This window comes from Cupressus sempervirens, chromosome 6 (genome assembly GCF_028749045.1).
Source record: "Cupressus sempervirens isolate cs-2001-9-10 chromosome 6, ASM2874904v1, whole genome shotgun sequence".
NCBI lineage: Eukaryota > Viridiplantae > Streptophyta > Pinopsida > Cupressales > Cupressaceae > Cupressus > Cupressus sempervirens.
In genome coordinates this window covers 173,480,104-173,552,192 of record NC_143123.1, presented here as the reverse complement: position 1 = coordinate 173,552,192, position 72,089 = coordinate 173,480,104, and the positions used below count along the sequence as shown (strand labels likewise).

Below are 72,089 nucleotides of genomic sequence, written 5' to 3'. Positions count from 1 at the left end.
TGTTTGGTATCATCAATGAGTTCAGAGCACTTCAGATTGAGGTAGAGCTTACATCACTTGTACCTGATATATTTCCCTCCATTGAGGACCTTTTGATGAGGTTTGAATAAAATATATCTTTTTTATAGGGTTGCGAAAAGAACAAGACTGATTCAGAGTGCATTTACTTGATTCTTTCTAAGCTTTGTGCGAACTTTTAGATTTTTTCTTCTACCTTTCATTCCAATGTGGATGCTTTGGGTCCTCGATTTACCATTTGACTTGAGAGAAAGAAAAGATCTCTTAGTTGGACTCTCTCATATGATCATATAATCATGCATTGGTAGCTCACACATCTTTGGGAAAGAAGGAGAAGAAATAGAAGCACAACCTAAAGAGCCTCAGATGAATTCTAGTACTCAGCTCTCCTTGGGAACACCTTCTCTTAATGAAAAAAAATCAAAGAGAGAAAGACTGAAAGGTTCTTATTGTCAAAATCCCAATCTGGAAGGAAGCAAAGGTGCACAGAATCACTTCCTACACTAATCTTGAGAGGACAATTATACAAATTCAACTAACTATTGTAGAGATCTCAATAAATGCATAATAATATAATAAAAATAAAAATGAACACATAACACAATGATTACCATGGGGAAACCCTTCTAGGAGAAAAATCCCACCCTCCAAAACTTGCACAATGTATTCTCAAATCAAGAAGATTACAATACACTTGCAATGCAAGTTCTTACAAGAGCACATCACCACAACTCGAACTCAGACTCAGACTTAGAGAGACTCCTTCTAGCACCCAATCTTGTAAATAGAACTTGAGATTCAAACACCTCCCTAGGCCCTCCTTTTATAGTGATTTACAGCTTGGAAACCATTTGTGGTCTTACAAAACCATGGGCCAAAACCATAGGCAAAACAACCATGCCACATGTTACTCGCTTGTTATTTGTAACTCCAAGAACAATATTTTCGTCCATAATTTTGTCCTCTAATTTAGACCCCCATAAAATTCATATAATGAGTTGTTTATACTCAAAAAATAGCCCTCCTATATTGTACTAGGGACGACACACATTTTTAACAACTCATACACCCTTTTCCAACTCATAAACATGTGGAAAACTAACACAAACAAATTCTAGAATTTTTTAGAAAAAACTTGCAAGGTTGAGACACAATTCTCAAAATTCTCCCACTTGTTGAACACCTTGCAAGAGTCAGGGGATCCAAAGTGTAATGGACTTAATTGTTAGGGGCCGAGAAGCCCATAGACTTTGAACACCATTTGAACTTCTCGGTGCTCACGAGCTTAGTTAAGGCATCAACAACATTCACCAAAGTCTCCACCTCTTAAAGTTTCACCTTGCTATCTTTGACCATATCTCTCACAAAATGATATTATACATCAATGTGCTTGGTCCTGACATGAAATGTTGGATTTTTTCGCTAGACAGATTTCACCTTGATTGTCACTATAAATTGTCACTGCACCCTGTTTGAACTCTATATCTGAACACAATCTCTTAAGCCATATAACTTCCTTGTAGGCATTAGTAGCTACCATATAATCTACCTTTATGGTAGACAAAGCAACCACAACTTATCACTATTGATATTGTAGTCAAGTTTGTTATTAGTGACACACACTTATTCAGACATATAGTATCTACCAAGCTTATTATATAGTTAAACCAAGAATTTTAGGCTTTACCAAGTTCTATAGTTGCTACTGAGTTCAAGGAACAATATTCAGTTTGTGTCAAGCAGTATCTACCAAGTTGGTAATTATCAATGTAAACCGAGCTTCTTAGTGTTTATAGAGGTTTTCAGTGCAAACTGAGTTATGCAGTGCTTATCGCTCACAGTTAAAGTTATGAGAGCCTAGTGTTGACCAAGCTACTCAGTGTTAAACAAGTGATTTAATTTATATTGAGCTTGTAGTGATAGCATTGACCAAGCTATGTAGTGTGAATCAAGTGATTCAGTTTATATGCCGAGTTTCATAGTGTTCACTGAGTCACCAGTGCAGACTAAGTTCAGACTACTTGAAAGTGATCAGTATGGCTCAAGCTTCTATGTCTACCAAAAGCATGAAGATGCTAAGCATTGACAGTGGATGTCGAGTATCAAAACCTCATTGAGCTAGTCTTTAGAATCTGAGTTCTTGCAGTTGGGTCGACTTTGTGTAAACTTGTATTGTAGCCAACTTTGTTGAATTGTAATTTAGATTGGTATATATGTAATGTATCGTATCACATCCAAAAAGTATGGAAAAAAAGTATGATATGAAATAAGCAGAGAAGAGAAGAAGTGTGAAGTTTAAAAGCTACACCAATATAAGAAGCATCAAAGATTTATCAATCACAACAAGGTGATCATTACACTTAAAGGAATCTCATTCAACAAATCAAGTTTCAGATCTAAGATCATCTACTATTTCATCCTAATAGGTGGATCAATTAAATCCTTTCATAAGGTATACTTAACCGTCTTTTATAAATCTCTTTACCGAGTGCATACTTCATTGTATATTTGTCTTTTGCAAGGTGGAGCTAGTAGTCCTTATTGCTCCTAATAGGGAAGATCATCAGAAGTGATCATTGTAAGCCTTAATAGGCCAACTTTTTACTGCAGTACTAAAAGCTTGTGGGTATCATCCCCACCCTAATTTTCCTTTCTATTTGGAAGGTTTCTGGGTCACCATATTGTGTGTTAAAAGTGTTATGAATGTTATGAATGTTTTAATGCTTTTAGTTTTTCATGCATGCAATTAGATCAGAATATACATGAAGGATTAATTGGTGAAATAAGAGTAAATTTTATAAATTACTGATTCACCCCTCCCCTCTCAGTAACTTATCATATCAGATATATTTCAAAAAATTAGTATAAGAGTTTTATGGTTCTTAGGAAAGAAGTTTAACAACTTGAGCATAGATCAGAGGCTATGGAGGTATTCAAACTTGATAAGGCTATTGACAATAAAAAGATAGATTTGGAATTGGCTATTGGGAAAATCAAGAAAGCAAAGGAACAACTCTCTCAATCCTTGAAAATAAGAAAAGATCTTGCAATACAAATGAATGACCAACATCCATTCAACAAGCAATTCAAATGAAGCTAATGAGGTAATTAAAGAACTATTAGAATAGAATAGTACACTTCAAGAAGAAGTAAGAAAGCTAAGAAGAGAGCAAAAAGTTTAGTCAATAATATTGTGTGAAGTCATGGAAGAGAAAAATAAGATAAAAGAAGAGATAGAAGGAAAGAACAATGAAATTCAACACCTATCCCTTTAGCAGGCAAACTTTATTAATCAACTCACCAATGCAAATGAAGAAACCATGAATCTAAGATCAGAGAATGAAAGATTGCAGAATGATCTAAACACTGAAAGGAAAACCAATGAGAGGAGGATGAAATCTCAAGCAAACATGAATCAAATAAATGAGAAAATCCAATATAGATAGAAAGGAAAAGCAAGAATTGAATATACAGAAGAAGGTGAATCATCCAAGCAAGGAGCTCAAAAGAATCAAAGACCTACTTTTTAGTCATTGTGGTAAGTTAGGTCATACATCAAACAAATGTTGGAGCAATGGCAAAGCTAATTCAATGGAAAATGCTAAAATTGTAATCAACATGGTCATAGAGCTAATGAATGCAAAGAGAAACCTAAACTTGAAGGCAAATATCAAAAATGCAAGAAACATGGGCCCAAATCCTCTGAATGCAAAAATAAGATATTGAACCCAACAAAATAGATTGTAAAAACTATATTTGGTTGGGACTATAACAGTTGGTGCAGATGTCATTACTTTGGAGAATATAGACACATTAGAATGAATTGTGTAAAACATCACATGAGGAAAAGAGACACTACCAGAAGATGTTTCATTTGTATAGAACTTGGTCATCTTGCCAAGAACTGTATGAATACTAGAAGAATTGAAGATGAAAAGAAAGCAAAAGGTGACAACATCAGAAAGCAGATGAGACAACAATGGATTCTAAAATCTTATAAGAATGCTAGTCCAAACAATGAAGCAAACGTCTCTCAAGAATTAGGTGACTCAAGAATTTCCACTTGATCTACCACAAGGAGAACTTAACCTAGGATTCTGAAGTAGACATTTTACATCAATTCTAGTCAGTAGAATGGAAAGATCCATATGAACATTGAAGATGCAAAGAAATCACATGCTAGTCATTATCGAACGAGGTCGAGTTGCAAGACTCTACCAAGGAAGGTTGAGAGTTACTAAAATTGTTGTGTGGACACCAGGCCATGGATAACTCTACCAAGAATTTAATGTAACCGAAGTGGAAGACAATCTATCACCAACCAAGTGATCATACCAAGCCTTTATAGTGATCAAAAGGTGAATTTTGATAAAAAAGGCAAAATAAAATTCATTTGTCACTGTGAATTTTTAAGAGCTATCTATGCAAAGCACATTTTATTGCATCTAAGTGATCTATGTGAATTACTATTGAAGATTTCCATGTCTTTGCAAACCCTACTGAGAAAATGGCATCCTCCAGCAACAAGACTAAGAAAGGATCAAAGATGTTAGTTTAAGGTGTGGAATGGACGGCACTAGACTTTAAGCTTAGTTCAATTGTTGCTGAAACCCTAGATCCAATTGGAGCACAATCTCAAATTCCATCCAAGGTACTATTGATTAATGATATTCGTTTGCATTTTCAATGTGTTATCCAAGACATAGGAAACTTGGAAATGGATGAAACCTTGAAGAAGCTATGTGTGATGGCGTATTAAAACCAGAACATCAACACCTTGAAGCTAAAGGTTTGATTCACATTCCTCACATGCAACAAGACTTTCAAATTAAATGGATAAAGATTTATCCTCAGTTGTGTGCGTAATGGGAAGTTGTGGTTGGAGCAATCTATTGTGATAACAAAGAAAATGATTCATAGGATCATAGGTCTTCCAATGCTAACCAAAGCAAAAAACTAAAACCCTAAGTTAGATTGAGCTAGAAAAGAAAACCCTTGCCGAGTGGGATGGAAGGGGAATGAAAATCAGACATGTCACAAATATGGAATTAAAATTTGAGATACATGTCATTGCACATAAGATATATAGGTCAAGAAAACTCAATAGTGTATCATGCGAAGCAGTGGATCTTGCATATAAAGTGGTCAAGAATAATAAATCATTTGACCTTGCCGAGTTGATGTTGAATCAGTTCAACAAAAACATGGAGAGAATCAAAACTTCAAAGAACAACCCTTGTAAGTTCGGTTCACTCTTAACTTGTCTATTTTTCTTTGTGCAAAAGTTCTTCCCATCAAAAGGCATAATTGTGTGGAGAAAAGATGTACCCGTTCTCTACCAAATAAATGAGTATATATCAGAAATGGGAGAAAACTATGTTAGTATTATGGATAACTATTTTGATGCATTTAAGGACAAGATGAATAATAGATTTAGGATCCCCAAGAAACTTGTAGATGACTAAAAAGATGATATTTGTTTCATGGTTGATTGTGATAAAGTGTATATACAAGCAGTAAGACTGAGAATTATATGGGTCAAGCCTCTAGGTTATGAGGTTAATATTGATGAAACCAAAGATATCATTGAAGCATTATTAAATGAGCATGTTGATCCAAAAGCTGCATATTTTGGCACTTATGAAGAAGCCAAAGCAAGAATAGAACTAGAGATAAAATTTCCCCAGGTGGTCAACAAAGGGAAGAAAATAATAACAAAATTGAAACAATCTAGCATAACTCCTCTGTTGATAGAAGGAAAAGGAGATGACATTGAGGAAGATGATGTAGAAGATGAAGAAAAGTTAGAAAAAGAAGAAGAGCCAATAAAGAAGAAAGGTAAGGTTATTATAAACCTGCCAAACCATCTACTTCAGTATTCACAAGGAGGTCATCCATGAATAAACAAGAAGGAGATGTAATCTTCAAGAGGCCACCACCCTTATTCCAAGAAAAGTTGAAGGAAATTGACTTTGGAGCCGGTATATAAAATTTCAAATCACTGAAGTATGAGACAAGAACTGCAGAGGAGTAAAAGAAAATTGAAGACATGGTTATGTCTAAGATGGGTAAATGGAAATATTCTCTAGACCAGCTTGCTCAGCAGATTTCGAGTGATTTAATGGAGAAAATCAAGCCAAGATGGGAACATGCTATGAAAATTGTTAAAGACATATATGAGTAGACCCCAAGGCTACTCGTGCCAAGCTTGAATGACAAAGAGGTGAAAAAATCCATCAAGAAAAATGAAGAGAAACTTACCTTAAAGTTTAACAATTGCTTGATATTGATAAATGACATTGAACATGTGGTAAAGAATGCAAATAATGCATGGAAAAATATTTTCAATCTTCATAAGCAAAGTGATTTTGTGTTTCATGTTAGTAATAAGGATGATGATGGTGAAGATGACAAGAAAGAAGAAGGAAATGATGAAGAAGAAACAAATTTTGACAATATAGATGATGAGGAATAGGAATAGGAAGCTGATGAGGAGATCTACTTGAGATTTAGAACATGGAGGAGACCGACCTCGATAAGATTGCTGGGTGAACCCACAATAATGGGTTCTAGATTTGTAGGATGAAGAAAATCCAAAAAATTTGTAAAATCCGCAAATTGCATTTATCAATTGTTCACCCAAACATATTAACCATGTTCACTGTGAACATATATTATAATAATGTTTGCAGAAAATATATTTCACATATATTAGGCATGTTCACTATGAACATACCTCATTAATATGTTCAAAAAACTTAAGGGTGTGTGTTCACATGAACACATGTTCACAGCAAACCCATTATGTATGTTCGCAACAAACATGTCAAATTACAAATTTTTGACCCTCTTTTGTGAAAAAAATAAAATTGGCTCTTTTGACACCAAAATTGAAAATGATTGATCTCCTATTGTAAAATAAAAAATTCCAATTTGTGCTGCTTGGAGCAATCTTTCCAATGACTATAATTGTCATACATATTATATTCATTAAGACTTTCAAATATGAGTTTAACTCATTGTAGGTTCATTATCGATTGAACATCAACTGACTTCGACACTTCGGAAAAATTAGTAAATTAGGTCAATTTTTTTTGAAAAATATCTAGGAAATAGTTTATTGAGATAGCTTTCTATTAAAAAAAAAAAAGATTTATGATAAATTGAGTTCAAGTTATTTGTGTCAAAACGAACAAATGTCTAAATTACAATTGTTGTCACTTCAAAACTTCACAAACTATATAATATTCAACCAAATTGAATCAAACCAAATGCATCCTCTAGATATTGATGTTACAAATCCAACGTTGATAGAATTACCTCATTATCTTTTCTATAAAAAAGTTATGTGTGTCAAACAGACTATCACTCTTTAAAAATATTGAATTTTAATATGTTCCACTTTTCGGAGGAGAAGAAAAAATTGACATAATTTAAAAATAAATAAATTAAAAAATATGGTTACAAAGTAGGAATATAGTACTAGAAATCACTAGTTTATGTCATCTTGAAATTATTCATAGTTTTAGAGATATAGTCACTTGAACGTGCGGTTTTTTTCAAAAATATTGATTTCAGTGTCAAAATTGGTAAAAAAGTGGAACCCATTATTGTGGGATCACCCTGCTACAACTGTCATAGCCTTACTTCCTCATTCTCCGAGCAAAGCATTGAAGACATCAAGCTCAGAGAAAGCTACTACAACATTGATTGTGTCAAACATTGCAAGTAAAAACACTCAATCAATATTTGCACCTGTTTAGCTCAATACTTCACTCACAAAAGTGATAAGCACTTCATCTACCGAGCAATCAACACTTCCTCCTCCATCAATTTCGATCACACAAGTTGAGACCAAGCCTCAATCGATTACAATTTTTTTGAGTAAAGGCAAATAGAAGGAAGGAGGAATTGATCTTGATGAGGAGATAGTTATCTCAAATTGGGATATCTCCAATCTTAATCCTAATCAAATACACATAATTGGAGAACTTCTTCAGAAGAAAGCTAAGCAATAGGGGCTTAGAGAGGAAAGGAAAAAAGAATTTCAATTACTTGAAGATGCAAAGAATATTCTTGTAGAGGCACTCAACATTGAGGTTGACACTTCTCAACAAATCTTGGCTTAGCTAGTAGAGGCAGTCCAGAAATTCAATGAAGATTTGAATGGACAAGAGAAACTATTGTAGAGAGAAGAGAAGAAATTTGAGAATAAGGTATTGGAGCTGATTGCACAAAAGATTGCAATTCATCAAGTAGACTTGTGTACTATTCTAGGCTCATTGGAAACCTCTTGCAACAATGTGACTTCTTTATTCAGTAAACTCTATGACACTTCTAATTTCACTAAGGAAATTAAAGATAAATTTTCAAAGATTGATGAAGATTTAAAGGCAAGTGCACAATAGTTGCAACTTGACTCGAGTTATAGCTCTGCCCACTATACAAAGATTAGAATTCTAATTGATATGTAGGCAAAATTGCTAATAGAAAAAGCCAGGATAAGAGTTACACAAGTAGACATATAGGGCATGATTCTCCCAAACATGGATGTGTAACGCCCCGCCAAGGGATCCAAAAGAATTAACCTAAAGTTTCACTAAGTTTGCTAAACATTTTTTTTTTAAAAGTAAGAAAGTATAACATACACATCAAACACATAGTAGCGGAAGCAATAACATGTAATCATCGACAAACATACATTGCAAGTTACATTTCTTAAAGATCCCAAGACGTTGAGTCACGTTTAAATTTAATTAATTCTAAGTCTAATAACTATCACATACATATGAAAGAATAATCAGAAGTCCCATGTCTATATTATACATTTGTTCCGAATGCCTCTCGGCAAATTAATTCGGAATGCTCAATCATCCACTGTTCATGTCACAGGGTATGAAAGGCTTAAAAGAATATACATATGTAAAAATAGAAATACATCAACCTCCACGAATCCATGATACAAAGTACAGTAAAGATATATACAAAACTATTCACCATACTAGATACATCCATACATCCATAATGATAAAACATCTATCATGGTGCGTTCACCCGAGAAGACTCTTTGCACAACTGAGTTAACTCCAAATTAACCTTTATTATCTTTTATTTTATTTTGCATTCATCTTTCATGCACATTAAGTTGATTTATTAAATAACTTTATTTAATATTCCACTTGACTTCTATTTTACATTAATTTATTACTTTAATCTCATGTGCACTTTATGAAATTAAAATAACGTTATTAATTTCTATTATTTAATCTTTTAATTTAATTCTCATATTTAAACTCATGCTTAGATCATGCGATCTAGAATTCTTAATAATTTAATATCTTTCAACTTTTAAATTTATTTTAGAACTTAATTGATAACATATTTAATTAATTTAAATAACAATAATATTTAGCATTTATTTAAAAATGAACTCCAAATATATTATTATTAAATTAAATAAATATTACACTGTTCTAAATTTATCTTTGAACTTTTATCTCTAAATTTAATTCTTTTATTTAATTAATTTCTCAATTAATTAAATATTAAAGATATCATATTAATTCTCCATTAAATTAAATCATTAATTAATCTTTTTAATTAGACTTAATTAATAGAAAATACATCAAGGACTCATATAACAACATACGAAAACCCATCATAGAAAAACACATACTAAATCAAACAAAAAGGGTTATAATCACGAAATTACATCCTTTGATGCATTCGGAGGGTACTTAACTTAGATACTTGTCCTAATTATCAATTAGGACAATTGGCTAAAGGGTTTAGGATTTGGACTTAAGAGTTTATCTCCCCTCTCTTACCATTGAGACAATGCGATAGGGTACGCTCATCCTGGCAATTAAACCCCATCCTAGTCTGTACTAGCACTCAAGGCATGGGAGAGAACATAAAATTATCTTGTTAGGTTCATTTTCCCTCATTTAGTGTAAATGTTTTCACTTATTAAAAAAAATTACAATGGGTTACTCCAGGCAGCCTCTTAGGGCCCCGATCCCCATTGCAAGCCACTTCCCGACACTACACATAGATAACCTACCCTAGGCTCATGAAATTACAAATCAAGAATCATAATAAAATCACCTCAGTCCTATACAAGCAACTGAAAAACATCATAAAAGATAAGCCACAAAATTACATCATTTCTTCATGAGCAACCGATAATATCAAATAGTAATCATATGATCACGACAGTTCTCTATCAGCAACTGAAGGCATCAATGATAAGTCACAAAATCCAATGGTTCTCCAATGAGCAACTAGAAAGTATCCCAATAGTAAATTACAATACTGATCAAAGACTCCAAAATGGTCAAGTCAAAACACGACATCATCAAGAACATAACAAACACTTCAGTCCTCTCAAGCGACCGAAAAGCAATCCAAGTATAACTGATCGAGACTCAAAAATGGTTATCAATATAACTGATCGAGACTCGAAAATGGTTAAGTCAAGTATCTCAAATACATACATCTCAGCTTCACACAAGGAAACTGGAAAGCAATAACAAATAGTAAACACAATCATGTCATAGAGCACTTCATCACATTACCATGGTCGGGTTAAGAAAGATCGAGACCAAATCATTATGACATCACATTCACAACCCTGTGCCTCTAGTAACAACCTAAACTGGTCAACGCTAAACCAACCCCAAAACACAGAGAACACATAGAAAACATCAAAGTCTCAGAGATTGGATTTGAAAGTATATAATTGAGTTAAGGTAAAGTTTATGTTTCAATTTAATGTCGAATTCAAGTATCTAAGTTTTCATAACTACCCCTTACGATTAACCCATTTCTATAATAACTTCCATTAAAACAATAATCCAAATCTATAATTTAGTCAAATAATATTCATTATTAAATAACTTTAATTAAACTAATTTTAATTAAATTAATCAATAATTGCTTGTTCTACTTACTTATCTTAATCCATTCATTAATTGTTAATTTATTAATATTAAACCAAAATTATTAATAAATTAATATTTAGAAACTATGTTAAAGGTATTTAATATTTATTTATTAAATATTAATAAAGATTAAAATATTATTAATTAAAATATATTATAATTTTATTAATTAAAAATTTTAATTAATAATAAACATTGTTTCTTTGTAAATAATATAATTTAAAAAAAAAAAGCGAATTTTTAAAAAAAGATTTATAACACAAAAAAAATGTACAAGTATATACCGTCGGCTATTCCAGCTGACGGCCTGCCGCAGTCCTGCGGACACAGGGCCTGCGGCAGCAGGTACCTTGTACCTGCGGTCGTAGTACCTGCGACGCAGGTACTATCGGCTAGGCCGACCGTGGGGGTGGGCACGGGGTAAATCCCTCCCCCCACTAAATTTATATTTTTAGTTTTATATATAATTTAATTTTTTAAAAAATAATGAATTTGTTTTAAACAATTTTTTTTTAAATTTTTATATTGAGATTTAATTTCGCTTAAATATAAATATATATATATATATATAAATAAATATATATATAAATTTATAAATATACTAATTCAATTCCTCTTTAATATATAAATATATTAAAGAATTACCTTTTTTTTAATATTAGTATAGAAATATAATCAACCATCCAAACTTCTAATCTAGAATTTCGGTATTAGATTCAACCCTTCCGATTTAAATCTCATGTATACAGAAGTTTATAAACAAGCATCTGATAAATTTCAATATCGTAATGTTTAAATATTCCTCACAGAGAATTTCAGATTTACAAACCCCAGGCACGAAGAAGACAGGAAAGGATAATTGCGTAATAAATCGATAATCAAAAACACAAGACCCTACCTGATCCTGATGCTATTATGCAATCTCCAAGAACTGTAAAAGAATTCGCTTCTCTCAGTAACCTTCTTTTGGAAAACTTTCTTGGTATCAGCCTTCTGAAATTCGCTTCCAAAAGTAGTCTCCCAAAAATTCCCGTCCAAAAAAACGTGTCCCAATTCGTGTCCCCCAAGAATGAACCCCCAATGTTGTGATAAGCAAATTTTCTCCTCAAACTGGGGCACTTAATTGTGCGTTCACCCGAGAAGACTCTTTGCACAACTGAGTTAACTCCAAATTAACCTTTATTATCTTTTATTTTATTTTGCATTCATCTTTCATGCACATTAAGTTGATTTATTAAATAACTTTATTTAATATTCCACTTGACTTCTATTTTAAATTAATTTATTACTTTAATCTCATGTGCACTTTATGAAATTAAAATAACGTTATTAATTTTTATTATTTAATCTTTTAATTTAATTCTCATATTTAAACTCATGCTTAGATCATGCGATCTAGAATTCTTAATAATTTAATATCTTTCAACTTTTAAATTTATTTTAGAACTTAATTGATAACATATTTAATTAATTTAAATAACAATAATATTTAGCATTTATTTAAAAATGAACTCCAAATATATTATTATTAAATTAAATAAATATTATACTGTTCTAAATTTATCTTTGAACTTTTATCTCTAAATTTAATTCTTTTATTTAATTAATTTCTCAATTAATTAAATATTAAAGATATCATATTAATTCTCCATTAAATTAAATCATTAATTAATCTTTTTAATTAGACTTAATTAATAGAAAATACATCAAGGACTCATATAACAACATACGAAAACCCATCATAGAAAAACACATACTAAATCAAACAAAAAGGGTTATAATCACGAAATTACATCCTTTGATGCATTCAGAGGGTACTTAACTCAGATACTTGTCCTAATTATCAATTAGGACAATTGGCTAAAGGGTTTAGGATTTGGACTTAAGAGTTTATCTCCCCTCTCTTACCATTGAGACAATGCGATAGGGTACGCTCATCCTGGCAATTCAGGGAAGTCGATACCCGGTACCTACAACCTGCATAAAATCCACGCATGTACAAACACAATATTCTAAGCTAACCAAACAATGGTAGGAAGTGGTGCATTGTGTAGATCCCGACTAGCAGGTGACTACGACTCCCTTCCTTAACCACATCAGAAACACCATACATAAATAAAACAAACACGCACACCATACACATGCAGTATGAGGTAAGTATCCATAAGAAAGCACGTGTGATAATAAACCATCTAACTAATTGTCATCGATAACTGAAAATATTGAATAATCATCATACATGCATGAAATATAGAGTACCAAGTAATCTCATCATATAATAAACTGAGTGTAAACCAACATCTGATAATCTCTAAAATAATAATACTAATCATCCAACATAAATTGGCCTAAAAGAGTTTGGCAATGATGACAGAAATGCGACTTAGGGGCAGGCACTACATCCACCCCCCCTAGACTTAGGCTTACTCCTGGAAGCCTACAACAAAAGAAAAACTAAGGACTCACTGTGTGGGTCCCATTGGACCCTTCCCCCCCGTAGGAGGATAAGACTCCATTGAGTACACTCTCTGGGTTCTATCCATGCAACCCACTGTAGGTTCTGAAGCTGTGGGTCTTTGGCCTGAGAACTGTGGTTTCTCTTGAGGGCAATGAGACGACTTGTGTCCGCATTGTCCACATGAGAAACACTCTCCATTGAAGCTCCTCTGAACTCTAGGTGCACTAGACTGCTGGAAACTACCCCCACTAGGATAAGACTGAATACTCTGAGATGGTTGGTCATACTGGATGTGCTTGTTGCGCTGAGCGTTGTGATAGTTCCTAGTATTGGAACCACCGCCACCACTCTGTGCTGGAGGATAAGTACCTTCCTGCCGCTGATTACCCCCAGAAGGAGGTTTCCTATTGCCACCTGCTCCCTGACCACCCTACGATCCTGATGCTGAAGGTGCTCCTACAAAACCCCCATGTCCTAAGTTCACACTCTGCTCTACAAGGATGGCTCGATGTACCGCATCCTTGAGGGTTTTAGGTTCAAACACCTTAACACCCCCAATTAAACAGTTGTTCAAACCTCTAATGAAATGTTGTGCCAACTGCGCTGGGTTGTCACTGAATCTCGAAAAGGGCATGAGCTCAAAGAACTTGCACTCATACTCTATAACCATAGCATACATCAAACTTCGAACAACACTCTGATATGGTACTCGACTCATCTCTTCCATCTCTAATGGGGATGTAGGACACTATGAGCTAGAAAAATTTATTCCCGTAGTAATAGGAACACTCAATGGTTTAGAATCTTGCATATTGAATCTTCTTAGAATATTACCAACATATTTACTTTGGCCTAGCCAAAGCTTTTTGTTTTGTCCATCTCTTATAATCTTCATTCCTAGAATGTACCTTGTTGCACCAAGATCTTTCATTCCAAACTTTGCTAAGAGCTGAGATTTTAATTTTTCAATCAAACCTTTTCCTTTGCCAATAAACAACATGGCATCAACATATAAGGAAATAAACAGGAAATAACCACCATCAAACTTGCAGTATATATAGTGATAAGATTTGGATCGCACAAATCTCGAACTGAATACATATGTATTAAACTTCTAGTACCACATCCTAGGACTTTGTTTTAAACCATATAAGGATATCTTCAATTTACAGACCAAATGACTTTTATCTTTCACCACAAAGTGCTCTGGCTGTGTCATATAAATTTCTTCCTCCAAATTTCCATGAAGAAAAATTGTCTTCACATCCATCTGCTCAATTTCTAGATCATAAGTTGCTGCAATAGAAAGTAAAAATCGAATGGATGTCATTTTTGCAACAAGAGAAAAAATTTCACCATAATAAATTCCTACAACCTGGGAGTAACCTTTTGCAACCAATCATGCTTTATACTTCTCAATGCTTCCATCTGAACCCATCTTCCTTTTTAACACACATTTACAACCAACAGGTTTCCATCCTTTAGGCAATGGTACAAGGTCCCATGTGTCATTCCTCTTAAGAGCTTCCATTTCTTCTTCCATGGCTATTTTCAAGGACTTTGAATCATTCATACCAAGAGCCTCTTCTACATATTTTGGTTCATCAATATTAGCATTCAAAGAAAATATACACCTCCAATCATCAGGAGAATATCCATACCTTTCTAGTGCTTTCCTTTGTATACTAGACCTTCGAACAAGATTTGGTTCGGGTTCATATTTAGGTTCATGATCAGGTTCTCCCTCTTCCTCTGATGATTCAGAACTTGTAGAGCTCTCTTTAACATCTTGTCTTTATAAGGGCCTCAATTCAACTTTCTCAAATGTACCAGGAAGTTGAATCACATATTTCTTTTCTTTAATCTGTTCTAGCTATATTGTAACAGAAGAAGGCTTAGTTTCTCTAAAAATAACACTTCTAGAATAAAATACCTTCTATTCAACAAGATCCAAAAGATTATATCCTTTCACACCATAACCATATTCAATGAAGATACATTTGATAGCTTTTTTGTCCATTTTTGTTCACTTCTCCTTTGGCACATGAGCATATGCCTCACAACCAAAAACTCTCAGATGTCTAAGTGAAGGCTTGTGGCCCAACCATGCTCATTGGTGTCTTATTAAAAGGAGCTGATGTAGGAGACCTATTTATTAGGTAGCAACTAGTGGCTATAGCTTTAGCCCACAAATTTTGTTCTAGTCTTGCTCTACTCATCATACTCCTAGCCTTCTCCATCAAGGTCTTGTTCATTCATTCTGCAACTCCATTCTGTTGTGGAGAATATGAAGTTGTCTTCTCTCTTTTAATGTCACAATCTTTACAAAATTTGTCAAAATGATTGGATCAAAATTCACTGCCATTATTAGTTCTCAAACATTTTATCTTCTTTCTAGTCTGCAACTCAACCATTGCTTTAAATTCGTTGAAACAACTGAAAACTTTAGCTCTACTCTTAAGGAAATAAACCCATGTTCTTCTACTAAAATCATCAATGAAAGAAATATAATAAAATGATCTACCAATAGAAGGAACATCAACTGGACTAAATACATCTCAATGGATTAGATCTAAAATGCATGTGGACTTATGAGAACTTGAGTAAAACTGAATGTGGTTTTGTTTACCATAAATACAATGCTCACAAAAATCAAACTCAAGATTGCAATCATTCAACCCATCAACAAAGTTTTTATTTTTAAAGGTTTGTAGACCCTTCTCACCTATGTGGTCGAGTCTCTAGTGCCATATCATAGTCTTCTTTGTAGGAAACTTTGATTCAGTAGATAGAGCACCCTTGGGTACCCAAAAGCCACAACCATCTATTGAAAGAGTAACTCTCTCCTTTTCCAACAAAGTAGTATTCTTCACAATCTTATCAGAAGTACTATTGCACTCAACCATGCATGCATCAAGCTAGTACAATATACCCAATCTGCTTCCTCTTGCTATTACCATAACACCTCTCACCATTTTCACACTTGCTTCAAAAAATTGTACATGCATACTCACATCTAGATTATTTTGCTAACAGATAACAAATTCCTTGCTAGTCCTAGGATATGCAAGACACCATCAAATTGTCTAATTCTACCATCAAAAAATTTCACATGAATACTTTGACAACCAATAATATCAAGAACTGAGTTATCACCCAAATACACCTTACCACCATCAAACTTTTCATACTTACTAACCCAATTTCTATTAGAGTCATGTGAAAAGGTGCACCTAAGTCTATCAACCATGCATTGTCACTTGTATGAGTGGCCAAGGCTACGATGAAAACATCACCATCTTCCTTCTCAAACCTAGAATCAGAATATTGCTTCTTCTTCTTTTTCATCTTCTCCTCTTTGCAGTCCTTTCATAAGTGGTTAGGTTTGCCAAAATTCTAGCAGATCGCCTTGGACTTACCAGGAGATCTTGATCTCCCCTTATTCTTGGACTTAGAACAACCATGCTGCTTTTTGTTCTTGCCTCTTTCTATTGGTCTTCCTCGAACACTCAAAGCCTCTTTGGCATTCAGAGAGACCTTCCTTCTCATCTCCTCAGAAAGTAGAGAACCAACAACATCCTCCATCTTGAAGACAACTAAAGTGCTCCCTATGGCCATAACAAGGCTATCCATGAGTCTGGCAACAAATATAGCAAGATTTGGCACCTTTCTTCTTCATCCATCGACACCCCAATTGAGGTCAATTGAGTCACCAACATATTAAAACTTTCAAGATGCTCAAAAATCTGTCCACCTTCTTCCATTATAAAGGAATACAACTTTTTGCTCAAGAAAATCTTGTTCACAAGTGATTTCACTTGATATATCTCACGTAGCTTCTTCCAAAGCTTCTTCACGGTAGGTTCTTTATGGACATTTATCATAATCGAGTTTGCAAGACATAATCTGATGAGACCTTTAGCTTTTCTGTCTGTCACATCATACTATGCAACTGAAGTTGGATCTATGGGCCTCAGCTTATTCTCATCAATCACATCCCATAGATCTTGATCAATCAATAGATCTTCCATCTTTAGGGTTGTGCCAGGAAACTTCTCTACATCAATCCTCCCTGATATGCTTGCCATCTTTACAATCTTGCAACATAGAAATGAAAACCTTTGTACAAGCTCCCTCTCAAACCTTGATTAGCTCAAAAAATGCTATACCCAACAAATAGAACCAAAACTAGCTAGGCTCTGATACCACTTGTATGGAAGAAAAGGTGTGCAAAATCACTTTCTACACTAATCTTGAGAGGATGATTATGCAATTTCAACTAACTATTGCAGAGATCTCAAGAAATGCATAATAATATAATCAAAATAAAAATGACCGCATAACACAATGATTACTGTGGGGAAACCCTTTCGAGAGAAAAACCCCACCCTCCAAAACCCACACAGTGTATTCTCAAATCAAGAAGATTACAATACACTTGCAATGAAAGTTCTCATAGGAGCACATCACCACAACTCAAACTCAGACTCAGACTTAGAGAGACTCCTTCTAGTACCTAGTCTTATAAAGAGAACTCGATGATTCAAATACCTCCCCAAGCCCTCCTTTTATAGTGATTTACAACTTGGAAACTATTTTTGGTCTTATAAAACCATGGGAAAAACAACCATGCCACATGTTACCCACTTGTCATTTGTAACTCCAAGAATAGCATTTTTGTCCATAATTTTGTCCTCTAATTTAGACCCCCACAAAATTTATATAAAGAGTTTTTTATACTCTAAAAATAGCCCTCCTATATTGTACTAGGGACAAGACACAATTTTAACAACTCGTACAACTTTTTTCAACTCATAAACATGTGGAAAACTACCACAAAAAAATTCTAGAATTTTTTGAAAAAAGCTTGCAAGGTTGAGATGCAATTCTCAACATGATCATGACAAGTCACGTTTCTATGAGAAGAAGATAGATGGATATGCAAAATAGGTTTCAAATTTGACCGCTCTTCTTCAAAAGAGCAACATTGAGACTTTTTCTTCTACTTCTCACATGTCTCTTTCATCATCATTTCAGAAAAATGGGAAAGACACAGGAAATGATCATGCATTATGTGTAACTACTACTCTGCATTCTTCTAGATGGCTACTGGATATAGGTGATATTATTATTGTGGAGTCTGATCAGTCTCCAAATGGGAGATTATTGTGATGTGGAGCCTAATCAGACTCAAATGTTTATTTGATGCGGTTTCCCTCTAGATTATTTATACGAGGGTTTGGAAGTAGTACCCCCAAGATGGGGTCAAGGGGCAGTGCCCCTATAGGGTCTTGTGGCAGTGCCCCAGGTGTGCTCCTTATTGCAATATAGGGTGGGGTTGAGGGGCAATGCCCTCGCTAGGGTTTTTAGGGGTAGTGCCCCTGAAGCAAAAAATGACCTTATATTTTAAAAGGTGTTGGCTACTATTTTTCTATTATTCTAGCCCTAATTTTGTAAGCTACAAAAGAATCGTATAAAAATGCTTAGGGTTAGGGATTTTCATAATTTGTGATGTGAAAACTAGTTCATAGACTGTATTGAGCTGTAAGGGATTACAGATTATAATCAAGTTGCAATCACTGGATCATAATAATGTTGGACTTGTTGTTGGTGGACATAGCCTAGGGATTGGGTGAACCATGTTAAATCTTGGTGTTTTGTGTTCTCTTTTATGTGATCTACTATTTTATAGTATTGGTTATATTTGCATCTAATTGTTATTTATGTATGAGGTTAATCCTAACAGGTGCTTTACACCTTATGGCATCTTCTAAGGATTTTTTCTATTCTTTTGAGGCTTTTCCTATTCCACATATTTTGATGGGGAACAACACTATTATGATTGTATGTGGGAAACGTTCTATTGAAAATGATGATGGTGCATTACATTATGTACTATGTGTTCCATCTTTGTCCTCTAACCTTCTCTCTATTTATCAAATTATTCATAGTGGGACAAGAAAGACAATTGAGTTTACATGAGATTCAATGCACATTAGAGATAGTGAGACAAAAATTATTGTTTCTATAAGGACTGTTGATCATTCTTTCCACTTGTACTCTTTCTCTCATTTTGGTCCACCATCTCCACTATTAGAGACTCACTCTCCTTCTTCACAAGAGCCTAGTAAGGTGATGTCAGGTCACTTGAACTTATGTTTGTTTCCTAAGACTAGTGTTGTGACTTCTATACCTCCGCCTCTTGTTATGATTCCTCTCAGATAATAGATTCAATGTACCTATTATCGCACCTCCATTGGAGATTCCATTACAAGATTGTCATGCATTCTCCTTTGAGCATCAACTAGGATGACCAACTTCACCTTACATTCAAGGGTTTCATCTTACTTGTCCACTTCCTTTTCTTCTTCCATATTAAATCCATATTGGTTTTTTCATTGACAAAAGAGTTCTACCATTTTTTTTTGGGGGGGGGTGAGGCTATGGAGTCTCGAGCCTCTATCATGGGGTGTTTTAATGTACTTATAGTTTTGAGAGAGTCTCTTGAGACATATCATCTGTACTTTCTTTTCATCTCTTTTTGCTTTAGAGTTTTTACCATGTGGTTTTCTCTATTTCTATACTTTATAGATATTTCATTGTGATTAGGTACCTTAATAAACCATCTTGTCAAGACCTAAATTTGCATTCAACATTGTAGTTCATTTTCTTTTTTTCTTGCATTGTTTGTAGCTGCATTGTTGCTCATCTTAAGGGAGGTTTTAGAGTAAATAATTAATTTAATTACATTGATTAAATTATCTTTACTCCCTTTTTAAGATTCCCTTTATGCACATGCATTATCATTTAATAATTAAATATTAATTATTAAATGCCTTTTACCTCTTAGGGTTTCCCTTATAGGTTTCATGATCTCCTTCTATAAGGATTGATCTATTGTATATTTTACTTATTCTTTTTGATTGATGATACAATCTTGCATATTGTTAGAGAAAAACTCTTGTATTTGCCTTCTCTCCACTTCTCAATGACAAGTTTTTGCATGCAGGTATTTTATGGGTTTTGTGAATTTATTTTGATCAAATTATACAATAATCTTGAAACCAACTTGCATATCTACAAGGTACCCAATGTGAATTCAAGCCTCAAATTTTTTTCCATGTAGTTGAAATATAATAAGAGGATAGGGTGTCAGATGTTTGTAGTTAACATGGAAAAGACTAGAAAAACTCAAAGAAGTTATCTATCAAGATGAATTGATGATTAATGAATTATCCAATTGCTTGGACTTAGAAGAAAAGGAAGTTGATAAGAAAGAAGGAACCTTTGTAGAAAGATGCCCTTATGTTTGAAATTTTGAAGATATTTTTTTATGAAGAACTACCAGAGATACCTCTTAAAAAGGTATTTAATTCTTCAATTGATTTGATCGTAAGGCCAAAGTAATGTATAAGGATCCTTACCACAAGATGATCATTGATATTAGGGAACAAAAAGTACAACTTCAAGAGTTTTTGATTAAGGAATTGATTCGATCTAATTTTCCACCATGGGGAGCATCAATAAGTTTTGTGAAGATGAGAGATGGAACCCTACAATTGTGTTTAGACTATCATATGATCAAGAAATATTCTATAAGTACCCCTTACCATGTATTTATGATTTCTTTTATTAGATGTATTGAGATACAATTTTGATTTATTATCAGGCTATTACCAATTAAGGCTCAAACATGAGAATATTCATAAATAGTCTTCAGAGCTAGGTATAGACATTCTAAGTTTATACGCCTACCCTTTGAAATCACCAATATCCCAACAACATTTATGGACCTCATAAACACTATGCTCAAATACTTCCTAGATGAGTTCAATTTGGTATTCTTGGATGATGTCCAAATTCACTCCAAGAATGAGGAAGAGCAATATTGGCATTTGTAGATAGTAATTCAACTATTGTGAGAACATAAGTTATATAATAAATAATTGAAATGTACCCTTTCTAGAGGAAAATCCCATATCTAGGGAACATTATTTTCATAGAAGACTTAATAGTAGACTTAGCTAAGATTAGGGCTTTATTAGAATTACCATCCCCAAGGAATGTTTAGAAATCTTGAAGTACTATAGGGTTGGAAGGGTACTACAAAATATTGTAGTAAAATTCTATTGGATAGAACATCACATCACCACACTCCCAAGGAACTGAAATATGTTCCATTTGAATGAGGAACACCTAAAGGCCTTTGAGCATATAAAGGAGGAACTAAAAAACCCCCCTTTAAAGGTGCATGGTCTAAAAGGTTACTTATTGATGGCCATAGATGTCTTAGGAGTTCATATGTAAGAGGGGAAGCAATTGCCTATAAGTAATAAAAATAAAAAAACTTATGAGCAATTATGCATCCCATTACCTTGCTTGCATTGCTTGTGCACATTCTCTAGATATGGAAACATTATCTATTGGGAAAGCCCTTCAAAATTAGATAAAATCATCAAGGGATGAAATATATATTATCTCAACCTAATTTTAATGTCCTCTAAAGAATATGGTTGGAATTAATTTCTGAGTATGATTTCAAAATCTATTATATTAAGGGAAAGGAAAATCAAGTAGTAATTTCCCTAAGTTGAAGAATACATATATATCATCAATGGTTTCCATACACACCAACTTAAGAGCTTACATGCTACAATACTTGGAAGGAGAAAAATAATATAAAGAGTTAAAGGAGACCCTTCAAACTAACCTATAGGATCTAAGATATGATGGATTTAATTTTGAGTTGGATAGTATTTTGAGATATAGAGGATGTATATGTGCACAAATTTTTAGAGTTAAGAAAATTAGTTTGTGTTAAGCACTCTAAAATGATTATTTAGTGTGTTTTCATTATAGATTGCATATCAAAATCCTATGATTGTGCTTAATGTATTCCTAATTCAAATATGGGTCCTTTAATCTCTTCAAATAGTTTTAAAATTGAGGCAGTGCCTTATTTATAAGTGTTGTCCTATATTTTTAGTCTTTCAATCAAAAAATATTTTTGTTTCTCCTAGGTCCTATTTGACCTTTTATAGCCTCAAAATACAATTTACACATTGTAATCAATTGTATATTCTAATTTCACATTTACAGACTAACCAAGATCCACAGACCAAAATTTGGCTCTCTTTAGGTGGGGCAGGTTGCAATTGGAAATATGTCCCAAGGAAAGATCTCCATTGCCAACCTATCCCTAGGTTTTTGAGCTCATATTTGGGCTAGGGTCTTGTCTTAAGGTATTTGCAAGATTTTAAGATATATAGTCGACCTGCTCAATTCTATTTCTTGATTTCACTATAAATGAAACCTCTCACTACAATATATGAGGCTTGTATGTTTTACTTACTTGAAGAGATTGTAGATTTGATAGTGATTTTCCAAAAATCCCTAAATGAGGACATTTAAGTAATCTCATCCTTGGTTTTGGCCCTTTGTGGGGGTGTCTAAGGTTTCCATGGTGGTTGTACAATTAGATTCTCAACCTCCCTCCTCATATAATTAAAAGTAGGAGGACAATGACATATTGGTGGATGATTTGTGAGGTAGCATATGCTTCCACATTTTGTATTAAAGCATTCTTTCTTGTGTTCCCCCACACTTTTATTTTGATCTTGTTATCCTTTAGACGACCCATGTCCTCTAATAGTACCTAGAAGCATAGGGTTAATCCTTTGTGCACCTTTTATTTGTTATCTTCTTCCTCTATTTTTGATACATTTCCTTTGGATATTTGAGGAAAACACAAGTGTTTGGAGCATTTAGGCTTTCCTTCCATGTGAAGCCAAATTTTTCTTTTTCTTTGTCTTCGTGTTCTCCTCTTCAAATACATAACATGTCATCCATGATGAAGTACCCCTAAGATATCTTATATCATACAATTTTTTTTCCTCATTTGTGATGCATTACAAGGCATGTATGTCCCCAAAGGAGATGACCAAGCCCTTGACAAATATAACACAACAAAAGTACAACAAGATGTAATTATAAATAAATTACTTTATTAACAAGAGATTCTCATATATACAACTAAATATTGATTGATTACATAACTCACACACAAAGTGATATAATATTGCTGGTTGTAAGGCCTTCTCGGTTAGAACCAATACATTCCAAATTCTAGACCAAAAATTTCTACTCTTGAGCTTCCTCCAAGTATCTACTTAAAATTAATTTCTCTTTGCTACCTACTAAGACTCTAGGATATTCATATACAACCATCAAGACACATAGGTTGGGTTTGAGTTCACAATCTGCAATAAATAATAAATTTGCTACACACTATAGGTTTGATCCTCAATCAATAAATGATCACATACATAATACATTACAAAACATTATGCAACCTCAAGTATAGGTCCACACTTTAACCAACTACCTAAATTGAAAAACGAGTAAGCTAACTCTTACATAAAGAACATCGTTGAATTAAATACCAAGCAATGCATGAAGAACACCATAAGAAATCAACACCTAAGAAGATGAAGCATAAGTTCTGCCAGTTGTAATATTAAATTATGCATACTTAGGATAATAATCCATGATAGTTCCACAATATGAAGCCAAGCTTGTAGAATATATAAAGAACAAACATGTGTTCATTGAATTAAATTGTTAGGAAGATAATTGCAAAATAGAAAATAAGTAAATATCTTTTTGGGGATGCAAGATTGCCAATAATCTAAGGATGCTCTTGCATCAAACACCTAATGTGACAAAATGATGTTCATAAGGACTGATGAACATCTGAGATAATTTTAAACATAAATCCCATGCTCATTCTTAATCCAAAAATCCTCTTCATTAATCAACATAGAAGTCTGTCTAAACTTACTGTTGTAACCAACTGTTTCATCATACATCTCAGATCTACTACTACTGCCGCTTCCAGGATCAAATGAATCATACCTTTTGCATGTCTTCATTTGATTAGAATATTTCTTTCCTTTACCTCTATTATCAATAACATGATCAAATAACTTCAAGTCAGATTTCCTTTCATTAGTAATAACCTTAACCACAAGTTCTACTATCTTCAAACTGAAATTCTTGAAAATAATCAAGTTCTTTGCTTTGCCATCTTCCTCATCCTTCAAGGGAATCAAAAAAAACTTCTTAACATCCTTCTCAACTGTAACAATATTGTTTCTACAATCATGTATAGCTACTCTGTCCAATTGCTAAGGTCTTCCAAATAAAATGTGACAAGCATTCATGTCTACTACATCACATAAAAATTCATCCTTAAAAGGTCCAATACTGAAATTAACCAAGCATTATTCTCTAACATGCACCCAATGGCCATCTTGAAACCAACTGATACCATAGGGAGTAGGATGTTTCAATCTTTGTAAACCAAGTTGTTTGACCATCTCTTCAGAAACAAGATTATTAGTACTACCTCCATCCATAATAGCTTTACAAAATTTACCTCTAGACTTACAAATAGTTCAGAATAAGTTCCTTCTTTGCACTGGTTCTACATCATGCTTAGCCAACATGACTCTTCTCATTAAAAGAGATTCTCCAACTTCTGGTGAAGCCAAATCAACATCATAAGATTCCACTTTCTGATTTTCCTTTACTACTGAGTTTTGTTTGTCAATCTTTACACTAGGATGTTCAAAAGCATGATGTCCATCCTTACCACATTTAAAACAAGTACCTTTGAATACACACTTCTTATCAGAAATAACTTGCTTACCCTTATCAACCTTAGTCACTTGTTTACCTTTCTTTCTTCCTAACTTTTCTTCAACCTTTAATGCATATTGATAAGCATCCTTAATTGAACTAAGTTTCAACATACTCAATTCATCTTGAACATTGAATTTCAAACCATTAACATACCTTGCAACCTTTTCCTTAGAAGTTTCACATTGTCCATATCTAATTTGTATCTTGTAAAATTCTTCAGTATAGTTCTTCACAAACATATCTTTCTGCTTTAAGTTCTACAACTTCTTAAACAACTCAAGTTCATAGTCTTCAAGAATGAATTTAGCCTTCAAACTAGAAACTAGGGGTTTCCATCTACTAATATTATGTTTATCATTATCTTCTCTATCCTTTTGAAATTATTTCCACCATAAAGCAACATGACCTTTTAACTTAGTTTGTGCTAACATAACCCTTTGGGGATCTACAATATTTTCAAGATCAAAGTAATCCCCAAGTTCATTTATCCAATCTATCAATTCCCCAGGATTGAAAGAACCATAATAAATTTATAACTCCATTCTATGACTCTTACGAACTTGTGCCATAGCTTTCAACAATATTTCTTCTTTTGCAATGATCTCTACTTCAGGAACTTCAAGATCTTCAACAACTTCAACATATTCCTCTTGATTTTTAGGATTTCTTCTCACGACATTCGAGATATTTTAGATCTCATCCCTCATCTCGACCTTGAATTCTTCAAACATATGTTCCAACCTCCTAGGATTCATTCTTCTATACATCACATTGAATTAGGACAAGGTACAACTGCCTCAAACTTTGGTGATATGTCCACCAACAAGAATTAACAGGTCTGTTATAGGATTCCAACACAACTTGAACAAGTCCTCTGTAATTGTGAACCATAACCACAATCTTCCACCTCACAACCAAGGAATTCAAGTCTTCACAAGTCCACCAAGCTTAACCAGGATCAAATTAGCAACGATTAGATCCAACCACACTCTTATAAGTCACCAACAAGATCACCCTTCAATCTGATACCATTTGATGCAGTACAAGGTAGCTGTCTCTGTAAAGGAGATGACCAAGTCCCCAACAAATACAACACAACAAAAGTATAAAAAGATGATGAAATTGCAAATAAATCACTTTATTAATAAGAGATCTTCATATATAGAATTGAACACTGGTTGATTACACAACTCACATACAATTGATATGATATGTCAGGCTGGAAGGCCTTCCCAATTACGACCAATAAATTCTTGATTATAGACCAAAACTCACCACTCTCAAGCTTTCTCCAAGTATCTATTTAAAATCACTTTCTCCATGCTACCTACTAAGATTTAGGGATATTACATATATAGCCACTAGGACACACAAGCCAGATTTGAGTTCACAATCTCCAATAAATAGGAAATGTACTAAATAATATATGACTAACCCTTAATTAATTAATGACCAGATACATCATACATTGCAAAACATCATGTGGCCTCAGGTATAAGTCCAAATGTTAACCAATTGCCTAGATCCAAGCGCATGTAAGCTAACTCTTAAATAAAGAGCCTCACTAAATTAAATACCAAGCATTGCATGAAGATCAATATAGGAAATTAGCACCCGAGAAGATGAAGCATAATTTCTGCTAGTTGTAACATTAAATTCTATGCACTTAGGATAATAATCCATAATAGGTCCAAATATGAAGCCAAGTTTGCAAAATCAAGAAAGAACAAACAAGTGTTCACCGAATCAAGTTGTCAGACATATAACTAGAAAATAAAAAATAAGAAAATATCTATTTCAGGATGCAAGATTGCCAACAAGCCAAGGATGACCTTACATCAATTTGGGTCATGATGCCAAATAATCCGATCCCCCTATCTCTATGTGCTTATTTAGGTGTTGTGGATATCATGTGTCCCCTGTCATGAAGTGATATTCCATGAAAACAACATGTATGTTGACATGCTACAATGTCTTTTTCTCTCCTTAGAATATCACATGTTCCCCTCTAAGCCACATAGTTCATTCTAATACAAGCTTTCTATATCTATTATATCTTATTATCTCGTTGTCTATACATCATAGGTTCTTTTGAAAGTAAAAAAAAATTGAACTATATCTCACCTTTGATGGGTCCAATCAATTTTTCAAATCTCTCCCCCTATTGTACAAATATCTAGCATTTCCTACTCATACCAACATTATCAAATTCACACTATTAGACAACTACCTTGTTTGTAGTACTTGTGTTAATGCATGTTTAAAGCTACCATATCACTCAATTATCTACCTTTTGTTACTCCTATGAATACATGTCTAAATTTTACCTATAATGAAATAGTCTAACCTTTGCTACTCATATTGATGCACATCTAAAAATACCCTATCATGAGACTATCTAGCTTTATCTACTTGCATCATCACACTTGAATTTGTCCAATCATATGGCTATCTAGCATAACACAACTTGCTATCAATACTCACATACCACTAACGATCATTATCTTCATCATCTAGCATACTTGTTTGTAGCTTGTATATTGGATATGAGCTCACAATGATTAAGGGATTTCCCTTGAGGGTAACTATTTGTAGATGAATGTCCCTCAAGAAAGTTTTCTTTCTTTATCTCACATCTTCAGTTATGATATGCTTGCTAAAGTGGGAAAATTGTAATGTCATAAATTTGCACCTTTGTGTAAATTACCATCAAATAATTCTCCTATCTTAGCCAAAAGAGAAAATTTCATGTAAGCCTCCACTTCCCTCCACCTTTCCTTGTCCTTTTTCATTTGGGTTTTTGGCCATGTGACCTGGTTGGCACAAGATGTGTGGACACCACAAAGATGCCTTTGTAGTGTGCATTCATCTCGTGAATCTCCGAATTGCAATTAGTCATTAAGGCATTACGACTACCACCCTTGCAATGTAGCACCTCCTACCACCACCCGTTGCCCCCAAGGTTTGATCCAACTTAATGCTTGATATTTTCACTTGATTTGGCTTTCTTTATGCTTCTTAGGTCTTAGCTTGCAATTTCTCTTCCTGTTACTTTACTCCTTTTCATATGACAACATTATTACATTGTTTTGGACACATTATTGTATTAGGACAACTCACACCATCTTAATCTCATCATCCTTGTCATCTTGTCTTTAGTTCACCAAGCTTTACCTTTGCAACTATAAAGAGAAGTCACTCACCGTTTTCTTTCATTTCATATTTTTCAAGCATATTGTAGTTGCTTGATCATATTCTTGATACATTGTTATCAATATTGTTTGTTCATTTATCCTCATGTCTATCCATCACCATAATCTTGTCTTTTAGACTATTGTAGAGGTGGAAACACCAAAGTATAAACATGAATGAGGCAGGTCTTCAAACAACCACACAACATTTTTTTATTTTTTCGGAGTGCAAGTTTCATGGGAGGAAGAGTGGAGCAACATGCTTGACATTTCAACCTCCTCCATTACGAGCTCATTCATTTTCACTTGTCCTCTCTTTCATTTTTTTTTTCATTTATGTAGTGAAGTTATATATTTTTATTTTCTATTATCATATTATTTACTTTTTGTTATTTGATTTTGTGTTCTAGGTTTTTATCTCAATTTCAATACACTATTTGTACTAGATGAATGCACGTTGCACAAATGTCCTACATCCACATTGTTTTCCTCAACTCACACTAGTGTCCAAGGCAATGAGCTTCTAGTGCCTCTCAGTTAACCCTTGTAGTTAGCTTTCTCATTTGTCATAGTCAAAACATTTTCAGCACTTAGTATAGTTGAGTTAATTTAGTTCTCTTGTTTTCACATCATGTCATTTAAGTTGTCTTCAATTCCCTAGCTCACCAAAGTGCTAGTAGAAATGAGGTGGCGCAAGGGTTGGTTCATCCGTCTTAATTTTAATCTTCATCATTTAAGTTGTCTTGGATTCCCTAGCTCACCATAGTGCTAGTAGAAATGAGGTGGCACAAGGGTTGGTTCATCCCTTGAAATTTTAATTAGTCTCAAGGTTGTTGAATTTTCCCTTCTCCATACTAGTCTATTGTTTGTGTTGTTAATGACTTGCTAAAGCTACCTAAGGATTGTTTTGTCTTAAGGGTTGTTACCCTAGTTCTAATATTTTTTAATATAAAAACATGTGTCCATATAAGATCGTAAGTCTATTATAAATGGATTGTAAAGCTTTCAGTAAAGCATTGCATAATTTTTTATTATCTTGATGTTTCAAATCACACTCAATGAATCACATTGCTCCTCTCAATCATAGATCATAGAATATAAAAACATGGCTAATAAAATTGACTACATGAAATGATAGATGATAATTTTATTATAGAAAGGTATTGATATTTTAATCTAACAATCCCCAAGCTCGACTCTTCACATTGATTTGAGTTCTAAGAAAACGGCCAATACCAAACATTTGGTGGGCTCTTTGAGCCGCTACTCCACGCTGCTAACTATAAATAACGAATTCGTCCCTTTTGTCGCTCTCTTTTCTGGATTCGTCTCATTGGTTCTAATTTTTGAATTCATCATCTCATTTCTTGGATGACCTGAAAACAAAATATCCAAGCGAAGAATTCTCTGAGAAGCTGAGCAATGATTTCAATTTGTCCACGAGACGAGCGGAGTAGGACCATCGAAAGCCAAGAAGACTTTGACATGACATTGACAATGGAGACGTCAACAGTTCCAATCCCAATCGGATTTTGCACCGTGTCTGAGGCGGAATCATCAACGACTTCCGTTACAGCCGAAAGAATTTTCGACGCCGTGCGTAGTGGTCAAAGAATCCCACAGCACTCGATATTTCCAGCCATAAGATCGAAATCCAGCCATAAAATCGAAGCCAGTTCCTCTCAACGCAGATTTGCAATGAAAAATTTACAGAGATGGAGGCCATGGCTTTAATATTAGGTCTCCTGATCATCTCAAGCTTAATCGGCACAGGTAAAGGCGATCGCTTTTCGAAAATTGTCGCCCCTGAATCTCATCCTGCAGAGCGCCTGCGGGGCGGGAAATTGGGGGAAGCTTTGTCCGGTCTCGTGAACGCGCGCAAAGGCAGCAGCGTCAGAGGCGTGACAGAGCTGAAGAAATATTTGCAGAGCTTCGGATATCTCAAGCACGGAATCCACAATTTCACGGATTCGTATGACGAAAGAGTCGAATCTGCTGTGAAGCTTTACCAGCTCAATTTCGGGCTCGCGGTGACGGGAAATCTTGACGCAGAAACCCTAACTCAAATATCGACGCCGCGGTGCGGCGTCGCGGATTTAAATCCCGGCAGATCCCTCAAACGCTTTACTTTCTTCAACGGAACCCCGAGATGGCCGCGGCGCAAGCGAAATCTTTCGTATGCCTTCGTTCCGTTGGATAAATCCCTCGGAATCGATGAAATCCAGCTGAGAACCGTGCTTTCCAGGGCTTTTAACCGCTGGTCTAGGGTTATTCCAGTGACCTTTACGGCTACGGAGGATTTTGAGTCTGCCGATGTCAAAATTGGATTTTTCAGTGGAAATCATGGCGATAATCAGGCTTTTGATGGACCGCTGGGGACTCTAGGACACGCTTTTTGTCCGCAGAATGGAAGACTCCATTTGGATGCAGAGGAGCAGTGGAGTTTGGATCTGGATGAAGAAGATAAGTCCGCCATTCATGCGATTGATTTGGAGTCGATTTGCACTCATGAAATCGGGCATGTTTTAGGGCTTGGACATTCTTCTTCAAAGGGCAATGTTATGTACCCTTTCATTCCTCCCCGGACTCGAAAGGTGGACCTCGCTCCGGATGATGTGTCTGGTGCTCAAGCTCTGTACGGTGTTAATCTCCATTACAGTGGAGGATTGCACCAGGCCTTTCATGGGGTTTCTCTCTTCTTTGCATTGCTCTCTTCCTTGTTTTCATGGGGGGTATTTATATTGTTCTTGTAGATTTTGTTTTGTTTTAAATCCCTAAATAAGGGAAGGGAAAATCCCTATAGTTTTCATTTTATTTTATTTATGTAAATGAGGTGCTAAGCAAACCTTGTTTACATTAGTTTGTAATGTGTGGAAATATTTCGTAATTTTGTCATGTAGGAGGTACGTAATTGTGCTTCTATATATTAAATTTTATTTAAATATTAAAGGGGAAATAATTTTTCGAGACAAGTGTTCTAAAGGAATGTGATTGAAAATATTGATGTTAAAATTTATACACAATTGAATTCTAAAAGATTATCTTGGAATCATTCATGTAATGCGGAAATCTAACAAGTTTAATATTGATAAAGAAGCATTTTTCATAGCAAATCAAATTGTGATATTGCTATAGTCTGCATAAGGCGATCTATTGCCTTCTAACTAGACGGAGTTTTACTATGCGGTCTCAGAATCAAGAGTTCAGTAACCAGACCAAACTAGTACAAAGGATTTGAATGAATGCAAATGCAAGATTAATCTACATTTTTGTGATTTTGTATGCAAAGATATGAATTAATATGATATTCGAATTAATCTAAGAACAATGATAAATAAATTAAGCTAAATGAATGCATTGTAATCTAGATGATGAGCATGTAAAAGTAATGGAGATTCGAATGCAAAATGCTTGAGTGTTCAATCCAATAGCAATTCGATACCCTTCACTTGCATCCTTCCCAAATGAGAGGTCGAGGGTCTCTTTTATAGAATCTTGGACCCAATCAACGATCAAGATTAAACTAGATGTATGGTTCAGATTGTAGGAGAGATTGAGTCCTCCATTTTTTATGGAGTTGAATGAGATGAATTAGGGGAGAATATTGATTCATTCAAATGTGAACTCATAATTATTATTCTAATTAATTAAATAACTAATTTCAAGAATTATGATGAGGATATTTAATTAAATCAATATATTTAATTCCATTTTCATGTGAGACGAATTAGGAAAGAATATTGATCCATTTAAATATGGCATCATAATCTAATATTCTAATTAATTAAATAATTAGTTTCAACAATTATGATGTGTACATTTAATTAAATCAACATGTTTAATTCTTTTTTCACGTGTATTAGCTAAAAAGGGGTGGATTTTAATTTTATTAGAGTGTTATGACTTATAATTAAATTAATTCGATTGGAAGGTTATTTTAGCCAATTTCAATTAGTGTTTAGGAATTAAATAAAGTATATGGTTAATACAGATTAGGGATTTTATATATTTGACACTTAGGTCAAGTAGAGACAATTAGAACCAGAAAATGCGTAGTACAATAGGACTAAATTGATTAAGAGATTGATGTTGTGAGATTGATGCACCAAAACTGGTTCAGAATGCCAATGTGCCAATTTAGGGGTATTACATCTATTAGGGTTTGTATAATAAAATTTTCATAAGGTACACCACTTACTCATGAAACATAGGTCAATAAGTTTGACTCAAAAACATCATAGTTGAAACTTGATATCGAAATTGCAAGAGGTACTTTATTGTGCTTCAATATATGAAATTTTGTAGCATAAACATCATTATAATTATTCAAATATCATAAAAGGAAAGAATTTCTTGACACTGTTGTTCTCGTTCATCATGAGACAAATCGCAAAGTGTGATAAGTAACATTTATATGCACAATTAAATCCCAAAATATTTTCTTGCAATCATTCATGAAGTATGGAAATCTAGAAGTTTATAATTGATGAGAAGTCATTTTTCATAGCAAGTCAAATTGTGCTATTGCTATTAGGGGCTTTGTAATGAATGTCAAATATAGCATAACAATTGTTGAAGGTTTTGCAAATGGGATAGCAAATTGAGTGCGCTTAACATTGGAGGAAACTCTATGGTTTTACACAATTGAGTTAAGAGTAGTAGTGGGATGGGTGACCTCCCATGAAGGATACTGTTTCACCTCTATGAGCATTTGCTAGATGCAATAAGTGCTAAGTGTTTTCATCTAGTCTCATCAAAGATGGGTTCTCATAAACACTTACTTATGAAACATAGGTAAATGAGTTTGACTCAAAATTACACATATAATAAGTTTAATATTCTGAACTTTTATTTTGATGAACACAAACTAGATCCAAGGTTGTGGGAATATAATATTTTTTAAACTTCATTTTTTAGTGATTTATTAGTTAATGTTATTAGATTTGCAAAACCCAAGGTATGATTGATGTTCATGCATGGGCACGCCTACACACACACAAAAAGAAAAAAAAGATTGGAATTCAAATGTTGATAAATAAATATTTTAGAGTGAAAATTACAAGTGATAAATATATTGATTTAAATGTTTCCAATTTAAGTAAATTGAAAAAAGGTATTTTTAGCTTTCTAATTTTGTGTTAAGTATGATTGGTAGAATGTTCTAAATCAATTTGGTTTTGTAATAGATATCTAAGAGATGTTAACATTTTATTAGTTTGGATTATTTTCCAAAAATGTATATCTATTTTGTACAATTTTGGAGTCAATCTTACAATTACGAACCTTTACTACTTTGAATGATTCTGATTAGTGATAGTTTTTAGTGTTGGAATTTGAATGTCCCTAATGTCTAGATCTACATAAAAGTGTTTGGACCTCTATTAGAATTTGCATCTGACACATATAGTCTCTCCTATAGTGAATGTTATATAGATGTGGAGTCAACAATTTGAATAATGATCAAAACACGTAGTAACCTAAAATAGTAATGTGTAGTGCTCATATCATTGGACAATTCTTTTCATATTCTTAATGTATGTACAAAGTGTACATTCTATCTATTTACTATTTATCCTAAAAGAATTAAAGTTAATTCTTGAACACCATACCAAAATACAACTAAAATATATTACACCTTATTTAAATTAATATATAATTAATTAAAAAATAATAAATAAACTTACAATATATATATATATATATATATATATATATATATATATATATATATATATATATATATATATATATATATATATATATATATATATATATATATATATATATATATATATATATATATATATATATATATATATATATATATATATATATATATATATATATATATATATATATATATATCACATTACTAATATATTAGTTTTAACACTAGAAATGACAACCAAAATAAATTGTAAACCATATAATTTTCTATTAGTATAATGATTTTGGCTCTTTTGAATGTAATTATTGAATTCAATCTGTCCTACTTAAAAAAATCTAAAGATGAGAAGTTTGTCCCACTAAAAAGAATATCATAGGTGTATAAACAAGTAACAATATGCTTAAAAGATTTTTTTTAATGTTATGAAGAATCTTAAACAAAATTCTCAATTCTTGTAACCCAAGATATTGTAAAAGTGGTCCCAAAGGGTTGTTAACTTCTTTAAATCATCTGAATTTTGGTTTGATATTTTTTATATGAACTATTTATGTTTATAATTTTTTTAAATAGTCTAGTTTTAAGATAATTAAATTGTTTATATATATATATATATATATATATATATATATATATATATATATATATAGTAAGATAATTTATAATATATTTTATATTAAAATTGGTAATTAATGTTTATTTTTAAAGTTTATTATATGCAAGACATCATCACTTATTTCTCAAAATTGATTTCGTCATTCAATCTATTATGCATTAAATCAATTTTCTTATAAGAACATATTTAATACAAGTCATTTTTGTACTTATAAATTTATAATACAAACATTTAAGTTTAATCATGAAGTTGGACATTATACCTTCATTTGTATTGATTGTTATGAGCCACCAAAAGAGCTAATAACCCTTAGTACATTATAGAGTGACTTATTTAAATAATATACCTAATTCAAATGAACCATTAAATAGTTTTCTAAGAAAATTTTGAGCGTAGTCAACAATATATTAATAAGCAAATAAAATAGATTGTATCAACATTGCATTATCATGTTTTATTTTTTTTTGTTATTCCCAACCATTTTCCATTACCAAATTGATCCATCCAAGATTCTAACTAAGAAGAACATGATCTTGTTGATTCAACATGCTCACAATACATGTTTCTAATCACCACTTCTTCCTAATTAATTTGTACATGCACAAATGTGAACAATTTAAAGAAATAAAATCCAACCATATAAAATCTATTAATTGTAGGTCTAGTTCCATAAATCAAGTTCAAGTACATACTCGTGAAGATCACCTCCATTATCATGGACATCAACCATATATTTTCATAGTTATATTCCTAAGTCATTGTTGAAGTTGATGAAAGACCAACCCCATAGCTCCCAAGAATCACCTACATGCAAACACTTGTCATAGAAAAGATGAGCAAAAACTATGGAAGTTGGAATTCCTAGATCCACAGAGGAGGAGACATTCTTGATGAGCAAAAAGAGACATTGTTATTAATCAAAAGTGGATGAATATACAAAGAGAGATCGTCCTTATAAAGGAGATCAAAACCCTAAAAGGTAAAATCTAGGTTGCATGATAACAATTAATAAAAGAATTAATTATTAGTTGCCTGCTGTTTAGTTAATGTAGAATAGAGTTAATTAGAAAATATCTAATTACTCTAACACCCCCTTAAGATAAAATTAGGGAGTATCTAAAACCCTAAAAACTACTATTGAAAGTAGATTTGGGTCTTAACAACAAAGCCTAATGAGGCACCCAAGCACAACCAAATCTTTGTAAAGAGGAGAAATAGAGAAAGACACATGGAAAAAATCCCGCTTCAAGAAGAGATGGAAAAATGTTGAAAGAACTAGTGTACTGAAGAAGCCTCCAAACTAGAGAATCTCCTAGAAGATAGGAGCAAAAGATGATCATGAAGAACACCATTGAAGCATATGAAGTTTCAAAGCTCTGTCCAAAAAGTAACTGTTGATCTGAAGAGCCTCCACTAAAATAGAACCTGAATTGGTAGAGAAGACAATAATATGAATGAGTTCTCTCAAATGAAACTACTCGAATCAAAAGGCAAACAAAAATGACTGAACTTGAAGATACAGATGGCTTGAAAAACCAAAGCATAATGAGTTGATCAATCAAACATAGAAGGCTAAATCCAGAGTAGGAACAAAAATAAGAGTGTCTATATGGTAAATGATCCATCTCACCGAAATGCATAGGTGCCTAGCCATTGGTTTTTCCTAGTACATAGGAGCAAATACTTATTACATAGCTAACCCCATCGAACCAAGGAAGCATAAGAACCAACATAAGAACACCTCATAATGGAGACAAGGGTGAGGTGATAGTAAATTGGAAAAGTAGGCCAAAAGAACCGAATGTCAAGGAACCATGATCAAGATACACAAAATAATACATATGTATATACTGAGGTGATCAATCTCAGACACATCATGAGGCTAATTCTTGGTGGATGTATCCTAGGATTGTTAGGATTAGTTAGACATATTTTTTTTTTTTTGCAAATATAACCAATATCACAAAGGTATAAAACACACATTAATGAATAGAAGAAAAATATTTAACATGGTTCACCCAATCCTTCAGACACTTCCATCAAACAATGAGTCCAATATTATTACCATTGTGGTTAGGCCATAGTAATGGTTTCCAATTTTCATCATCAAGAAATTAGATGAAAAGTGAGAAATTTGAAATTCAAAGGCTTCAAGAAAAGTTCTAGGCCCACACGACCACTTGGGCTTCGCTCAAAGCTCTGAGGCCTTCACTTGAAGCCCTAAAAGTCTGTTAGAAACAACTTTATAAGCATCGACCTCCCACTTTTCACTTCATTTTGTTACGGTTTAGTGGAAGGCCTTAGAGAGAAATCTATGATGTCTTGGGTTGCATCATCATTCCAGTCTACCATTTTTTACCTCCTTTGAGCATTCAACATACCAGGTATGTACATTGTTTCATCTTTTGTATTTTTTGTGAATATTTAATTATTTTAAATGAATATTTATTAATTTTTAATGAAAGTTTAGTTTTTTTTATAATGAATATTTAGTAATTTTAAATGAATAATTTTTTTTTAATGAATATTTAGTTTTTTTATGGGTATCTAGTTATTTTTGAGCATATGTTAGTTTTATCTTTTAGTGTACATGTTAGAAAAATATTGAAAAAAATAGTTAAAATTATAGTTGGAAAAAATAATAGGAACTCTAGGCAAAAGCCTACAACGCAACGGTAACTTGCGAGCCTCTCATGTGGGAGGTCTTGGGTTCGAATCTACCTTCACTTAACATATAATAACAATTAATTCCAAAAATTAATAATAACTAATCTAGGCTTTAGCCATTTATCGATCCAAAAAAAATAATAAAATAAAAAATAATAATAGGAACTTCGAAAATGAAAAATGCTCTCTAGGTAGATAGAAAACAAAAAACAAAAATAAGACTAGGTAGATCGAGAAAATAAAAAATAATTTAAAAATCTAGATGAATAAAAAAAAACCCATGACATCTAGAAAATAATTTAGAATAATCATCGCCACTCAAATTTTCTCTCTCCTCACTTTACCTCTCCTCTCACTTTCTTCTCTCACTTTATCTCTCCTCTCACCCTCTCATCTCTCTCTCTCTCTCACTCTCTCTCTCCATCTCCCTGCTCTCACTTTTTGTCTCCACTTTCTGTCTCCTCATTTCTTCTCTCCCCACTCTCTCTCCTCACTCTCAAGCTCCTCGATTCTCTCTCCTTATTTTCTCTCTCCTCTCTCCTCTCTCTCTCCCCTCACTCACTCTCTTCTCACTCTTGAGCTTCTCACTTTCTCTCTCCTCATTTCCTCTCTCAACTCTCTCTCTCATCTCTCTCTCTCTCCATTCTCTTTCCTCACTTTCTCAAGATGCTCTCACTTTCTCTCTCATTAATCTCTCATTTTTAGATGTACATTTGATTAATTTATTTGTTATCTATGCATGTGTACATTTCATGTATAAGACCTTTAAGACCCCCTAAGACCTTAGATTACTAATAAGACCTAATAGGACCCCTTAAGACCTTATATTACCAATAGAACCTATTATGACCCCTTAAGACCTTAGATTACTATAAGACATAATAGGAGGTAATAGGACCCCTTAAGACCTTAGATTACTGATATGACCTAATAGCGTGTAATAGGACTCCTCATGACCTTAATAGGACCTTAGTGTAATAGGACCTACTATGACCCCTTAAGACCTCTCTCTCTCTCCTCATTTCTCTCTCCTTCCACTTTCCCTCATCATTTTCACACTCACTTTCTCTCTCCTTACTTTATATATCCTCTCTCTCTCTCTCTCTCCTCACACACACATACACTCTCTCTCCTCACTCTCTCTCCACTCTCCTCACTCTCTCTCTCCTCATGACCTTAGTGTAATAGGACCTATTATGACCCCTTAAGACCTTAGATTACTAAATTCTTGTAATTATATACATGTACTCAAGTACTTAGTTTTAAGTAAACATTTAGTTTGGACATGTTACCCATAGATGGCATCCAATGATCATGATCATGGACAACTTTAGCCTCAAGACTAGGGACATGGAGAGGGTCATGGGTAGTCTCAGCCTTAGGATCAATGAAAGGGAGAGGGTTAGAGGGATATGGACTTGGACATGATTAGGGGCAGGGGCAGGGACATCGATAGGGACATGGATAGGGAGAGGACCACATGCTGATGTACCCCTTGTCCACCCTTACACTCCTTGGTTGGAGACTAAATTCTAGTTCGCCAACTTTGAGATTACTAGATTGAGATCATCAAGAGATCTCAGGATCATTTATACAAAGACATCTATCAACAAATTTTGACTAGTCTTAAGGATCTAACTGCTAGACTTAGATCATAGTCTACATTTGCATGATAGTTTGTAGATAGGATTTTCACTAAACTTAGAGAAGAGGTCTCAGATGGTATATCCCTAGTATAGGTTCAAATCCTAGTTTCTAAGGATACTAGTAAATGAGAAGCCTTCCCAATTTATGAGGGGAAGAACTAGGTCAAGGGATATCAAGTTACTAAATGTATTGTGCAAAAAATTTCTAGTATGATATATCCTCAATTCATAGTAGCACATGGTCATTATCCAAATAATGACCAAATTCCATTATACTTTTCTTATCAGTTGTACATAGAGTTTCATTTGGGGCATCGCATCAATTATTTAGATCTTCTAGGATTTTATGGTTAGAGATGCGGTAGAGTTTGTGATCATGATCCAACTCATCCTGTTATTGCTCATCATGTGTTGGTGTCTAATAAGACCTTAGTATTGACACCAATGATGGTCAATACTACAAATAGAGTTGTTATTTCTTCTTGAAGGGAAGCAGTTGATCAGATAGGATACATAATAGTTGTAGATATATTTTGAGTAGACTCAACTAACACATATGATCTTCAGAGGCATCATCAAGTATTGCATCACCCACTGATGAGGTCTATAGAATTGCATGTCTTCCTACCCTAGGAGATATACGTGGTGCCAATGCAGAGCATAGAAATATGGAGATGGCCTTGTATCTTCTAGATGATTTGCTACAAGCATATTCATACATCACAAATGCATAGAGGATACTTTTGCATGATGTCACAAAAATGATTTTACAAAGGCCTATATTTCGAGCAGCCCATGACATGACATCAACTCATGCACATTAGAGCACACAACACTCTGCGTAGGACTTTGACGCGGATCACTCTACACAACATTCTAGCACTTAACACTCAGCTCAAAAATTAGATGCACACCAATCTACTACAGCTCCATCAAACAAGATCTTAGGAGGTTGCCCATGTGTTTCTATTGCTATTGATGGACTTGATGTGCTAGATCAGAAGTTACAAGATTTGAGTCAGATACATGTTCTTCGTGAGATAGGATAATACATGGATATGCTATTTTAGTCTACTGACTCTACACCACTTCTTTCCCTACTTGTTAGTCCTTTTCACTCCTCATTATTATAGAGGATTGATACGATTGGAGATGGATTTTTTTTTGACGACACCTTTGTACGTGTCATTGATGACCCTCTTTATCCTCAAACCTAGTACCTCTTTTAGATTTCTTTTAGACAATAAATTTTTTCTATATATAAGTATATATTCATGTGCTGATATTTGCAAATGAAATATATATTTTTAGGTATAGGTAGCAAAGCATACTTCTTCCAACGTGGGCTTCGATTATGGTGGGAAGAGCGACACCATCAATGTGACACCTACTACTCATGGGGGTACAAATATGATGGATGCCACACCCACTAGTGCTTAGGTGATTTCTAAATAGACTTTTAAATTAATTCAATACTAGATACATGTACTTGCATCAATGTATTTAAATTGTACAAATATTTTAAATTAGTAAATTTCCATATATACATGTATGCATGTCTAATAAATTATTGTACTTTAATTTGCAAAGGCCAGTTGATACTCCATAGACACATGATTCTCATGAGTCTCAACGAGAGGGTCGATCTGTTCGTATGTGCCTAGATGATTCTCTAGTTTAGGACATGCACATGTTTACTTTATCATTGATCTTCTTGAGACAAAAATTTACATGATTTGACATTTATATATGTATTGATCTATGTACATGTGTTTATGGTTTGTTTATGATAGTCGACATATTTATATGATTTTGATATATGATTGGACATCTTATATATGTTTCTAGTTTATATGCTCCATGCCATATGTTTATAGGTTAAATGGTCCATGTGATATATGTTTAGATAGTTTATGATTACACACGTGATATATGTTTCTACTTTATGATTAGACACATAATTGGTTCAATTGTAGTCACGATTGAAATTATATGTACATAATTGGTTCAGTTTAAGTGATTCAACATTGTAGTACATGATTATAATGATTAACATGAAATGGGTTCATACATGTACATACATTGTATAAAGTCCTAAGTTACATAAAATGAACAAGCACATACACATAATTGGTTTGATTTAGGTGATTCAAAATTGTAGTGGATGATTAAAATGATTAACATGAAATGGGTTCATGCATGTACATACATTGTATATAAGTCCTAAGTTACATAAAATGAACATGTACATACACATAAGTGGTTCAATTTAAGTGATTCAACATTGTAGTGCATTATTCAAATGATTAACATGAAATGGGTTCATGCACGTACATACATTGTATATAAGTCCTAAGTTACATTAAATGAACATGTGCATACACATAATTGGTTCAATTTAGGTGATTCAACATTGTAGTGCATGATTAAGATGATTAACATGAAATAGGTTAATGCATGTACATTCATTGTATATAAGTCCTAAGTTACATGAAATGAACATGTACATACACATAATTGGTTCAATTTAGGTGGTTTAACATTATAGTCCATGATTAAAATGATTAACATGAAATGGGTTTATTCATGTACATACATTGTATATAAGTCCTAAGTTACATACAGTGAACATTTACACACACATAATAGGTTCAATTTAGGTGATTCAACATTATAGTGCATGATTAAAATGATTAACATGAAATGGGTGAATGCATGTACACACATTGTATATAAATCCTAAGTTATTTAAAATGAACATGCACATACAAATTAATTGTTTCAATTTAGGTGATTCAACATTGTAGTGCATGATTAAAATGATTAACATGAAATGGGTTCATGCATGTACATATATTGTATATAAGTCCTAAGTTACATAAAATGAAAATGTAAATACACATAATTGGTTCACTTCAGGTGATTCAACATTGTAGTGCATGATTAAAATTATTAACATGAAATGGGTTCACGCATGTACATACACATAATTGGTTCAATTTAGGTGATTCAACATTGTAGTGCATGATTAAAATGATTAACATGAAATGGGTTCATGCATGTACATACATTGTATATAAGTCCTAAGTTACATATAATGAACATGTACATACACACAATTGGTTCAATTTAGGTGATTCAACATTGTAGTTCATGATTAAAATGATTAACATGAAATGGGTTCATGCTTGTACATACATTGTATATAAGTCCTAAGTTACATAAAATGAATATCTATATACACATAATTGGTTCACTTTAGGTGATTCAACATTGTAATGAATGATTAAAATGATTAACATGAAATGAGGTCATGCATGTACATACACATATAAGTCCTAAGTTACATAATTTATGAATATGTGTGTACACATATAAGTCCTAAACATGTTCAATGAACATGTACACATATGTATATAAGTCCTAGAAGTTACATTAAATGAACATGCACATACATGTATATAATGCACATGTACATACACATATATAAGTCCTATAAGTTACATAAAATGAATATGCACGTACACATATAAGTCCTAGAAGTCCTAAACATGGAATACATGTACATACATATATACATATAAGTCCTAAGTTACATAAAATGAACATGTACACACACATAAGGCCTAAGTTACATAATTTATGAACATGTTTGTACACATATGAGGCCTAAACATGTTCAATGAACATGTACAACTATATGTATATAAGTTCTAAAATTTACATAAAATGAACATTCAAATGTATACATATATAAGTCCTAGAAGTTACATAAAATGAACACACACATATAATGCTATAAGAAATAAACATGAAATGAGTTCATGCATGAATACCTATACACATGTATATAATTCCTAAACATGAAATGAGCATACATTTACATACACATATAAGTCCCAAGTTACATGAAATGGACATATGCATATAAGTCCTAATTTACATGATATGAACATGTACATACAAGTCCTAACTATATTAAATGAAGATACATGTACATATATGTATATATATTTGTCTTAAACATGAAATTAACATACATGTATAAGTCCTAGATGTATTAAATTTGAACATATATTTTAAACGTCTCTTGAGTAACTTGGCAAATTTATGAAATATCTAGGCAAGTCATAAATATGACATATCTCAAGTGGTTCCACATGCTCATGGAGAATATTTAATATTCTCTCATGGTCCTCAGTATTTAGTCTCCACTTGCAAAGTCTAATTTGATGCACTAACTGGATGTAGAGTAATGGAGGTAGCAACAACATGGTGACTATATTGAAGCACCTTATTGCTAGGTTGGTAATCAAAAAAGTGAATTCCATGTTTCACTAATCTATTTTGGCTAAGATCTGTTCCCTTCCAAATAACTAAACCTGCACACCATGTATTTAAATGTTAAAAATGTGTACATTTAATAAATAAATCAATCATACAATAATATATATATATATATATATATATATATATATATATATATATATATATATATATATATATATATATAAACTTGTAGGGAATAACATTCCATCACTTTCTTTAGGTTTAATTAACTTCATCCTTTCTGCACTACACCACAATCAATAGTAACTCACTCTTTCTACATTTCTAGGCTCAACAATAACTGCAAAGACTTCACCTACACACAAGAAATACATACATGTATACATTAGCTAAATTGTCAAGTTATGACTTTAATATATACATATATTATTTTTTAAATTAAAAATACTTACCAATTTGAATTAGTCCATATATATGGTTATAATAAATATAAATCAAAGGAATGCCATCAAAGTTTCCATCTTCATCTCTATTATCTATATTAGTAACAACAAATGGCACTAAAGTCCATGGACCTACATATCCACAAAATAATTCTTAGCAATGCAACACCAACAAAAACATGAATAAACTCTCATGTACAATGTCCAATTGTGATGATTGGTACTCATAAAAAAATTTAAAGATCATGTTTTCTCTATCCTTTTTCAACCATCCATACTTTTTCTATCCACACATGAAAACATACTTAATATATACATAAAAATTAGGGACAAAAATATATATATACACACATAGTATTTAACTTAAATTAAATAAGAAAAAATATATGAACATATTAATGAATATGTACCTGATATCTCCCAAAAGACTCTACAAGGTACTTCTTGATTCATTCTTGATGATACACCAACCTTGTTTGATGCAAAATGTGTCTTGCACCATTCAACAATATCATGTGCATTATTTATGTGAAATCCCTTATAATTCATTGATACTTTCATAGGGAAAATTTGATGCAAGCTCCAACCCCATTATGTTCACCTTTTTCATGTCCACTTTCAAAGAAACTCCATACATGTGGTATATTTTCATTATGATGATACTGATAGAGTGCATAAAATAGTCTAGATGATTTGAATTGTGCAACACGCCTATCTAACCATACTTATGCCCCTTTCTTCGATATATGCAAAAACATTCTTAAAAAATATTCTACATACTAAATATCATATTAATTATCATCACTTATGTAGATGTGATATTATTTCTTGATGAATCGTACTTTTTTTGTACTTTTAATACCATCCAAATATAATTGTGCATGATGATAGCACACTTGTACCATAACAGTAACCTAATCTAAAAAAAATATTAGTATGATTGAATAATTGAGAGGGGGAGAGGGTGAGTTAGTTATCCTTAGGTCTAGATGTACCAATTCAACTTTTGATAACTTCAAAAAACTTAATCAATATCAGAAACCCACTCAGTCTAAATAACATATCATTAGCAAAACAACATTTCATGTAATTACTTAACTCACTATCTCTACATGTGCCAAATTCCAGTAAATAAACTACTATTAAAATATAGCATGCATAGCAATAAAATCCGCACCTGAAAATAACACTTTAACAATAGGATTTAACATGGAAATCCAATTTGGGAAAAACCACCAAGTAACATGCTACCAATTTTTCACTCTTCTAAAGTGAGCTCAGTTAAGAGCCAACCTTGTTAAAGGTTATACAACACATTGTTAAACGTGACCCTACTATAGGATTTAATCACCTTGTTAGGAGTGGCCTTGTTAGAGGACTTCATATTATTCCATTAGAATGTCACCTTGATTAAAGGACTTTTGACTGATACAATGGTTATAAAGTAATCCAACTCTCTTCTTCACTTCTTGTATTGATTGAACAACACATTATCTTGTCAAGGGATAACTTATCAAGTTCCCATTGTATTTCCATGATACTTTACTTCTCATCACTTCAACACTCACTAGCTCACCTTGCTATCTCTTCCTTTCAAATCCTCTTCATCAATCAAATGATATGGAACTCTACACTATTAGTAAATGTCTCTCCAATAGGTTTGACACTTTGTCTTACCAATAGGTTTGACATCAATAACAACATAATAATTTCTCTTATTGTAGTTTCCAACGATCTCCCTCTTTGGCATTGATGGAAACACATTACACTTTACTAATTACTATGCAACACAAAATCTTCAATACTTTTATTATCAACCTTTGTGTTTATGTTCACTCTTTCTTAGTTCCATTATTATTTTCATCCATTCAATCCTTGGATGCTCCCTCTATAGAAGCACCTCACAAGTGTAACAACATTGTCTCCCTCTTGACAATAATCATTCTCTCCACATAACTTTTCTCCTTCTTTCTGTTCAATTCTATATGGTAGCTTGATCATTCTAATCTCTTTGCATTACTTCTATCCCTCTTTCTAATCAATTCTATATGGTAACTCAATTATGCTAATCTTTCCCTCTTTGAAAAAAATGCCAAAGACATTAACATGTATGAGAATGGTTGATATAGATATGTCACTACTCTGACTAATATAACAATGCCATCTCAACATTGACTTCTTGCATCTTCATTTGCTCATAGTTCAATATCTTACTTTCATGCCTTCAGGTAGCTCCTAAAGTGTGATCTCCTGCATCAGTGTATGATATTTTGATTCAAATATTGTATGCAATGCAAAATCTCTTATTAGTTTTCTTTAGTTAGGGGAATGAACCCTAACTTACCTCTTAGATACTCAAAAGCATCCTTAGGCATTACCTTAGTGAATATGTTAGCTAACTGTTCCTTTGTGTTCACATATTCCAACCTCACTTCTTTGTATTATATCGATTCTCTCAAGCAGTGATACTTGATCTAAATATTATTGGTTTTTGTATGATCACATGATTCTTTGATATGTTCATAACACTTGTGTTGTCACAATATATCACAATAGGTTTAGTGATCTCTTCCTTCATTCCTTTCAACAATTGCTTGATCTATAGAGTGTTTGAACCATTCATTACTACAACAAAATATTGAGTTTCTGTTGTAGATTGTAAGATACAATTAAGCTTCTTTCTTGTCCAATAAATTAGTCTTCTTCCCAAAAAGAAATCTCCTCCACTTGTGCTCTTTTTGTCATCAACATTTCTTTCCCAGTCAACATTTGTATAAACCTTCATCTTGTTTCTAAGAACCCACTTAGTTCCAATCACATTTTTATCCTTTGATATGGGAACCAATGTCCAAGTCTTTTTCTTCTCAATTTGTTCAATTTGTTCGTTAATTTCATTGATCCAATCTTCATTCTCCAAAGAATCTTTGATAGATTTAGGCTCAAAATTACATAATAAGCATGTATCATTCTTTAATTTTCTTCTTGTCATGACAACTAAATCTTATCTCCAACGTTTTGATCTGGTGCATAATGTCTTCTCACATACTTTTCCAATACAAGTTTAGGTCTTGGTTCTTCTTGCTGTTCTTCACTAGTTTTAACATTTTCAACTTCTTCAATTATTTCTGGCTACACTTGGTTTGCACTATTTAATGGTAGGAAATCTAAGTTTATGACTTAACTTCTGTGGCTTGATGCTCGATAGTCAGTTGATGCTCAACAAAACTCTGTTGCAAAACCTTGATAGTGCTTGGCTATTGTTGCTTGACAACCACCTCTTCTGATTAAAGGTGTTAGGTTCACCTTTATAGATATAGAAATACTTTTTATAGTCTTCAGGTTCTTTCTTGCATTCTTCTTCATTTTTCTCTGCAAATTCATCAACTCTAACATTTGTACTTTCTACAATCTTGTTAGTTTTAGAATTCAAACACTTATAAGATTTGCTCTTAGTGGAAAATCCTAGAAATATACTTTCATCACTTTTTACATCAAGTTTACCTTTTCTTTCATCTTTCAATATGTAACACTTCCTTCCATTTTTTTAAAAAATAATTCACATTTGGTGCATATCCATACTAGAGGTCAAAAGATGTTTTGTTTATATCTTTCTTCACTTGCACTCAGTTAAGAGTGTAGACTTCAGTGCTTACAACCTCTCTTCAATACTTTTGTTTTACCTTTCTTCACTTGAACTCTATTAACAGTATAGAATTCAGTGCTTACAACCTCTCTCTAATACTTATGTGAAACATTCTTCTCCATCATAAGTGTTCTTGCACTATCCACAATTAATTTGTACCTTCTTTTAGCTATAACATTTTGTGGTGGAGTCCTTGGTGCACTCATTTGTCTCTTGATTCCTTTGTCATTGCAAAATATATTAAACTCATCTGAGATGAATTCACCACCTCTATCTAATCTCAGGCATTTTAGATTATTTCCTATTTCTTTCTCAACTCTAGCCATATGCCACTTAAAAATTTGAAATGTATCAAATATTTCTTTAAGAAACATTATAGTCATGATTCTAGAAAAGTCATCAACAAAAAAAATGAAATGTTTAACACCATAATAGATTTGCACTCCAATAGGAATACATAAGTATGAGCCAACTCCAAAATATCATCAGAAGAATAGGTCTTTCTCTTGAAACTAGACTTTGTTATTTTACCCATTTGACATTGTTTGCACATCACTTTATCACATTTTCTTATTCTTGGTAACCCTCTAACTCTTTTCATCTTACTAATGCTTACCAAATTATCAAAGTTCACATGACATAACCTCTTATGCCATAAGCAAACATCTTCACATTGTGCAAATAGACAAGTATCTTTAGATAGGTCTAGATAGAACAAGTTATCTCTTGTTTTCTCTCCACTTCCAACTAGTTTACTAGTAACATCATAGATCTTTTCCTTCTTGTTTTGGAAATCAACCCTATAGCCTGAACTTATCAGCTGCACCACACTCAAAAAGTTATATTTCAAACCATCAACCCAATATGCATTGTCATATTTGATCTTATCATTCATTTTAATTGATTCTTTACCTTTCAAATAACATGGTACATCATTGCCAAACTTAACACTACTTCCATTACAATGATATAGCTTCTCAAACTTACTTGTATCACTAGCCATATGATGTGAGAAACTACTATCAATTATCCATCTATCATTCTTACTCACTTATGAAATCAATGCAGTTCCCTCATCTTCATCAGAATCATCTTTCATTGCAACATAAACAACTTCTTCATCATGATAATCAAAATTACTATCAGAACCATCCTCTTCAACAATATAACAAGAAATCTTATCATTGTCCTTGTAGTCTCTTTTGTCTCTATTGCCTATGTTGTCTCTATCATCTCTCCTTCCTTTGTACTTGAAGTCTTTCCTTTCCTCTTTTCCATCTCTATAAGGACACCTAGCAACAATATGGCCAACTTTGTTACATGTAAAACAAATAATAGGAAGTTTACCTTTGTATTTTCCTTTTCCTCTAGGAAGTCTTCTAGCCAACATTACTTCAAGCTCATCAAGGTCATCATCAGATCCACTATCACTTTCTACATACTTTCTCTTCTTCTTTTTCTTAGATTGGTCAAGGGTTAGTTGTGCTTTGAATGAAGATTCAACACTAGTAGGAGAATAATTATCAAAATTTGATAATTCAAATGTAGTAAGTCTACTAGTCAGACTATCCAAGGTCAAATCATTACTAGGCGTACATCTTAGTTCTTGAATTGAAAATACTATAATTGCATAGATAGGAAGAAAAGTCCTTAATACCTTGCTTATCACAATCTTGTTAGATATGTCTCCTCCAACACCTTTGATACGATTCACTACTTCTTTGATTCAACCACAATATTTTGCAATAGTTTTACCTTCTTTCATTCTCATTTCATCGAATTCTCCTCTTAATATTTTTTCCTTATCTCTCAATAAATTCTTTTCTCCACCATGGATTTTTGCCAACTTGTCCTACATTTTCTTAACAGTAGTGCATTTCTTCACAACATCAAATTCTACATAACTTAGGGTTGCTACAAGTTCAATCAACATTTTGTTGTGCTCTTACTTTTGTTTCATTTGTTCAACTTTCATAGGTCTAGGCACCTCAATGTATTCATTGTCCAAATAGTAAGATGTGGAATCTCTAATACCATATAAGCACAATCTCATCAGCCTTTGCCAGGCTAGAAAGTTCGTGGTGCAGGAGCACCTTCAATTCCATCCATTGCAAGAACATCTAGAGGATAAAAGGAAAATGGTTAGGGTAGTAGTTGGATCTATAATCCAATGTTAGAAATGATGACCAAGTTGTAAGGTAAGGAGACATTAGGTGTGTTATAAACCCAATTGTCTACCTTAGTCATTTTAATGGCAATTTCTAGGCAAACATAGGAAAAAGTAGTTTAGAAGGCTGAATAATGATTATATTATGATAATAACCTTTCTAAGTTCCTAGGTAGATTCTAGGATTAATGTTTGGAAGAGTTTGAAGGCATTTGACAACTTATTCAAAAAGTTGTCAATGTCGCATAATGCAGCTTTTGTGCAAAAATGCAAGATTTGAATCCCAACATTCACAACCAACTTTATTGGTTGGAACAAATTGGGAAAGTGATAAATAAGGTTGAGAAACATTTCTAAACATAGAAGAGAAGAATCTAATATATTTTTTTTCTTTTGAATAAATAAAAATTTGTTGTTTCCTATTAAAGCTATCTAAAAACTTGTTTGTATGGAATTGTACAGATTCACATGAAACTTTGAAGGATTGGAAAATTTTAATGAATTTAATATGAAGATTTTCAAGTGGTTTGAAGTCTTCAAGTTATATTGATTAAGAGAAATCCATTTTTGTGTGCTTGCGGGTCGCATGAAGGCCCTATCTAGGGTTTTGAGAGAAAATCTCTCTTTCCCAGAGATTCCACCATGGGAAAAATCTAAGCCTTGGTGGAGAAAAGTGGGGAGGATTTACTTTAAGACTTTTTGGGTATCAAATTAGGAGGTAGAAGATGTCGGGAGAAAATACTAAATTGATGGAGGGTGTTCCCCTTAATACCATAAACCATAACAAAAAAAAAAGAAACAAAATCAAATGCGAGAAAAAAATATGGACTTCTTATTTGCACCACAAATGTGAAATTAAAAAATCCACAAGTACAATATGTTAACCCACACGGGTGCCTTCATTATAATAATCTACAGGACAAGCTGCAAACTATCACCTAGAGCTGTCATAGACCATGTTTGGGCCTTTTTTAAATAGGAAATTTTATTCCGCTCGGGAAGGTTCTAGATGCTCAAACTTAATACCTAGGGCTGAAAGACCCTAACAATACATATAGAGTTGGCAAAATACATCTTTGACATTTATTTTAGGAATTTCAGGTAGCCCAACTTCGGAAGGCCATAACTCTTGAACCGTTGCTTTGATTGGCTACTATAACCACTTTTTGGAAATGCCAGCTCCTGATCTATAGACTTGGAATTACGCAAGTGCCCTTCCATCGAGTTTTTGAACCTCATCCTAGTAGTCTAAGGCCTCCAACAATGAGCTTGAAGATTTTTCTGCAAAATTTTCCATCAAAAATCTGCAATAACTTCTTTGATACTTAAGATTGAGCAATGAGATTTGTATGGTAGGCTTATAACTCTAAAATGAACCTTCCTATAGAAAATGAGAACATTTTGAACTCATATGAAAAACTTACTAAAAATATCAAGTTCCCATAAATAGTAACCACCCTGTCTACTAGTCCTTATTAAAATAGAAAAGACTACAAATAAAAATATTTTTGGGTGATGCAAGATTTCTCTTACATGCAAGATGCTCCTTCATCATAAACCCTTTGGACATGCATCTATATGTGACTATCCAGTTTTGGGTTTTTCAGGCACAACTTGGCCCATGGGAGGAATAGAAATATAAGATATTGGATTTAGATGTTTTGGTATGTCCCCAAAGTGTTCCAATAGTTTTTGTTGGAATATGAATTGAATTCCTTGTACTTTATTTGTAAAAGTGACCTAATTAGCCTTATTAGGCCTAGGAGAAAATTGTAAGCAACTTGAGTTAGGGGATTGGTCAGGGGTGCTAACTTGGTGAGGGTCGTTGATTAATGGATTGAGGTGTTTGAAGGTGGTTAAGGTTTTCTATGGTGGATTTCCAAGAAGATTTCCTTCACAAATCCAAGATTTATCCTTGTAGCCCTATATGGAGGTTTACGTTTGTAGTTTGATTTTCCAAAGAAAATATTGTGGAGTTTTTGTTTCAAATATTTGGGAATTGCATCTTAGTGTTGAAGAAGATCATATTCTATCCTTGAAATATTTGGTCTTGAATTTTTTCCTTGTTATGCCTTAAGAAGGTGTTCTAGACTTTGAATTTGATCTAGTCTAGGTAGTGTGGGTTTTGGGAACCATTGTGGAGCCCTAGGTTGTATTGGTGGAGAGTGGTTTTGTACACTCCTAAGTAAAACATTCTTGATATAATTTGGGGAGTCTACTCCAAGTGGTATCATAGAAACTAAGTAGATCTTTGGAGAAAGAAAAAGTTGTAACCATGTTAGATGGTGGAGAAGAAAATGATAATGAACTTGCTAACAAAATGAAAAATGATGAACTACTAAGGGTGGTGAAGGAACATGATGTTGAGAGGAAGAAAATGAAGAGAGAGATGGAAAAACTAAAAGAACAAGTCAAGAGAGGATTCAATGGTAACTCTAAAAATGAGGAGTGGAGTGATGAAGAAACCCCTTGGTAGGAAGAAGAAGAGGAGATTCCTGTAGAATAGAGTCTATTCCTAAAGACTTTGAAATCCATGGAGAGAAGGACCATGGACACCAAACTTGATCTTCCTATTACAATGGGAGGATGGATGTAGAAGAAGTGAAGGATTATATTGGTGCACTAGCTAGTTTCTTTGACTATGAGGAGATATCAAAGCATCAGAAGGTTAAGATAGCAAAATCCAAGTTGAAGGGATCAACCTTGGTGGAATTTCACTCAAGTAGAGAGGGTGAAGATGGACAAAAACCAAATAAGTACATTGAAGAAGATGGCGACCTTGATAAAGGAAGCCTATGTATGTGAGGACTATGAGATTCTACTTCATAAGAAGAGGCAAAGTCTAAGGAAAAAGGAAACATATATCTCTAGTTAAACTAAGGAATTCCACAGACTCACTATGAAGTCCAAATTGGTGGAACCAGAGTGTGTCAAACTTGCTAGCTATATGCAAGGGTTGAGGATGAACATCCAAGATGAGCTAAGTCTATGTTCTCCTAACACAGTCCAAAAATGCTTTCAATTTTCATTGAAAATGGAGGAGAAGCTTAAGAGGAAGCAAGACCAAGGAGGAAAAGGAAGAACACTTTCTGATAAATTCTGTATGGTAACTCAATTATGTTAATCTCTCCCTCTTTGAAAACAATGCCAAAGACATTAACATGTAAGAGAATGGTTGATATAGATATATCATTGCTTTGACTGATATAAAAATGCCATCTCAACATTGAATTCTTGCATCTTCATCTGCTCATAGTTCAGTGTCTTACTTTCACACCTTCTGGCAACTCCTAAAGTGTGACCTCCTACATCAATGTATATGATATTCTGATTCAAATATTTTATTCAATGAAAAATCTCTTCTTAGTTTTCTCCAGGTAGGGGAATGACCCCTAACTTACCTGTTATATACTCAAAAACATCCTTAGGTAGTGCCTTAGTGAATATGTCAGCTAACTATTCCTTTGTATTCACATATTCCAACCTCACTTCTTTGTCTTGTACCATCTCTCTCAAGTAATGATACTTGATCTCAATATGCTTGATCTTTGTATGCATCACATGATTCTTTTTTTATGTTTATGAAACTTATGCTTTTGATAAGAAAAACAAGTTTTACAGGGATCTTGGAACCCAAAAGTTATTACATATTAAATGGATGAAAATAAGCATCAAAAGCCCAACCACAAAACTACGGCCAACCAAAAGGCTAGGAAGACAAATAGGAAAAAAGAGAAAAAACAAAAACATATAGAAACCTAATAGTCCAAAAAATAGGTAATGAAAAACCTTTTTTATTCCCTCGTCTTTCCTTCAAGCTGCTGCATTGTTTTAGTCGCTTCATAGGCTCTCTGAATCTCCTCAACCATATGCTCCTTCTGACCGGTCTGTTCCAAGTTATTGAAGGTAATGTATGCAGTCATGTCCTCGTCCATCCTATCTCCTGCCTTGTTCTTTTCCTCATTTTCCTCCAAAAAACCCCTGGCTTTCAGCTTTCCAACAAGAGAAGAGATGTTATCATTTAGAGAATTTAGAATAGAGATCATCTGGTTAGCCATATTATGATTGTAATTCTCCAAATTCTGTATCCTTTTTTCAACCAACGTGAGACCATCCTCTTGATTTGTCAAATTTCCATGCTCTAACTTTTTCCCTTAATTCTCTAGCTGTCCCATTCTTTCTCTAACCTCCTCCAATTTGTGGTATAGTGATTTAATTGACTTGAAATTCTCAATCATACTATTTATAGCATTATTAAGTAGATTCATGCCAACTTCCCTTACATTCTTAGTAATAGCCACTAGTGCTGGATCAATGAGTTCCTCCATCTAGAGCTTTTCCTCTTTTCCTTCGAGGATTTGGGGGTTCATGGCTTCTCTCACAATTCCCATTTTTGAAGTTCTGACATTAAAATTTTTCCAGGCCATGCACCTATCTTTTATAACCACCTCTCCACTGTCATCCTCTTTTTTCTCCTTATCATGTTCCTAAGGGGGAATAGGGGAAAGAGGAATGGTAGCGATCCCCGATCGAGAATCCATTATCCCTTCTGAGGGCACGTCCTCCTTAGTCCTACACTATTTTTTAGCTATGGGCTCCTCCCTCTTAACATTCCCATCCTCCTTATTCTCTTGATCAGTATCCATATCATCCCCTTCCTCATTATACTCTTCATCTCCTTGACCAACAATTTTAAGCCCAAGACCCCTTGGGCTTTTCTTGCACAGGAATTTCATTAAGGTAGGCAATTTCTTCTCATTTTCCTTAGCCTTCTTTCTAGACAAAAGATAATCATCCCCATCCTCTGAACTTATAATCTGAACATCTTCCATGTCAGACACGAAGTTAGAGCTCCCCATCTCCTCAGAAGTAGCCACATCCTAGGTGAGGGTTTTACTCTTGGATTGAGCCTTGAAATTCTTACAAATCAAGAGCAATAAACCCTCATGTAGGGCCCGATTAGAAGTAGGATTTTTCTTGTGCCCAAAAATATTCTTATGCATGGAAGTATATAAGTAGAAAGGGAAAGAAACCTTAACTCCATAACAAAAATGATTAAGTAGAACAAAATGATGTGTTCTAACCCTATCAAATCTCTTATCCAAAGATATATACTCAATAATAGCCCTCAAAACATACCTCCAAAGCTTTTTTATTGAGTCCATCTTGTAGTAGGTTTTGCATTTGACCAGTTCCTTTTTCTCCTCTATATTCTTAGCAAAATCCTTCACCGCGTTCGTAGACACCTTCTTATCTCTATAAAACTTCAATCCCTCATCAGGAATTTCAGTTACATGAGCAATGATACCCACAATGACCTGATATGAAACCCCATCAACTTTGACCCTTCCATTCTTCCACGAATTTACCATAAGGTTGGTTATCAATGGGTCATATCCATGGAGCTTTGCAATGTAGTTGGAAATTCCACCCTTTTCTAACTTCTACCACACTTTAGTTCTTTGCTTCCATTTTTTTGCTTTGCCAACTAGTTCTTTCCTACTTCTTTCCCCCACCATCTCTATATCTTTAACACTTGCTATTCTCATAAACTCCGTCTTGTAATTCTCTTTCTCAACGCTCTATATACTCTGATGGAGACTACTTTTTTTTTCACTGATTTGTCTTTCAATACCACTAAAATGGTAAAAAAAATAATTGACCATAAAACATGTCGATTTGACACTGAAAATGTCATCTACCTATTCCATCTGTATTTACCATAATTGCATTTACTTACAATCATACTCCCATTTATATCCATAATTATCTTTGGATTCCACTCATACCTCCCTAGATTTTTTCTAGCTCAATTAGGCTTTTAGCACTTACTAGAATATTCCCACCTATATTCCAAACCATCACCATATCTTTCTTTATTGCTTCATTGGCAAACCAATCAACCACTGAATTTGCCTCCCTATATTCATGATTGATATGGAAACTATCAAATTTTCCAAGTGTTATACGGATTTCTTCAATGATGTTTGTAATAGTACATACTAGTTTGAGAACCCCATTAATAAATTCTAATGATGTTATTTGAGTCCCACTCCAACCATATTTTTTTAACTCCTACATCCAAAGCTAATTTCACCGTGTGGAGAGCAGCACTAGCTTCAACATAATGGTTTGTCTGATAGCCCAATGGGTAAGAAAGTGCTACAATCCCCCCACTATAGTAGTTTCTAATGATATCTCCACATTCCAAAGGACCAGGATTCCCTTTTTTTGCACCATCAAAATTTGCTTTATGCCATCCCTCAGGTAGGAGCTTCCATTTCACCTGTTTTCTTTTAGTTCTCTTGTCCTTTTCCTTTTCCTTATTCTTACAACCATATTCAATGTCTCCCCCGTTTTAAATTTGGTAATTTTTCCTAATATTACCTTTAATTTTATCCACCAGAACATAAGCAAGTTCCTCCTTGTCTCTAAATATTCAATTGTTTCTTTCCTTCCAAACTCCCCAGTAGAAGTGAGGCAAAGACTAGGTACTTAAAGCCTACAAGTTTGAGCCTTTAAACATACTATTCCATTGACAAAAGAAATCCAACACATTACCTGGCTTGCACCAACTGACCTCAAAATTCTTTGTAATAAGGTACCAAAATTCCATGGAATATGGACAATGGATAAACATATGATTAACCGAATCTACTTGATTCTTACAAAAAATACATCTATTAGGGATATAGTGTCCTCTCTTAATAAAGTTTTCAAATGTAAGAATTTTATCTTCTAAAACTAGCCAGAAAAACATATTAATCTTAGGAATAAGACTAGGCAACCAAGCCTTTTCCCAAGGAGGTTTCTCATTCAAAATCCAAAGAGAATTATATCCTAAAGCAACTGAGTAACAACCATTAGGATTATCTTCCATGTTAGTTCATCCCTCTTATTATTTAAAATCATTAAGTTCAAAATCATCATTATCGGCTTGAGATCATTCGAGATGAAAGACATGTCTCTCCATCCCTAGTCAATTCTATCATCTCTAACTTTCAATCCAAATTGCCTAATACAAATATTTTCCCAATTTTCATAAATAGGATTGTTAATTAGAGGACCCTGAACCAACGAGTTATCATGCCAGAAGAGGATGTCTTTACTATTACCTACTTTCTACTTAGTCTTAGCATTAGCCAGGTCTCTAGCTTTAAGAATACCATTCCAAATGACTGAACCATTTGGAATGTCAAAAGCATTGAGAAAGAACTTTAGAGAAGGCCTTCTAATCTTCTCCACTATAATATCTCTCCATTTCCCCATGCTATTGAAAATGTGCCAAATCTGTTTAGCTAGAAGAGCCTTATTGAGATGTTTTAATTTCCTAATACCAAGACCTCCATAACTCTTAGGAAGGCAAACATTATCCCAAGCCACTAGAGGATATCTTTTACATTCCTCAAGACTAGACCACAAAAAATCTCTCTGGATCTTTTCCATTTTATCAACAAATTTGGCTGGTATCCTGAAGAGGCTCAAGGCATACATCGAGAGATTATGAAGAGTGGACTTGACCAAAAGAAATTTGCCTACCTGGCTTAGAGTGGAACCTTTCCATCCAACCAAATTCTTGCTGAACCTATCAAGAATCCCATTCCAGAAAGAATTAGGAGGCTTAGTTCCCATTGGGAGACCAAGATAGCTTGTAGGTAACTTACCAATCCCACACCCAAGAATCCTAACAATCTTCCTTTGTCTGTCAACAAGAGTATTTATGAAGAAAATTGAACACTTCTCCCAATTAATTAGCTAGCTTGATCCTCAGATATACACATCCAAAAGATCCTTCATCACTTTATTGATGCTTCCCCTCCCATAATAGTGTCATCCACAAACTATTGATGAGTGAAAGAGACATTCCCAGAAGAAGGCTTGATCCCTCTTAGTCTCCCTTCCTATCTTTTCAGCTCAATCAACGTTCCAATACACTCAGCCATAATAATAAATAGAATAGGAGAGAGAGGGCCACCCTGCCTTAAACCTCTTGAAGATTTGAAGAAGTTAGAGGGAGCCCCATTGATCACAATGGCAAGCGATGAAGTAGAAATGAGTTGAGAAATAAGCTTATGAACCTCTTGATCAAAGCCAAATGCCCAAAGAATAGAACCAAGGAAAGTTCAGTCCACTCGATCATAGGCTTTTGAAAGATCTAGCTTTAGTGGCAAACCTTCTCTTTTTCCTACTTCAAGTGAATGAATAAATTTATGAACCATAATGATAGAATCCAAAATCTATCTTCTAGGGACAAAACCCGTCTGCTATTGAGAAATGATAAAAGGAAGAATATTTAGGATTCTGGTAGTTAACACCTTCAAAATGATCTTGTAGAAAGAATTACAAATACTTATAGGCCTAACTTGATCCATAGAATCAACCCCTGGAACTTTGGGAATGAGAACCAGGAAAGTAGAATTAAGCTCTTTAAGAAGACTCCTGGCCCCAAAAAATCCCTAAATGACCTTCACCACATCATCCTTAACCACCTCCCAGTAAACCTAAAAAAAGAACTTTGGAAAACCATCTGGCCCAGGGGCTTTATCAACTGGCAAAGAGAACAAAGATTTCTTCACTTCTTGAGCTTTTGGAATCATCCTCAATATTTTATTGTGATGAGGTTGGATAACCTAAGGGAGACAAGAAACAATTTCATTTTGATCCACCACAGATAGCATGGGGTCCCAAGAAAGAAGAGAAGAGATAAAGAAACAACTTCAACAGAAATATCATTCTCTCTAGTCAAGACTCAAAATAGTCTGGCCCTTTCTAATACTAGATATCCTATTATTAGTTCTATGTTTAAGAGTGGAAAGGTGAAAAAACATGGTATTCTAATCTCCCTCTTTAAGCCAGTTTATTCTTGATCTTTGTTTCTAGAAATTATCTTCTTTACTTATAATATTGTACAAATCAGTAAGAATTGACATTTCTATATTCCTTTTTTGATCATTATACCCATCCTGTTGAATAATATCCTAGATTGAACTGAGCTTTTCTAACATCTCCTCTTTATCCTGAAAGATATGGCCAAAATCTATCTTGTTCCAGACTTTAATCATCCATTCCACATTACTCAGCTTCTTTGCAACTCTAAACATAGCAGTTCCTTCCACTTCCATACTCCACCAATTGGATATCCTATTCAATAAATCTAGCTGAGAAATCTACATCTTTTCAAATCGAAAAGGATAATTCCTCTTGGGCTCTGGAGAAACAACCAAAAGGGATATGAGGGAATGGCCTGACCCAACTCTACGGAGAAGGGAAAGCTTACAAGAGAAAGAATTCAACCAATCTAGAGAGATGAGAGTTCTATCTAGTCTAACCTAAATACAGTCATTCTCAATTCTTTTATTAGACCAAGTGAAGACCCCACCTGAGAGATCAATATTGAAAAGAGCCAAGCTATTCATGAAATTAGAAAGATCCAACTTGCTTTCCAAATCTGGGGCCAAACCACCTAATTTTTCCTCATCAAAGAGGGGAGTATTGAAATCTCCCATAATAATACCTTTGTTAAGCTTGATATTCTGTATCATAGCACAAAGCTTAGTCCAATAATTCTTCATTTCCCTTTTAACATTAGGGGCATAGACATTTAAAATAAACCAAGAATCATTGGTATTCATGTGGAACACTTTACATAAAAGAGTATTGCCTTCATTATACAGAGGAGTAACTTTAAAATGTTTATTATTAAAGAGAGTAAGAAAACCTCTTGAAACCCCCTATGAATCCATGGCCTCACCAACCATATTATTGCTAAAGGAAATCTTACCTAGAATCTCCTTCATTTTTGTCTCTTGAATCAACATAATATCAGATCTTTGATCTCTAATCATATTCCTAAGAACTTCCTATTTATGGATCCCATTTATTCCCCTAATATTCCAAGATATTATCTTTATTTCTAATTACTAGAGCACTCCAAAATGGTTCATTGGCTCCCATATAACAAATTCCTTTTGGCTTCCTCTTGCAAGACTTGGTTTGATTCTTCTTGCCTGGTGTGTTTGGCTTAATTCCAAAATCCAGTTTTCCATGACACCTGGTCATTGCTGGTGACATTGGTAAGGGGTTTCTACTATTCTTCTTTTTATCCTTTAAATGTCTTCCCTTTTTTTCCTCCAACCATTCATCAATTCTTACAATCTTACCAGGAGATGAAAATTTAACCATTTTCCCAAATCTCTCTTCCAAATTACAAAAAATAGATTGATCCTTCTATGGTGATGAAGAATACTCCATGATTCCCTGCTGCTTTTAAGTAACTTTCCCAATCTCCATTTCCTCTTGATTTTCCCACACAACCTCCACTTCCTTGTTCAAAACTTGCTCTTCCATCCTCACCTATTAAGGGGATAACTTACTGGATTCCTGTGGGGGTATTTCACTCTGAATCCTTTCCTCATGAGTAGGTGATTTTAAACTCTCCTTATTTAGACCTACATCACCCCCTAACCTCCCACTATTCTCCATCTCTAAATTTTTTATATTATCCATCTGAGTGACTTGGGGGCCAGACAACTTCTTTGGGATATCCACCTCTTTGGCCTCTGAGATAGAGCTAGGTATCCTTGTTGGGATTGCCACCTCTATGAACTGAGAACCAGGCAAAAGTGGAGCCACCACTTCATCTACCTTTTCTACCTTTGATCCATTCTGGTCTAGATTATTCCCTCCTTTAATAGGGTCTTCCACCATCACCTCCTAATTCTTCAGTCCATCCTTGATTTCCTTTCTTTTTTAGATCTTCTTCAACTTTCCAGTTTTGGAAATTAAGTTTTTCTTTGTCATTTTAGCTTTTACTTTAGGAAACTGATTCACCTTATGACTTGATTTCAAATAATGAAATCAAGCAAAGGGAACACTTTCATAGTCCAACTTCTAGATATGCATTCCAATCTTAGAATGAAAGCACACAACCTCTAACATATCATCCCCTTCTCGAACTCCAATACAAATATGAGCATATGTAAGTCTTCTTCTAGAAGTAGTTATTGGATATATTGACAATAGTTCACCAAAGGAGTTTTCCACTCCCACAAACACATCCTCATTCCAAAACTCTAGAGGCAACTTTAGAAGTCTAAGACTGGAGCTTCCATAAAAAATGAATCATTCAAGTCCAATTTTGAGAACCACTTCAAGATAACTAGGGTTGATTGACCTATAATCCAAGGTCCTTCACACAAAATGCTTGACAGGTCCTCACTACATGAAAAATCAAAAGACAAGAAGCCTTTTGCCATCGCCGTTATAGTTATTTGTCCCTTGAGGGTCCATTTTTTCTATGTGAATGATCTAACAATATCTATATTCAACCTTTGCCCAATAAAATTACCCACCAAGGTAGAAGCCATTAAAGCAATGCTATTATCTACCAACTCATATGGTATTGCAATTGCACACAAACCCTTGTCCAAACTAGAGAGTATTTTAACCGGTGAAAAAGAAGACTTACTAGTTGATTTAACTCCAAAAAGAGAAGACCATTTTGCTGAAAGTACCCCAAACCGATCTTCCTTGGAGGACAAAGAAAACTTTTCGGACCTTTAACCTTGTCATATGGGTTCCCATCTCCATTCTCTGTCACATCTCTGATCTCTGAAGTCCCTTGACACTCTACTTCCCCTCCCTGCAATCCATTCTTTCCATCCTGCCCACCCAGAGGATTCTTGCCCATGATAGGTTTTGAATTTTGAAAATCTACACTTCCCCATCCTCTTCCCTGTCTGCTCCTTCTTGCCATTTTTGGTGTAGTTAACAATTTATTAATGCTTGGTTGTAAGCACTATAGGCAAGAAGCCCCACTATTTCACTAAGGGTCAATGGAAAAACATTCTCAATTAAGATCGATAGTAGAGAATGGCCCTATGGGGACTTGAACCTTGGTTGTAGGCCCTATGGGAAAGAAGCCCCACCATTTCACCAAAGGGACAAGCCCTAAAATTTATTAACCCTTGGTTGTAAGCACTACAAGCAAGAAGCCCCACTATTTCACCAAGGGTCAATGGAAAAACATTTCTAATTAAGATCCACAGTAGAGAATGGCCCTGTGAGGACTTGAACCTTGGTTGTAGGCCTTATAGGAAAGAAGCCCCACCATTTCACCAAAGGGACAAGCCCAAAAAGTTATTAATCCTTGGTTGTAAGCACTACAGGTTTAGTAGGTTCAGTGATATCTTCCTCCATTTCTTTCAATAATTTCTTTATCTATATAATGTTTGAACCATTTAGTATTGCAACAACATATTCAACCTCTACCATAGATTGTGAGATATAGTTCTACTTCTTTCTTGTCCAAAAAAAAAATCTTCTTCCTAAAAAGAAAACTCCTCCACTTGTGTTCTTTCTATCAACAACATTTCCTACCCAATTAGCATCTATATAAACCTTCAGCTTATTTATGAAAAACCACTTAGTTTCAATCACATTTTTATCCTTTAGTCTAGGAATCAATGCCCAAGTCTTGTTCTTCTCAATTTATTCAATTTATTTATTTAGTAACTTGATCCAATCTTCATTCTCCAAACAATATTTGACATATTTAGGCTCAAAATCACATAATAAGCATATATCATTCTTCAATCTTCTTCTTGTCATGACTCCTAAATCTTTATCTCCAATGATTTGATCTATTGCATCATTTCTTCTCACATACTTTTCCAACATAGGTTTAGGTCTTGGTTCTTCTTTATATTGTTCACTAGATGCAACATGTTGAACTTCTTTAATTGTTTCTAGCTGCAACTCGATTTCCACTGTCTGATGGTTGACAATCTCTATCTGTAACTTGGCTCTTGTAGCCCAATGCTTGGCAGTACCTCATAAGTGTTTGGTTGTTATTTCTCTGAAACCACCTCTTATGATTCAAGTAAGGTGCTAGGTCATCATTAGTTCCACTGTTACTTTCTACATAGTTTACCTTCTTCTATTTCTTAGATCCATCAAGGGTTAGTTGTGCTTTGAATGAAGATTCAACACTAGTAGGGGAATAATTATCAAAATTTAATAATTCAAATGTAGTAAGTCTACCCATCAGACTATCTAAGGTTAAATCATTACTAGGTGTACATCTTAGTTCTTCAATTTCAAATACTCTAATTGCATAGATATGAATTAAAGTCCTTAATACCTTTCTTATCACAGTCTCATCAGATATGTGTCCACCTACTCCTCTGATAGCATTCACCACTTCTTTGATTCAACCAAAATATTGTGCAAATGTTTCACCTTCTTTTAGTCTCGTCATCAAATTCTCCTCTTAAGCTTTCTACCTTATCTCTCAATACATTCTTGTCTCCACCATGGATTTTCGACAACTTATCCCACATTTTCTTAGCAATAGTGCATTCCTTCACATCATGAAATTCTACATACTTTAGGGTTTCTAGAAGTTCAATCATCATTTGGTTGTGATCCCACTTCTCTTTCATTTGTTCAATTGTCATAGGTCTAGGCACCTCAATGTATTTATTGTCCAAATAGTAAGATGCAGAATCTCCAACACCAAATAAGTGAAATCTCATAAGCCTTTGCCATGCTGTGAAGTTCTCCTTATTCAACTTAGGTATCTCTCTCTTGTACATCTTGATCTTTAACTTAAGACCCTTCAAACTTTCCTTGCAAACACCAATTCTCTTGTACTAGTTGTTATAATGATCTAAACTAACTGAGAGGGGGTGAATTAGTTATCCTCAAATCCAGATGTACCAATTCATATTTTTCTAACTTCAAATAACATAACCAATCTCAGCAACCCACTTGGTCTCTATATGTGCCGATTTCTAGTAAATAAACTACTATAAAAATATAACAAACATAACAATAACATCCACACATGAAAATAACAATTTGACACCATGATTTAATGTGGAAACCCAATTTGAGAAAAACCACCAAGTAATTTGCTATGAATTTTTCACTCTTCTGTAGTGAGCTAAGTTATGAGCCAATATTGTTAAAGGTTATGCAAAACACTGTTAAATGTGACCCTATTAAATGATTTAATCGCCCTACTAGGAGTAAACTTATTAGAGGACTTTGTATATTCCATTAGAATGTCACCTTCATTGAAGGATTTACAAAATGATTGTTAGGCCATCCTTGATTAAAGGAGTTTTTACTAATACAATGGTTAGAATGTAACAATAGATTTTATCTATAAAGTACAACTCACTTTGAAAATTCATATCTCCATTCTCTCATCTTCTAGTTCATTGACGTACCTCCATTCACATCTCCATCACTGATATTCTTGGCATCTCCTCAAGTAATCACTCTTTACGAAAATCTTCACACTTCACCTTTGTTGTTCTTCTCTTCACAACTTTTCCTTAAGATTTCCAATCAACAATGAACCAATCCTTAGAAAACATTTCTTATCCCTCCTTAAATAGATGATTTTGATCTTTTGTCATTTAAAAATCATTGTTGATCTTAGGGTAAGGTTATATTTATCAAATCCTTCTTTTTTGTTCTCTTTCTTCTTCTAGAAACTTTTCTATCAAATCCTTGCCTTTGATTTCTTAAAAAACTCTCTTTGTGCATTAAATACACTAGCTCATCAATTTTTATCTTTCATGCACTTTACTAATTCAAAATTCCAACTATGTCAGCCTCAAATTCAAATCTTTCTCAAACTATCACTTTTGCTATCACTCATAAATCACTATGTTCTTCTTCTTATTCATCATTGCGTAGCTTGACATACACTATATTGTTGCGCTTGACATTAACATGATCACTCCACCATTACTATGCTCAGATGCTACTAACACTTGACTTGAACTATTTTGTTTGACTTCTAATTAACTTCCTTAATCTTTTGCTTTAACTCCTTCATTGACCAATCAACACCAATACTTGGTCCAACTTATCCTTTTGACTTTTTCCAACTCTAAGCTTCATCCAACTCTCTTCTTCACTTCATGTATTGATTGGACAACATATTACATTTTCAAGGAGTAAATTATCAAGGGTCCATTGTATTTTCATGATACTTAACTTCTCATCACTTCAACACTCACTATCTCATTTTGATATCTCTTCTTTTGAGATCCCCTTCATGAATCAAATTATATGGCACTATACACTATTAGTAAATGTCTCTCCAGTAGGTTTGACACTCTTTCTTACAAATAGATTTGAAATTAATGACAACATAACAATTTCTCCAATTGTAGTTTCCAACATAGCACACTTATACCATAATAGTAACCTGATATGAAAAATAGTAGTATGATTGAATAGCCATTTGATGAATGAAATAATAGTTTTCCACAAAGTCAACAATTGATAAAATGGTTCAAAGTGGAAAATTATATCTAAGTGTTTGAAATTGTTGTGCTTTCCACTTTGAAAAAAAAAAACATGATGAATATATGGTTGAATCAAACTTTTAAATTTGTCCATAGATGCTGCAACACTTATCTCCTCTTCAATATATTCTAATATTTTGGATTCTTTCCCAAATTTAGTTTCACTCCTTACATATTTGTATCCATTGCAATTTATCATTTTTGTGACATCAATATTTTCACATTTCAAAGCAAAAAGAGCCAAAGTAGCACACGTGTCACATGTTCCTCTAATGCAATTAATTTAACCAACATGATAATCTATTTTGTCACTTAAAATAGATGAGATGATCTCACATCATTTACTAGGAGGAACATTTTTATAACCAAAATTTTCTTCTATAACTTTTTGATAAATGTGATAATGGAGATCAAATTGAATATGACAACGACAAGTTTCAAATACTTTGTTTACGTAATATGTCTTAAGTCTTTCAAATAATGTCTTCCCAATCTTTATATTAGGTTTTAAATGACAAAATGCGAGATACATTTCATGTTGTGTTATATCCCTCCAATGTTTTGTATGATGTTCAAAAAGTTTAGCTCTAATCCTATGCTCGAGATCATCTCTAGTATTTTATGAAGGACAAGTATATTCATTCCAAAATGATATTACCAAAATTTTTATTCTATCGTCAATCCTGTCACAATGAGAGCTCTACACATAATTGCCCAATTTGCTTCTAAAGTGCTATCATCCAAAAGCATTCTCCTCTTAACATATTTTAATATGTTTTTTCTACTAAAACCAATCTATGATGAAATTGAAGATATTTTTCTATTTTGGGGTATACTACCACCACCAACAATAGATGTGAACATAACTCTTCTTTTAGTGCTATAATATTTACTTCAAGTTGTCTTCCCTACAGAGCTCAAACCTCTCTTAACATTTTCAATAATATCACTTTTCATGTTAGAAAATTTTCTCTTTTGATGTTGTATCTACACCCAACAATTTTAATGGCTCCTACAAATTTTTTTCTATGAGAACTCGAGAAAGTACTTGGGATTTTTCAAGTGTTTCCAAATCATCAAATTTACTTGTTATTTATTTTACTATCTTATTCAAGCTCTTTTTTGGAAAGACTTAACAATTTAATATCAACAAGTCATTTTAATTTATCCACATCCATTGCAAGAAAATGACCTAAATTGTGATATTTTTATTTACACTTGTAGCTAGTCTTATGCATTCATCCATACCTACTTGAGAAACTGGTTCTGACCTTTCTCCAGCTTCCACTACTTGATGTCCTGTATTATCATGTCCTAAATTGGCAAGTCCCAAAACTTCTCCAATATGGTTTTTTTCATCTTGTGCTTATTTTTAGCAACCTATATGTGCATATAAATGAATAAAATTAGAAAATTATTTAGGAAATTGAAAATATACATGAATATGAATTTACATGTACATACCATCTTTCTTTCAATGATAATATGCTATCATTTTTTAATGATTTATTTGTTCTGCACTAGGTGATCTATTTCTTGCAAATTTACTTTGTCTTCCTTGCTTTCATTTAACCTTTGGTCTTCACAAAATTATCAAAATATTTCAAATTTTCTTTGATCTTCCTGCTATTTCTTCAAAAACAATGTGCTCTTCTTATCATATATTCTTGAATTTATTTGGAAAAATAAGGAAAAAGGATATTCATATGATTCAAAAAAAAAAAAAAACTTTTACTGGCCGACAAACTTCAAGCGAAGCCCCTTGTTGCCCAACAAGCCCAATAGGGGGATTCGTGCGAAGCCCCCTTGGCCAAACTCTAGCGGCTTTAAAATGTCCCAGAATGTGGCCTAGGAGGCTTCACTCAAAGCCCCCATGAATTCCTTCAATACCGCCCAAGGGGCTTGGCCCAAAGGGCTTCAAAGAAATCCTTCCTAAGGGGCTTTGCTCAAGGATCTCTTTGAACAAAGACCCCAAAAATGGAAATTTGAACAAGTTCCTCTAGTTTTCTACCAAATTTTGCCCTTCAGAGGGTTCAAATAAGAGTTAGATAGCTAAATATTTGAAACTAAATATATGAATTTTTCTTACTCTAAATAAGCTTCCCAATGACTTTATTTTTAGTATATATTGTCTTTATCACGATGTTTTATTTTTAGTTTTATTAAATACAGGTTTTTTGGCCATTTCACAAATTTGTGTTTGAAGCTTTAGGAAAAATAGAAAATGAAAGAATAATTTTTTTTAAAAAATATGTTCATCAAAGATATGTGTGTTACCTTTCTAGAAAATCAATAAAAAGTTCATTTCAATAAATACAAATCAATTTATATTGATAAAAAAAATCTATGTCTAAATTATGGTTAGCACCACTTTGCCATTGAATAAAATCTATTGTTTTTAATGAAATTGAACAAAACCAACTAAAATTTCTAGATATTGATGTTACTGTTCTAGCTTTGGAAGGATTTTTTCATTATCATATTTGGAAAAAACATTATGTTGATGAAACAATCCATCACTCTTTGAAAATGTTAATTTTATATATAAACCAATTCTCAAAGGAAATGGAAAAATGGGCTCCAAATGAATTTAAAAAATAAAATAAAAAATATTGTTAGAAACTAGAAATAAAATGTTGAAAATTAGTAGTTTAAATCATCTTCAAATTCTTTATGGTTTTTTAGTAATACACATCTGAAAATTAAGGTTTTAAAAAATATATTTATTTCAATGTCAAAGTTGGCCGAAAAGTGGGAACCATTACTATGGCTTGACTCATAATTGATTTCAACCTAATTATAGTTTGCAATCCCTTGCAACTCAATACCATTGCTAGATCTACTAAATCATCATACATTATAAAATCCCTAACCCTAATCAATTTTGTACAAGACTTATGGTGGTTACAAAATTAGCGCTAGAATATGTCATCCAATATAAAATAATTATTGATGACTATTATAATAATAATTTCACTTTTAGCCTTGGGGTTATTGCTCCTCAATCTTGCCCTATATCACGATAGGGGACATGCTTGGGGATCTCCCATAGGGCCCCTCCTTGGGAACTTCCCTTGGGGGCGTTGCCTCCAAACTCCTTTAGAAAAAATGTAGAGGGAAATAGTGCCAAAGGAAGTGGGAAAAGTTAACCTCTAAGTTTGATTAGACTCAATAAGGATTTGGTGAACCACATTAAATCTTTGTGTCATATATTCCATTTATGTGTGCTTTATTCCTTTTATGTTATTGGTTATATTTGCATGTAAATTTTATTTTCTATCTAAGTAATACTAAAATTCTCCCCATGCCTTAGTGCTTGTTGGGATCAAGATGAATCTTTCCATGAGAGGTACATTATTGGTTATGGGTTCCTTGCCTTCATGAGAGGATTTTCCATTCAGGGTGAACTATTCTTTTTATATCATTAAACTTCCCTATTATCTTCTATTATCACCTAACTTCATTGTAGATTGAGTAGTACTCATTATGTATTGTATTTTATATGTTCACAATAGTTCTTCTTGATCTTGTAAATGAAGTGATTCTATGTATTTGGCATGAGTATAAACCTCTTCCCTCGTGTATATTTTTTCTTGTTGTGTTTGGGTTGTGTATTCATATAATAGATATGGTGGGGTTGTCCTATGAGTTTGACATGGTCAAATAGTGTGGTAAACCACAATTTGGGACTAGATTTTTGACATTAGTAGTGGCATCAGATTTGTCTATGGACTTCATCTTCTTTCTCTCCTCCTCTCTTTCACTTATTGTATTTGGTTTATGTTATACCATTAATATGTACATACTTAAGGATACAAGTATCATGCAATGCTATATTGTATAATAGATCCTTAATATGAAATAAAAATAAATGTGTGAATCAATGAGATTCTTAGTAGTGGTTTATGTGTCAAGGTTGGGATTAGACACTCTTTTTAGTTAGCTCTTTCCTTTGAGCTCTGGTATATCTTGATGTTATCATAGGCATGCTTCAATTATTTTTCTAAAATGATTGTAGTGGCTCCTTATGTATGCATAAATGATGATTTATCATATGTTGGTGTAGAGCTAGTTGCATTTATGCCATATGTTGGTGTTAGCTTCTTATTTTTAGAAATTTCATTTTTTTGCCTAGGTTTCTATGAAAATTTACTGTACTCTTCCATATTCATCCAATCATGTTGCAAAACTCATCCAATTTTGTTACACATTCATCAAACCATGTTGTGCATACATTTAATTTTATTGCACATTCATGTGTTGTTTGTGTACATTCATAGCTACACTTTTGTACATTTTTGAGAGTTTGATGATGCTAAGGGTTTAAGTACAAATTAATTAGAATTTTTTTATACCCTTTAGCTTTGTGCTTATTTTTATGTATGTAATATGTATTATTGATCTTTTTAGGCTCACATTTTCTTTAGTGTTTAAAATGAATCTATGTTTATTTAGTTTTGAGGATCGACTTAGCCTTCCATATTGGTAGTCATGTATTTTAGACCAACTTATTTATTTACTAGATTATTGGACCTAGTCCAATCTTTGATGGAAACTTGTGGAACATTTAGTTTCTCTAGTTGTCATTTATGGCATCTTGGAACCCTTAGTAGTGTGTTATACTTCCACTAGTGATCGGTCATAAGGTAATTGATTGATCAAATCTTGATTGAGTTTAAATTTCCTATTGGTTAAGAGTGTTCAATGTTCTTGTTTACAAAAACAAAACCATACATGTTTTACCCTTATTTCTAAGGAATCCTTGATGGGGCATTATATGTAATATTTATTTAATTATATAAGATTATTTATTATCTAATTTTTACTTACTATATATATAGTAAGTTTATAAATAAAATAAAATATATAATGAATAAATTATTGTTAAGTCTTTTTAAAAGATTACTAAGAATTAATTTTATACTAGCACTTTCACCTTTGAGGGATCCAAGAGTTAACCCAATTGTGAAATATTTATTTTTTTGATATATTTATGAATTTCTATTCCTTGTTATCATGTACTCCTCTTTTATATAGACTATCCTAAACATGTACATGCATATCTATTTGCATATCTATATCTATTTAACATGTTTAAATCTATTGAGCAATTCACTATGCCTTACTATTTTATAGGGCCTTATAGAGTAGGTTAAATTATTACTCATAATTTTGTTAATCTATAAATACTATAAAAAATATGAATATATACCCACATATAATATTTAATGTCTTCCCTTACCCAAAGGTGTAAAATGGAAATTAGACTCTAGACTTAAAAGCTTCTTTTGCTAAAGTATTGGAGATAAGAAAAAAGAAGCTTTGATAAAATGGGAAAAAATATGTACAACTAAAGAATTTAGAGGCCTAGGTATAAAAAATTTGAGTTGGAAAAATGAGACACTAGGGGAAAAAATCATTTGGAGAATTTTTAAAGACCATAAAAGTAAATGGGTCAAAATTTTATATCATAACTATTTAAACAATAATAATCCTTTGTCTTTTTTTAGAACTATAAATTCTCCAAAAAGTTCAAGAATTTTGAACTTTATGTTAAATTACCACCCATTAATAGCTAATAACTTAACTTGGAATATTGGTTTAGGGCATGATGCTTTATTTTGAGCAGATTCATGGGATGAGCTCCCTTCTCTAGATAGTGTAAATCTACCCATAAATATAAAAACACACTCTTTTAGCTTTGTGGAGTAAGAATGCGGCTGATCATAAAATTAAAATTAATGAAAATCACTATGGAGGATGGCAAGAGAAAACCCTGGATGAAACTCCACTTTCATTACAATAAAAGTACACTTTTATTCAATTTTTAGAAAGTAGACATGCAAATCATAAAGATAGGAAAAATAAATTAATTTGGGGAGCCTCAAAAGATGGAAATTATAAAGTCAAACTAGGGTATGAAAATATAATAAATTATCAACAATGGGATAAGATTGACATTCCTCTAAATCTATGTTGGGATCCAACATGTCTTCTAAAAGTGGGTATCTTTCTTTGGACTGCTCTTCAAAAGAGAATTATAAAATCATATAGGTTTACTAAGATACGCTTTTAAAGACCATCTAGATGCCATCTTTGTGAAAAATAATTTGAAACATCTGAGCACTTTCTTTATGACTATCCCTTTGCAAAGAGTTGTTGGTATTGGTTATGTAAGAACTAAACCAACAAACCATATTCCCTCATAACCTATTAAATTTTTTAAATAGTTGGTTGAAACATGGCTATTCTAAGGTTTATAGTGATTATATAAAATACCCCCTTCCATACTCCTATGGGAATTATGGAAAGAAAGGAATAGAATAATTTTTTGCAATGAAAATATGGATCTAACATCATTTTTAAATAAATTGGAGGCTTGTATTATTGAGGTAGCTAAAAATAATCTTAGAAACTCATATAAGGAGGAAGTTTCCTTAAGATGCAGTTATGTGTAAAAACTAGTTTAAACTAATTAATCCACCAATGAGATACACAAAATCCAACAAGATCACTAGGAAAGAATGTAAATGGGAACCTCCTCTTACAAGATGGTCAAAGTTAAATTTTGATGGGGCCTCTATGGTTAATCCATGACCAATAGACTTAGGATGTATTATTTGTTCAAATAGAAAATTATGCCTAACTAAACATGCCAAACCTTTAGGAGTAATGTGTAATAACTTAGCCAAATTAGAGGCCCTGATAGAATGGTTATCTCTAAGTAGAGAGATATGTATAAATAAATTAATTATCAAAGGAGGCTCACAAATTATTCTAAATGCATTAAGAAAAAGAGAGACCCCAAACTGGATCCTTAATTCTAAACTTGCATATACCCTAGCCATCGTTGATCAATTCGAATAAATAATCATAAAATATAATTATAGGTAAGGTAATAAAGAAGCATGAGCTACTAGACATAATTTGCGTCGGTGTTTTTGGAAATCTTTTGCAGTCAATTTCGGATTGGAATTTTATTATTTGCATGGTACGGCCTGGGATTTCTTCTCCGTTGGTGAGAACAGATGGTTCTTCTCCAACTATGCATGCAATGCGATCTGAATCGTTTTATTCAGGGGAGAGCTCCAAGCTGAAAAAAGTTAATGGTTGTTTTCCACGTAGCCATGATCACCCTGTTCTGGTTATTCCTCCAATGGATGTAATGGAGGACATTGATTATTGGACCAAGCATGCTTTGATATGCAAATTTCTTGGAATCCAGATTTCCCTATCTGCTCTTGAGGCATGGATCCGCCGCTCATGGCAGGTGGAAGGCGATATGGAGATTATGTTGGCAGGGAATAGTTATT

General features: G+C 33.4%; 1 protein-coding gene across 1 annotated transcript; it reads left to right on the top strand.

Annotated features, from left to right (window-relative positions):
- The first annotated feature begins 29,451 nt into the window (after positions 1-29,451).
- LOC149551810 (metalloendoproteinase 1-MMP-like) lies at positions 29,452-31,285 on the top strand. The gene has a single exon (XM_089787315.1). It carries the CDS (start codon positions 30,029-30,031, stop codon positions 31,064-31,066), a length of 1,038 nt encoding a protein of 345 aa, XP_089643441.1. The 5' UTR covers positions 29,452-30,028; the 3' UTR covers positions 31,067-31,285.
- Positions 31,286-72,089: the final 40,804 nt, after the last annotated feature.

Excerpts from the sequence above, each read along its gene's own strand:
- LOC149551810 (XM_089787315.1), top strand. The coding sequence starts at position 30,029 with ATGGAGGCCATGGCTTTAATATTAGGTCTCCTGATCATCTCAAGCTTA.